This window comes from Haemaphysalis longicornis, unplaced genomic scaffold, assembly GCF_048455015.1.
Source record: "Haemaphysalis longicornis isolate Haplotype H1 unplaced genomic scaffold, Haemaphysalis longicornis Haplotype H1 scaffold_6, whole genome shotgun sequence".
Classification (NCBI taxonomy): Eukaryota; Metazoa; Arthropoda; class Arachnida; order Ixodida; family Ixodidae; genus Haemaphysalis; species Haemaphysalis longicornis.
Window position 1 is genome coordinate 161,524,908 of NW_027526407.1, and position 72,089 is coordinate 161,596,996.

Here is a 72,089-nt window from a genome sequence, read left to right on the forward strand (position 1 = left end):
AAATGCACCACTTTTAAAGCAAGCAGAGTCGGAGGTAAATGTTTCTGATGAAAGCTTGCAGTGATTTGTTTAGTGCATGTTTAACAACGGTTGCGTAAACACTTCTAAGACCGCCAAAATATGGTTTCTCTTAAAACTGGTTTTTTGGCATTAAAAAAAAAACATCGCCTTTTTGTAATCATAAATAGAGATATTTGATCTAGCTGCCAACTCTTTCACAATTCCAACTCACTACTCTGAAACGGTAGTTCACAATGGTTTCTACCGTAGTTAAAAGCTGACGTAAGTACCGTGTTTACATTCCATTACAGAAGGTCAGATAGCATTGTAAAATACAATTGACCACTTGATGACTATGTAAGATATCGCCGTTGGCCTCAAAGTACCAGCGGTCCGGGCGTATGACCTTGCTGAAGACTCGAGCACAGTCATACCGCATCGGTTTTCAACCTGTTAATCAGAGTTTGCCACAGATGGTGTGGTATAAGTGGCCGCATGCCCAGCTGCACCCTTCCTACGCATTCTCGAAGACTGCTTACAACTCCCGCACACCCGCTGGATGAAACAGGTTGCCAAATCTGACTGCCTTTTTGAAGCAATTTTGCTTGAGTTCTTTTATGTAGGTCTCTTGGTCAGAAATCGCGATAGCACCGCCATACTTCGATATATATATATATTTGTTACGCTGACCGAGCAGCGCAATTTGTAAGCGGTGTATATTTGTTTTTATGACGCAGTGCGTAATTTGTTTTGCCATTTATAGTTATTTATTATATTTATATATCATTTATGCGTGATATCTGGTGACATGTATCCTTGATAAGTAAAAACCCGTAACAAACTGCTCCCAAATCGTGCACGGTTGAATATATTTTCATTGTATTTCCATGCTTTCAATCAATAACCCCTTCGCTCTACACCAAATAAAGGACGTAATTCACAGCCACACCCGGAACACTACAACAAACATTTAAATGATCTCCTTCAGAATCACACACGTAAGCTCTAAAATCCCGATTGGATTTTGTCACAAACAAATCCTGGCTCCGTGAACACATGCCAATTCAGAAACAATTCTGACCAGTGGGAATTCCTTAGAACCATTGAACCTAGACTCATCTAAATATCGTCCTGCTTTGGAAATTTACCTGAACATTGTTTCAAATTTTGGTGGTACATCTCTCTACAGACGAGTATTTTCAAACCAACAGAAACACCTGTCCACACATTTATCCACTGAAGTCATAGTCTTCCAAATAAACCGGAAAATATGAACTCGCTTCCCAAGACACAAGAGCGGTGTTTAAGCTCTTGGCGTAAAAGGTGCGAACGTCACTGTTATCGCCATTCGAAAGAAAATTGCATCTGTAGGTCCCCGGTAAGCAGTGTACCTTTAGGCAGTTTCACAGCGTGCCAACCGTCCGACGTCCATTGCAATTATTTTCGTGCATTCTCAAACATTAAACGTGATCTCTAGAGACAACCCTCAAGAAAAACTGATATCGCTCCTTTTGTTCAATCTTACAATTAAAAGATGTCCTTTTAGGTAGACATTCGCACGTTTCACACGCAACTCACGTGAAGAATGGCACTTATGATCACCAAACCGGTAACAAAAGGCAAAAAAGAAAGTTGAAGTAACTAAAACATACCAAAGAGCTTCGCACTGAAAAGGAACCTTGAATTTGCACCGCAAAGTCACCCATTTACCACTGAGAGCAAGTACGACAAAACAAAAGAAGACCACGATTTCGGAGACCGATCTACTCATAAAATAACAGACCCTTGCTACCACAGTACGTTTTCAAGTTCTGGGCTTCCTTTTCCTAAATTGTCTCTGAAGAAAACGCAATCTCCACGGTCAGCAATACAAATTCGCATTATTAGGCAAAACGAGCCCATCAGTACGTCTTAAAACAAACGGACACACGTACACATAAAGCCACCCCAATAATGAGTTCTACCGCATGTTGAATGCCTTACCAGGAAACCAAAGCAATGAAAAGCAGGTTGAATAAGATTGCTCGCCGACCGTGCTAAAACGCTTTCAGTTGTACAAGGCGCCGCCATCAAAATGGTGCAGGCGGACGTCCAGGACTTAGCATAAGAGGAAGTGCCCGAATCATTACAAAAGAGTGCATGAATCAATGACGTACGCGGCATGTCGCCTCACACACAATGAGCTTTATCGTATCACGGATGAAATACCAACGAAGAAGTAAAGCTTTGTGCCACGGATCTGCTGCTCCAGACGTACCCAGTGCATATGTGTGACTCCAATACAAAAATATGTAACCTGATTATAGAAATGTCGACACATTCTCGGAGTACAATTCATGCGCTTCTGTCTATATCGTCAGCGTAGTTAGAACGGCGGCAGAAATTTCGGTTAGTGCAGGCAAGGGCGCAGCAAACGGCACTGCTAAAAGCTACACAGGTTCCCGAAATCATACTGGCCAAAACATAATGACCATTTTCAAGGACTTTCACACGGCTTAGAAAAATTGTCAGGGATGGCCCATTGCAAAAATTGCCCTTCCTGTCCTTCAAACGAACTTGAAAACTTCCGAAGGTTATGTATTTTGGGTTCACCGTACCGAATTCACCGACAGTAATATTGGGGCTAAGCGGCTTTTGATGCTCATAAACATTAGTAAGGTTTCCTCAAAAAAGTAGCAACACCCATGGCATGGAATCGTAGACATGTCTTGCGTTAAATGGGTATATCTGTACACTGTCACACATCCAGAAACCAACATTCATTTACCCTTCCTTGTCTTCCATGCTGAGTAACCAAGAAATTATCACTCTATTTGCAACTGCTGTTTCCAAGTCAGCACGGTATACTCTAACGCAACCGAGTAACCACACGCAGCAAAGCTGCAAATCAGCCAAATCTTCTCTATTCAACTCCTGAGGATGTGGTTGGCTAGGCCCGGCATAACTATAGAACTTCCCAAGGATACGGATGCCATACAGAGCCAGCAGCAACAAAAAAATTTCAACTCACGTTTCCTTCGAAAGGGTGGTTACCCTAGCAACAAGCCTTGTTGTTCATTAGATATGTTATTCGTTCATTTCATAGTCCTTATCGTCAGCATAGGTAGCAGTGAAAGTGCTGCGGACTTGCGGACCCTGGTTTTTGGGGAGAATGCATGTCGCGGAGGCGGTGCAGTGGCGTTCGCATAATCAGTGCAGCATTTGTTGTGCCAGTCAACCGCGCAATCGATGCCACCGATATATATTAAACTAATATATTCGTATTGCTTGTTCTACAAAGGGTTAAATTCATGCGAATAAATTTATTCATTGAATAAACGCTCCCACCTAAACTCGCCTTTATCTGTGTTTCCTTTATATATACACCCGAACTGACCTTGTGTACTTAGCAACTTCATACCATAGAGAATGTCAGATAGTAATGTACAGCGCTTATTGCAAAATAACAGCCCTTTGAACCGTAATTGTGCACATATCAAGCCAGAAATATTTCGTTTCCTAAAGTATCCTTTATTTCGCGCTTTGTTTTGCGTCATCAGGGGATTAGTGCTCTCTTACTCGACATTGAAGCAACTCCAGAAAACTGGCGGGAAGAAGAATTGGATTCTCTTTTATGCCCACCGCTACCTAAGGTAAGACCAATCCTTTTCACTCACGGTATCTTCACAGAATACGGAATTATTGTTTTGTTTAATATAAAAGCGCAGTAAGGCTTCTGCAAAAGGTGGTCACGCCAAGAAGCGAAAGTGTGCATTTGGCAACTGCAAGAAGAAAATGTGTGCACGCGTTATATTACCACCAACCTCGGTATCTAAAATGTGTGCTCAAGCCCACGAGCCATCTTCACCTCAAAAAATATCAACAGGTGTATACACCGGCCTGATATTTGTATTAGCTGCCACGTGCCCCTGTGTGTTGTTTTGAATACGTATGCAATTACCCCCCCAATTAAGACTTGCAACTGCGGACAAACTGACTTCTACGGGTTCATAATCAGACAATACAAGCACGGGCTCGATATTCGTTTTTAATAAACACATACAAAGAAGATATACCAAAACAAAGAATACACCCATCCAACATGCGTCGAAGTTTACAGCGCGCTCGAACACATGTACTCAAAAACGCGAACACTTTTTGAGGTGCAGAGAAAAAAAGAAAGGTATCGTAACCACAACAAAGATGGCACTTTGGCTATGCCTTCAGCAACGAATGCCCTAAATGGGCACCGCAATCACACACAGGGCAGCAAGGAATGCCACTTCCTGGCTAAGCAAAGCAGCCGACGGATGTCGGTTGAAATCCCGCCAAGCTTTTAAAATACCGGTAGACTTCAAGACCTTTTCTCGTTGGCTAATCCTTCCTCTACATAACATGAATTGCGCTCCAACACAGCGCCACAATCACAAATGCACGCCCCGCAAGGAAGAGGATAAGTGGCTAAGGTAAGGTTTTCCCCTTGTTTAAGTTTCTTTTTTCAGCCTGGCACGTCCACAACATCCCGTCTGGCCAATATACACTTTCCCACTGGAGCGTGGACTGGAACACAACTCCTGTAGCCCACCGTACAAATTTCTTTATGTGAATGACACCCCAATGCTCTTGACGGTTTTTTGCCTTTCGGTCAGTATTAGACAGACTATTTCTAACTCATTATCAGCAGAAAACACGCCGCTCATAAAATCCCTTCCGGCGACTTGTGTTAGTCAGCGCAACATCTTTGAACGTTAGGAACCACGGCGAAGATCTTCCATTTTCCTTTTCGTGTTTCTGCCTGCTTGTCCAGCTTTACTCAATTTACCAGATTTTCACTGGCCCTAAAATTTATGAGAACGATGTACTCTGATTTTCATGGTTTCTCCACATGCTCGAAATTGCTGGTAACTATTGACGCTTGTAGGACTGAGATATAAACGACTCCAGAAAGAAAAGTGAAATACCCTACTTTACCACTTTTGAGTGTGTCCGATTAAAGTTTAAGCGCAGTTTGAGGGACCTCAGATACTACGTGAATCCCATGTGCCCTTCCCCGAAAGTAACTTTTAAATCCATTAGATGGAACGCACTATCTTTAGGCAATTAATAAGTAAATTATGAAACCCAGTTACAATAACAAAAACCTAAAATAAATAAGGGCACATTCTGCTGGGTGACCTATCTACTACAACAAGACGCCTTTAGCATTGACTTAACAATATATATTACTCTATGCCATATGACAGCGTTAATTAGCAGTGTAAGAAATTACATAAAGCAGTGGAAGAGTACGTGTGCATTTATTGCTAGGTGTGAAAATTCTGTTAGGCACTTTTAATAACGGCTGGCTTTCTACTCGACTTGTACAGTGGTAGAGAACAACGGAGGATATTTCACCTAGAAAAGAAACCCGTGCGTATGTGACGAGTGGCCCCTGTCCTGACTATTATCTTTCTGAGAAGAGTGGTTCGGTTTCTGACAGATGATCCTGAAGAACATGTCGTCAAAGTGTTCGGTTATGGGGACAATTTTCTTGTCAATGCCGACAGGTCACATTTTATTATGTGCCCTCAAGTACTGAAGATTTCCATAGAAAGTGACCGTGGTTTACGGTTTACATTTTTATTGACTAATGTTAGAGTGCTCGAGTTCTTGGATTGGATTTAAGACCTACATTTGGAAAAGGGCAAATGTGCAACGTGTACTTTTCGAGGTCTATCAACGCATTTTCGCTGTTTCAGTCGCACACTCGAAAGAGGCAATGCGAAGTATTGCACATTTCTGCCTGAAGTCTGCTGGATATTCTCAAGAGAGAATTCAATGGCTATCAGCGTTTTATAATGGGTGGCGAAGCTAGGAAATAGGGCTACCTTGGTCATAAAATCTGTAGGGCCAGCGATTACCTGCTACAATAAGCAAAGTTGGAGAATGTGGCAGAAAAAAATAGAGAAGCTCAAGAGCTTCGCCGTGGTGGCTTGCGTTCAGAAGATGTCTCAAGGTTTAAAAATTATTACTGGAAGACATGAAAGGAGCGCATGGTTTTCGGCCTGTAATGAGTTGTGTAAAAATTATTAGTCAACAAAAAAACATAAACCATCATGGGTCATGTAGTATTACTAACAAAACCAAGATCGTCCTGTATGCTACAGGGTTGTGTATTGGGTCTTCGATTCCTGGGTTAGATCGTAGATTGGACAAACAGGACGTTGTGTAAATATCAGGCTAAAGAAACACACTTTTTTAAAGAGGGAACGACACCTTAGCCACGAATCGTGAAATTCCCTCCCATGCATCTCTGAGTGTGCCTCCTTAATTCGAGCGCACATCCATCTTGGTATAGATGTAAGAACCGGTACAGTTAAAGAACTGTGAAAGCCAGGCCAATTTAAAAGCTCGCCGTGATTCTATCAGTCATTCGATTGTTTTTTTTGTGTAGCAGGGAAGTAACATAACGATGATGATGATGATTATGATTGCAATTGGTATCCCCTTTGTAGCGGGATGATGACGTGTCATCTTACCCAAAAAGACCAATACACCTATGTTTCATACTCTTAATTTAATACTAGCACTGATTAGGTCAGGCACTAAAACGTATTAGGCACAAAATACTTTTTTTCTGTTACAGGTGGTAACGGTCGTGTACAATATTCCCCGGTCTACTTTTCGTCCCCCACCATTATATTCTTCTTTTCGTCGCATTGACAGCCTTGAAGATAACTTCCTCCACGCTACACTAATTTCCCATAGTTTCTCCTTCTTTTCCACAGACCATGCTTACTCCATCATTTGTGAATAGTCAAATACAAAGCTCTTAGTTCGCAAGCAACTTGCTCTAGCCTCACAAAGCACTATGTGCAATGGTGCGCCTTCAATGCGCTTGCGGTGGCCATTTAGGACTTTTGTTTTTGGAGGCTTTCCCATTTGCCAAACCGTATACGGTTATAATTGCTTTCGCTCATTATGTGGATTTAGTGTGTCGCGAAGACTGTTATTCTTGTTTTTCTGTAAGTGTACAGCGTGGGCCTAAAACTGTGACGCATGTAGGAGGCGTTTTTGAGACACTTTGTAGTTATGCTTTCGATGTGTTTAATAAACGCTATTTGCGTGTCTGTGCTTGTAATGTACTCGTGTACTCCCGTTCCCGTCAACATGTTCGGAGTTATTTGTAACAGGTACCAATAAATTTCTTACTCAACTTTCAACTCTTACATTGCCATGGTGTTCCGCTTTACTGTCGTGGAAAATTATATATTTGCTCGTTGGTAGTCCCAACTATAGGGTAATGGGGTTGCAAAATTCAAGTGGAGCAGGCAGTATAAAACCAGAATTACCTTACCTACCTTTTGGCAGCAAACAAAACTAGTAGCTTTTATACAGATAAAAAATACGCTCTACAAACTTAGGCTCTAATTTCAGAGGAAATAAAAGTACTTTGTAGGAATCTAGCCATCAATGTTTGCTTAATATATGGTTGTAACAACGAAATCGCAAGCATTTTTGCCAAGGTTTGAACTGCTGGCAAAAAAAGAGCCATGAGCAAAAGTTTAAGCAATATAAACAAGTTATGACAAAAAGTTAAGGTTCCCTTATTTCCGCACTTGGTCTTAAAAATTTCTAGCGGAATTTTTCTGGTCTTTTAATGAGTGTGCTCCTCAGGTAAATTTGACGTTGGTTTGTAGAATACCTTATTATCAATTTTAGTTTAGGTTCTTGAGGCACAATGTAAGTGGTTGAAGTTTTGCGTCGTGTCCCCAGAAAGCGATCCTTCTTAAGATACATACATTCTTATCGTCAATGGTAGATTTAACCCTCCGAGGCAATAAATATTTTAAAGGAGGTGTTTGTGCAATTCCGTGGTTTGACGGGCCGTACAGGTGCAAATGCAAGCGCATGCATTATTAAAACAATACTAGTTCCAATTACAACCCTAGATAGGGGTGTATAGCTATAGAGCAGTGGGTGGGCATTTCTCCTGTAATCAGCACCACTGACTTTGATTGAGTCTTCCTGCCCTCAGGGAACGCCCCTGTGCATACCACCTGTGTATACCTAACTGCTCCAACTATACTGCTCCACCCTATACGCCTACGGGTTCGATATGATGCAACAAATAGCGTTTAAACGGGTGTAGGACACTATAAACATCGGTTTGTTCACTACAAAAAGCCTAGTAGCGTAGATCAGAGGCGGGGAGTGTCGCGAAATTGCCATGGAGTTCGATTCTGACATAAGCTTTCTTCGTGTACCAATCAGGACCGTGCCTATGGTAATGGTCGTCGTCGCCATTTGCGCATTCCTGATGCGCCACTTTGGCAGTGGCCCTCGTTGGCCAGAGATCCTGACGTTTGAGGCCCGATGCCGAGTAAGCTGGTGGACGTATCTCCTATACGTGCAAAACTTCGTCCTAATGGACCAGCAGGTAAGATATGAAAGACGCCTAAGCGCAGGTTATTAGCGATACCTCAGTGTTACTAATATTTACAAAGTTTTCCGTTTTTATTCTTTATTCCACTGGGTCCCGGAAAGCTTCGCGGAACGTTTATGGTATTTATTTACAAGAGAGCTACCCATCAATATTTGGTTCGTAAAGTAACACTAGAAAAGACTGAAGATTTCATTCCCACGGATGAATAACTTTGGAATGTAGTGTGCTATACATATAATATTTTGGGCGTACCTTCTGAATATTCCCTACATTTATCTGTCGATGCGAGTGAGGGCGATGGTTGCATGGTAAAACACTCGTATCGTAAGCTTGAGGTAACAGGTTCAAATCCTGAGCCGCCACATGCCCACTGGTTTCTTTAAACGGTGTAAGTGTCCACGTACGGTGGCTCGTCTCGACAGTTGAAGAAACGCTTCCTGCTTGACCACAAGCAGCCATGGGAGTTCACGTGGTAGGTCCCTCAAACACCTTCGGGTGGGGTCAGGACCGCGGTGCATCGAACTATAAAAGGGTACAATGGCACCTAATCTCATCAGGGGATGAAGGTCTTCGACACGCACTACCCCTGCGCCATACCTGATAGGTTCCTTCAAGCCATTGGACATCCACCAAAGTACAAATGAGCACGCATAATCACCTACGTGGTATCAAGTGTACTAGAAGCACTTACACCACGTCGGTTTGTACCAAGGGATACAAATATTTCGTGGGTACTTCAGTACCACTGGGCACCTACCTGTAAGATCTTGTACGAGCAGCTCCAGCACAAGAAATCTTGTTCTTGGAAGAAAGCTGACTTTGTCGGGAAAGGCCCCCGTGGAAGGGGCCGTAACTTTTTCTTGCCAAAGGCGGTTACCGAATTGAGCATGCACTGTGGCTCTGGAAGTCGCAATGCGTATTGGTGTAAAATGGTGGCGCCGGGCACCTTTCGGTAAAAATTGTAGAAGCGTAAATGTACACGTAGAGGATGTAAGCACGGGAGTTAACGTAGAGGTTGTGGAGGTTATATAAGTAAATTTCTAAAGATGAATTTTCTTCATATCTTGAACCCTGTGCCTCCAAAGAGATACGTCGAAATTGGTGGAAAGCAATCTCTGTAGCACATGTGCTTACCCGAAATGTATGTGGGAAGCCTTAATCAGCAATTTCACCTTGTTTCCTTCTACGACATACACATCAGCGTACAGTAAAATAATGAGTATGCCAATAGTACCCCCCCCCCCCCGTGACGTACCTCTAATCTCTGATGGAAGATATTGTAGTGTTTAGCCAAGTACGTTAGCCGCCACTAGCCGGCAGAAAAAAAGTCGCGAGAGCAACATAAAGACTCCCGTTCGGACGGAAACACCTTTAGTGGAAAAAAGTTAATTTTTTCTGTATAGCTCTCAATCGTCAATGCAGGAATATGTGAGCCAAGCTTGCGAATAAAATTTGAAAAAAAGCCTGCTGCGGTATAGAACTACGTCTTGATCTGGCGCCAGTATTTCTTTAAATTAAAGTTAAATTTCACGGTAAATAAAAAGCACAGCTGTGGCTGAGCTATTCAAGCACAGTACACATACATTCTTCATCTCATTTCTTTTTTTTTTAAATACTGCTTGTCCTTGCGGACTGTAGCAGGGGTCGGGGGTTAACAGGTGAACAGTATACAATGTTAGGCAAAAAACAAGCCCAGCCGTCGTTGAGAGTTCTCTTAGGATTTGCATCCTGTAACCACCTCGGGAGGAAGCGCATTCCAAACAACAATAGATCGAGCCAGAAATGAAAACCTAAATACATCCACTTGCGGTAGATTTGACTGAACAACAAAAGAGTTATCGCTACCAGCCGAAACTCGTTCAGGAGGGCGCAGGTATATTACGTGATCCAGTTTGTCGTCTTCATAATACAGGTCATAAAGAAATTTTTAACGAGCTATTTATCTACGTGTAGCGAATGGTTGAAGGTCAGCTATAGCAAGCAAATGATAGAGACTGTGTTCTCCTGTAATTTGTATAAATTAACCTCGGTGCAAATCTTCGGAGTCGTTCAAGTTTGTTATTTTTAGTTTTAGCATGCTGATTTCACATATGGTAGCTGCGTACTTCAGCGTTGGTCTAACAATCGTCTTTTAGGCCAACAACTTAACTGAGGGTGTTGCATTTCTTTGTTTCCTTCTCAGAAAACCCAGCTTTCGCTTCGGCAGTCCTGTAATGTTGTCAATATGCTTGTCCCAATTTAAATTGTTGACTAGAGTAACACCTAAGTATTGAGGCTCCGTACAACTAATTTCTCTGTTGCTCATTGTGTATTTATAGTTTATATAACACCAGTTATCAATACATCGGAGAGCATCATTGAGGAGTATTTGATCAGAAACACTTTTCACATGACAAAACAAGAGACAATCATCTACATATAACCTTACATCAACAGAAGGAGGAAGAACCGTTGCAATATCATTTACCTAAATTATAAAGAGTAAAGGTTCTAACACAGAGCGTTGTGGAACACCTGAGGATACGCTAAAAAGAGACATACCTGTGCAGTTTATGTCAACAAACTGCAACCTATTGCGAAAGTAAGCTTCAACTCATCTTACAATTTCAAAATAAACGCAGTTCAAATATTTCTTGAATACAATTCTCGTGACATACACAAATAAAGGCCTCAGAGAAATCAATTGCTATGACATCGACTTATTCCTTTGAGTTTATCGCCGTAGCGAAAGCATGGAGGTTTCAACGAGCTGCGTTACGGTTGAAAGGCCTGTTCTGAAACTGTGTTGCTTATGATAAAACAGAATATTGTTTTGTATATATTGAAATACATATTTTGAAGTTATATGTTCTGACTATCCAAGCCGTGCATGTGATAGAAATTGGGCGAAAATTAGAAATATTAGGCGGTCACAGGCTTTGAAAATGGGCGCAACTCTTACGAATAACCCATCATTCGGGACAGCCGCAGCAAACAACGATAAATGAAAAATTGTAACTAAAAAACTAGAAACCTAAAACTGGAAACAAACTTGAAATTTAACTTGAACTTCACTATTGCATTCTCATTACAGTGCCTCCCCCAAACGTGGTACTCGGCTGCTGATTTCCAGATTTACATTGTATCTCCACTCATATTGTACGCTCTGTACAAGTAAGTAGCTTGTAAGGTCATCCTGTCCATTTTTCTGCACCGTAAATGCTTCACCTGTCCTAACCTCACAAATTCCTATGACATCCTACTTTATGCCTTCTAGTTCCTCGAACAACACCTGTACACTCAATTCAATACACCAGGTTCTCGTGTTAAACGTTGCCAGGTTCAGATTTAAATGGCAGGCTCTCAGGGTACACGGATTCTTGGCACCCTCTGCTGCGTCACAGGTCTGACCACCACCATGGTCAGTTGCTTGGCAGCAACTGGTGACTGGGGGCTGTGGGTTTAATTGGCATATTCATGAAAGGTTGTGGCCGTTACTGCATCAGGGTGGCAAATTCTGCTCTAGTGAGGGAGTGCGTTACCGGCCATGTTTGCCGGAGTCAGGCCGCACCCCAAGCCCCATTCTACAATTCCATCAATACGCGGATTTTTTTAATCCGTTGGGAATTGTCTGTCACCTGGACACGTCCAACGTTACCCTGGTCTAGAGGACAGAAGAGAACTGGAAGTCGCCTTTCTAGTCAATAAAAGCATAGCGGAAATATAGAAGAATGCTATATAATAACAGAAGCGCCGCAGGTCTTGTAAGTAGGCTTAACGAGAGGTACAAACTTAAGGTAGTACAGGGCTACGTGCCCACATCCAGCCACAATAACCAGGTAGTGGAACGCTCCTATGAAGATGTGAAATCGGCAAAGAATAAACTAACAATACAGTACACCGTAGTTATGAAGGACTTCAATGCTAATGTAGGCAAAAATCATTCTGGAGGCAACGCATTTAGGAACTATGGTCGAGGGCAGTAGGAAAAGCAGGGGGGATCAATTAGTCAAGTTAGCAGAACGGAATAACCTACGCATAATTAATACCTTGTTCTGCAAACCGGAGCAGGAAGTAATGGTTAATGGAGAGTACTTAAGTAACCTCAGGTTTGCTGATGACGTTTCCTTGATAAGTAACTCGGTGGACGAATTTCAATGCATGCTTTCCACACTTGAAACACCGAGTAGAACAATGGGCATGAAAATTATTATGCATAAAACGAAAGTAAGGCAGTGGAAGTGCTAAGCGAATATGTCTACTTAGGCGAAGTGGAGACCCCGGGTCCCAACCATGAGGCAGAGATAAATAAAAGGGTAAGAAGGGGGGTAGTGCATACGGCAGACATTTTCAGATAATGAATGGCAGGCTACTCTTCTCCCTGAAGAAATGTATGACAGCTGCATCTTACCGATGCTCACTTATGGGGCAGAAAATTGGAGGTTCACTAAGAGGGTTCAACTTAAAGTGAAAACGACTCAGCGGGCAGTGGAGCGGACAATGATAGGTGTAACATTAAAGGAAAAGAAGAGAGTTAAGTGGGTCAGGGAACAAACGCGTATTAGGGCAGATTAGTAGTAATTGGGAAAAAGAAGTGGACGTGGGCAGGGTATGTAATGCGAAGGCAAGATATCCTTTGGTCATTAGGGGAACCGAGTATATCCCTAGAGAAGACAAGCATTGCAAGGTAGTGGCCGAAAGTTAGATGGGCAGATGAGTGCATTTTACTAGCGAAAATAGACACGGACGAAGAAGTACACAGGACACTCGCTGTGTCCTGTGTGCTAGCGACTGTTAGCGAGTGCTAGGGAGTGTCCTGTGTACTTCTTCTTCGTCCGTGTCTATTTTTCGCTAGTGATATGCAGTCAGGTAAACAGCTAGCCATACTTTATGCCTTAACCGGGGCAGATTAAATCAAGAAATTTTCGGGAAAAATTAGCACAGGACCGGGGTAATTGGAGAATAATGGGAGAGCTTTTGCCCTGAAGTGGGCGTAGATAGGCTGGGGATGTTGATGATGATGATGCTATGATAATGAAGGTAATACCGAGTGTTGTAAAACACATTGCGTGCACCAATATAAACGGAGGGCACACTATGGTGCGGTATACATTGGTTTTGCACTCATAGATAACAGTAGAGGGCGGAAAAACATTTATAACCACTGTTAATCAAAAAATTCCGAGTAACCTTTTTCCGGATTACTGAGTAATGTGTTCAAGAAGTAAACAAATCTCTAATTGAAGTTGAGTACCACCCCGCGGCTAGTTTAAGGGTTATCGCACCAGACGGGTGCTGTGTCGAAACTGGTTTCGGATCCCACTGGGCGGGCATTTTTTAAATGCGAATGCATTTCTTAGTCGAGCCATGTCAGGCGCCGTGCGGCGTCCACGCGCCCGCAGGTGTTATCTCTTCGCTCTCACCCCCTCTCCCATAGTAACAGCTGCTAGCGCGCGCTCTTTTCCTCTCCCCTAGCAACCGGAGCAGGTGGTGCCGGCGGATCAGAGGTGAGTGAGTGGAGAGCAGGAGCGCGCTCGGGCGTGTGTGGGCGCTCGCATCGCGGGAGCTCGCCGGAGCTCCCGCGTGTGTGGGAGAGTGTAGGCGAGGGTAGGCACGGTGCTTCGGTGCTTCTCCTCTCGACGCTCGCCCCACTCTTCCACGCCCGCATGCTTCTCAAAGACCCTTTGACTGTGCACTTTACCGACCACAAGGCCGTGATCGTGGCCGTCAAGTACAACGACAACACAAAGAGGTGTTAAATAATGGTTACGCTAGAAATCACCGTCTCCTCATTAATTATAAATTCCGCGCACTCTCGCGCAAAAGAAATGCATTCGCATTTCCTCACGATTCCCTTCGGGGAGGTGGGGTGAATTTTTCTCCACCTTCTCTCTACCTTTGAAACTTTACAAAAACTTTTACTGTGTCACGAAGACCTCCCACATTGCCTTTGGTGGTGTCCCCGGCTGCCTACCCATATTTGTATTTATTAAAAAAAATATACATATATATATATAAATATTTATATATATCGAAAGGTGTGGGTTCGGTCCCCACTGTAGGCGCGTGTTTTTCTTTCTTTCTTTCTTTATTTCTTTCTACGTAAATTACTAGAAAATATAATTTCACTAACGGTCAAAAAATAGTCCAAGCATTCCCCTATTCCTCCTTTGGTGTTGTAGACTGCCGGCGGTTCTTTTTGTATATATAAATAAATTTATACGTATATACATGTATATGTATATATATATTAATATATATACACATAGGCACCGTCACTGAACACCTTTCGCGGTATGTGGACTGAAAACTTAGCATCATACCCCCTAGTTTTCCTTCCTACGTTAAAGATACTAACAACTTCCTTTCGTACGTTTTAGATTTAGATATTCCCAGCCATTCCCTCGTGGTTACAATGGATGTTGCATCACTCTACACAAATATTCCGCACGAAGATAGAATTTCTTCAGTACTTCACGCTTACTGGGCACCAACCTTTAACAAAATTGTTGATGGCTCTACACTAAGCAATCTTCGTCAGCTAATTATAGAGATTAACAATTTGGAGTTCGATTGAAAACACTGCGTCTAAATAAGTGGCCTATCTACGGGAATACGCGTAGGCGAAACTATGCCAATTTATTTATTGGCGTCCTAGAAAGAGACTTTTTGGATAGCCCAAACCCAAAGCCACTCTATATTAAGCGTTTCATTGATGATGTATTCCTGATTTGGACCCACGGGCAGACAAACCAGCTAACCTTCTTACACGAGTTCAACTCTGCGTATCCCTCCATTTCTTTTTCTTACCAATACTCCCCGTCAACTTTTAATTTTATTGACGTAAACCTCACCGTCTATGAGGGCAAACTGATCACTAAACTGTACCAAAAACCGACCGACAAGCAACAGTACCTACATTTTGAAAGCAGTCACGTCAAACATTGCAAAACGGAATTCCCAATAGCCAAGCTCATCGTTTTCGTCAAATTTGCTCAAAGGAAGAGGACTTCAATGGTAATTGTCAGGAGCTACGCAGTGCACCTTTGAAACAAAACTATCCCGTTGAAATAATTCACAACGCTATAGGCGCAGCACGAAACCTGAATCGCTCGGACCTTCCAAGAGGCACCAAAACCTCCCAAAACGCCCTACAAACGAACTTGGTCTTAACACATTCCACATCTGTTCCCAAAGTCTCGTCTATACTAAAAAAACACTACAACATTCTTACCCCGATTGAGCGCCTAAAACATATTTTTCCGGAGACCTCGCGGGTTGTGTAAATGAGAAACAAAAACATTAGGGATGCTCTGATCTGATACAAAATAAGGGCTCAGAGGACCGGCGGATGCAGTCCTTGCGGTAAGCCTCGATGTCAAATATGCAAGCACATGTCCACAACAAATACAGCGGTCAGTTCAGCCTCTGACGTTCGTGTAAAAATAGGAGGAAACCTGAACTGTGATAGTTCTAATGTGGTATATTTGCTCGAGTGAACGGTGGGCTACCTACAATACATCGGGCAAACACAAAAGTCTTTCAGTAATAGGTTTATTAATCACAAGTCACATTCCAAAACTCTGCCATCTCCCGTTGTCAAAACACATTAACCTCCTTGAGCGCACTTTTGACCACCTCAGAGCCACGATATTAGAATCTGGGTTTTGCAGTGACCATGATCGACTAATCCGCTAATCGTACCTTATTTACAAGTTCAAATACGCATCCTCAGGCATCATTAGGGCTTTGGAAAAATTATCATCTTTAATGTGGACCTCAGCCATTTTAACCTTTTTCCTGTCTTTCGTTTTTTTCTTTCTTTCTTTTTTTGTTTCGTTTGCCATACCAAACACTATCAGCCACCATATGTTCCCCCCACCCTTGTTTCACTCTTTTTTTTCGTGGAATAGTAGCCGCATTCCCAGCACGCCCGCGGTTGGCAGCCCCCTTTAGGGGGTAAGCCAGGGGGGTACACAAGGTACGCCAACATCACCTCTCTCAAGCTACGCGGGCAGCAGTAAGAGATAGCCGCGCATGTCCCGGCGCCTGCGAATAACATAGCGGGAGAGATCCTCAATATTCCCGAAAATGACACTCCCGAACAGATCATCAACAGTATCTGCAACTACAACCCAGAAATAAGAATTTTAGATGTCTGACTGCTCAATTCGTCAAACATGGCTCAAATCTTTTTTGACGGCACAAAAGTTCCCTACTGCATGAGGTACCCAGCCACACTTATCGCTGCAAACTCTTCCGAAGAAAGACCGAAGCATGTGCGGTATGCTGGCAACAGGGCCACCGGCAAGACATGTGTCCGATTGCCTAAGCCCCCCGCGTTGCTCTAGATGCGGCTCCGTGAACGCTGCCGAGAATCACAACTGTTCACCAAGATGCATCGTTTGCGAAGGCCCGCATCTCACGGACTCGGCGCACTGCCCCAGACGTTACCAGCCCCGCTGTCGGCACCCGACCTACGCACAGGTTGTGTCTACCGAAAAACCAACTAAGGACTTCTTCTGTGCCCAGCGTGATGAACCTTCTCTGTCTTCAGAGGGACCTCGCCCCCCTCCCCGTCGCCCAGCTCGCGATGCAGGCACCGGGATAAAGACTACCACGAAGACACCCCTACAGCCCCTTCGGGATGGCGAGCACCGGCAGAAGGACGTACGGGGACATCAGGTGAGCTGCTTGAGCTCTCCTACAAGTAGCCCGTCACACCCTCCCGCTTCGTGTTCGCTTTCCCCTGACATTATGAAACCTACATCACTGGCGTCCGTGTGCATTTCCGCTTCGGCGTTTTTGTCGAAATGAGCGACCACGGGCGGGTTTTCAGGCGTTGTTGCAGCTAGCAGAATGCTTTTTTGGGCGTTTTCTCAGCGAAAGGGGTGCTATCTTTTGTCAGGCGCGTGAGTGGCTCCGCAATACGTACGAAGCTTGCGCCGAACCGCCGGTAGTATGCGCATAGTCCGAGAAATCTTCGCACGCACTTTTGTCTTTCGGTCTTAGAACGTTCGCTATGGTTATGTTTTTGCCTGGTCAGGCAGGACTCCCGCGGCTTTGACAACGTGTCCCAAAAACTTGAGTTCCTGGTTAGCGAAGCGGCACTTTTCGGGCTTCAGCGTTACCCCAACGAGCAAATAGCCTCGAGTACAGTCTCCAATCTTGTCAGGTGTTCATCGAAAGTACGGGTGAATACCACAACGTCTTCAAGGCATAAGAGGCAGGTGTGCCACTTCACGCCAGCTAGCACAGTGTCCATGACTCTTTGAAAAGTTGCAGGTGCCGTGCACAGCCCCCACATCTCCTTTAACTCGCACAGACAGTCCGGTGTTAAAAATGCTATCTTTTCTCGGTCTCTCTCGTCCACTTCAATTTGCCAGTAGCTGGTCTTCAGATCCATTGATGAGAAGTACCTCGCGTGGCAGAGGTGGTCGAGGGCGTCGTCGATTTGTGGCAGGGGGTACACGTCCTTTTTGGGGATTTTGTTCAGTCTCCGGTAGTCATCAGTATCACCGAGTATCACCGAGTATCACCGGTGCTTCCCACGGACTTTTCGATGACTTTATTATGTCGTTACTGAGCATGTCGTTTACTTCAGTGTAGATGGCTTCGCGCTCGTATGACGAGACGCGGTACAGTGAATGTCGGGTAGATCGTGCCCCATCTTCGGTTACAATTCGGTGCTTCGCTAGGGGTGTCTGACGTAAATTTCAGTTTGAACGAAAAACACTAGCTGTAGTGGCGCATCAAATCCTATAAATTATCCCGCTTTTCTTAAGGCAGCACTGGGTTCACATAGAAAGAGTGCGGCAGCTTGAAAGCCTCTGCGCGTGTGCGTTCAAAGTCGGCGACTGCGATCACTTGACTTGTTTCTTACGTTTCTTCGAGTAACGCAATTTCGGCGCCCTTGTTAAGATGCTGGTACTCCTCCGTTAAATTAGTGACCAAAAGGTGGGTTGTGTATTCTTTAAAGCGCGCAATGCCTCTTGCAAAGGAGACAACACGGTCGAGAAGCAAACTTTGGTCACTCTCTACGATAGCGTCGATGTCAGAAGCAGCATCCTCACAGTAGACGGCGATCACCAAGCTTGCGCGGGGTAGCAGGGTGACGTGATCGTCGGCGATCCTTACAGCAACACGGTGTTCGGTGTTCGGTACCGGCGTCGTGGAGTGATCGGAGGCAAAAGTTATCGACCTTGTTTGCAGATCAATGATTGCACCGGTGTCTATCAAAAAGTCCATTCCAAGAATTACGTAGCGGGAGCAGTTAGGCAAAATGACGAACGCGGCAGGGTATGCTGTGCCATCTATTGTGACGCGCGATGTGCACGTTCCACTTGGCGTCATGAGATAACCTCCTGCCATGCGTATGTGCTGACCATCCCATCTTCTCATACCTTCCATATCTTCTGCTTGGACGCGAATGACCAGCTCATTATTGAGTAGTCGGCTCCGGTGTCGATGAGGGCGACTTCGTCAAGGCCATCCATAGACAACTGGACGTCGGACGCCGCTTTGCTGGAGTTTCGGGTGCGTCAGGGCGTCGTATCGCGGCTTGTGCGTGGTGATGATCGGGCACTATGCATCGCCATTGTCGTCGTCTTCTCAGCTGCAGGTTCGGTCATTTCGGGTATGCGTCGGTTCGTGTCGTCGACATGTTCAGGAGTTACGTCCGGGTTTGATCGGGTCGTGGGGCTGAGGGCTTGTGGTGAATGATGGTCTTGGGCGAGTGGTAGCGTCGTTGGAGGGTTTTCATTTTTCCGCCGTCGTGAAACTTTACCTCCTGAAGTTGCTTCTTTTAGTTTTCCTTACGTGGGCTTGGGCAACTCCCACTCGTGAATTCTGCATAGCTCAGATGGCTTAGCGATCAGTATGGGTAGGGTGACGGTGAACGGTTGTTGGAAACGACGAACGGCTGTTGGAAAGGTGTCATGTGGCAAAAAGAACCCATACCCGACCAGAGATTGGCCCGCGAAGAAGATGATGGAAGAAAAGACAAAGAGAAACAAGAATCAGGGTAGGAGATGCGAGAAGGACTTGGAATGGGCCAATGAAGAACATACACGGAGTGATTAGGAGGAGGAGCAGGTTAGGTGACTAGCAAATTGGAACCTGACACGATAGAATGCTAGGCGAAGAAGAGGACATCGAAGTTGGAGTGGACAGGTTGGAACGAGGTCTTGGGAGGAACGGTGGCAAGTTCGGGCCGTGCCCCAAAACGCACCAGCGGCAACGCACCGATTGGCAGCGGGCAGCTCGGATTCACCTCGGTTTACAGGAAAGGGTTTACAGGAAAAAAGCCTTTCCATGGAGACGGCTCTTGTAAAGCACCAATCCTAGCTGGAAGAAATAAAGTATGCCTTACAAGATTTAGAAGAGTATTCGCGAAGAAGGAACATTGAAATACATGGTGTGCCACAAATTCCATAGGAGAACTTGAGAAACACACTTCGGTTGTTGGCGCAATGACTTGAGCTGACTGAACCTTTGGATGAGCATGTGGAAGCTATTCACCGCATTATGGCTAAAGAAGGGTTGGTCCCTCCAATACTTGTAAGATTCGCAAGTACAACGATAAGGGACACGTGGCTTCAAAAACGACGTGCGTTGATGGAGGATAGCATCTATATCAACGAAAACTTGACCGCTCACTGCAAAACACTGTTTTTGCTGGTAAAAAACAAGCGAAAGAGAAATCGTACGAATTTGCTTGGGTAAGGAACGGTAAGGTTTTTAGTGACGAAACAGGAGGGTGCACCTTCTATAAGAATTGCGAGTTTGGACCATCTAAAAAATAGAAAGTAACATGACCCAAGTTGTGGAATCTTTCGACGAATGGCAGTCATACTACGAAAACCACTTCGAAGATCAGAAAAAAGTTCAAGTTTTAGGACTTATTCATGCAAATGCTAGAAGCTTACAAAAGTATTGGGAGCTTCTCGAACTGTACCTAAGAAAATGTATTACAAACTTGGATGTGATTGTTCTTACTGAAGTTATTGTAGATACTGAAGCTGCAAAGCTGCATCAAATTCCCGGATTCCAACAGTTTTCCAACAGATTCCAACAGTTTTCATTGTGCCGTGGCGGCAGGAAGGGAGGAGGTGTATTGGTTTATGTTAAAAGTTCTTGGTTGTGCGTAGTGAAGGAACTTTCGTTCTTAGAAGCGGAGACAATGATGATTACTGCTGAAGACAAGGAGCTATTGTTTGTCATCTTAGCGGTGTATAGGCCTCCTGCTAAAGATATTAAAGTTTTTCTTGATGAACTCGATGATACGTTACAGAAACTTGGTAAACATGATAATGTAATACTTGTGGGGGACTTTAACAGTGATATACTTTCACCAAACAAATTTTGCGTTCCTGACTACTTAACAATCACATCTGGATATGGCTTCGAACACCAAATTATTGGATTTACTCGAGAAAAACCGTATGGGACCGGTCTGACGCGTTCCTGCATTGATCATATAAATGTTCGTCTTCCAGACATGAATATGATTTCCGGAATTATAACCCAGAAAGTTGCGGATCATTACTTCGTAACTATTTCAATTCTTCGTCATGGGCATTGCAGTTTAGACAGAATGCAAGCGGGACCTAAATACGTACTTGATAATAGAAAAATAGATGAGCTAGTTAATGACTTTGGGATTCTGTCATTGAGAATGACCATTCTTTGACTTACGATCAATTTATACGTAAGCTTAAGGAAATATACTTTGAGTGCACTGAAAAAATTACCTTGAAAAGACCGAAGGTTGAAAAGCCTTGGATAAACAATGAAATAATCAAACTAAGTTTCCTAAAGGAGCGACTGTGGCATCGGTGTAAGAAAGACCAATCTAACCTGTATTTAAAAGAAGAATAAAGGCAATTTAGAAATAAGCTCACCGCTAAGTTACGAATGGCAAAAAATTGGTACTACAAAAATGAAATAAATAAATGTAGGAAAGACCCGAGGAAAACCTAGAACATAGTAAACTCATTAAGTGGGAGAACAAAAAAGAGTAGTATCGACGAGACTATTACAACCAACTTTCAAGGCATTGAAAGTTATACGTTAGCAAATAATTTCAAATAAGTGTTTCGCTATTGCCGCTGTTAAATTGGGAAGTAGAAATTCACCAGTACCAGTTTCGAATTCAACTGTGCAATCTAACCTGCACTCAGCATACAGGTATGATTTAACTGAGCTGGAAATATTTTCTGCACTGAGAGCTTTGTCCTTGACAAGATCTGGAGGACACGATCGGATCCCCGTTAGGGATATTTTTATCAGTTTTCAAAAATTAAAGAAGTTACTTTAATACATTTTGTCAAGCATTTTAGGTACGGGGGTCATTCCATCACAAATGAAAGTTTCCCTAATAAGACCTATCTACAAAGGTGGGCTGAAGCAATGGTTACCTTCCGTGTCGTGTTTGCTGGAAAAAATTATTTGTAAAAGGATGACTTCATTTAGTGAAAAGTACAAGCTTCTATCAAATACCCAATACGGATTTCGCGAGGGTAAAAGTACAACCACACTACTTGAAGTCCTTTCAGACTATGTAAATGAGGGAATAGATATTATAAAGTTGTAGTCGGTCTTTTTTTTAATTTGCAAAAGGCATTCGATACAATAGACCATACTGTGCTAATAAATAAGTTATCTTGTTCAGGATTTCGCGGGGTATATGCAAAACTATTTCTAAGCTATTTCCAGGAACAATATGAGATGGTAAGGATTTATGACACAAATAGTGACTTGTTACCATTCAGGTATGGTGTCCAACAAGGGTCAATTTTAGGACCTTTATTGTTTAATTTTTCCATAAACGATTTGGCTCAGTTATCTTTACACTCCAAAATATTCCAGTACGCAGATGATACGGCCCTTTTATTGGTTAGTGAGAGTTACATGGCTGAAATAAAAGTAATGCAAGAAGGTATCTCAAAATAATTACATCGTTTCACAGTAAATTTATTTTTAATAATCATGATATAACGCAATTAACGTGTTTTCACAGCCCATACAGAAAAATTGATTCTTCATATGAACTGTTTCTTCATGAATACCCTTGCAACAATTGTACATGCCAATCCCTCAATTACCTCACGAAAGTAAAATATTTAGGTCTTTTCCTCGATGACAAATTTTCATTTATCCATCATATCAAGCACGTTGCGCGAAAACTAAGAGCAGTTTGCGGTGTTATTTATAAATTAAGAACGGTTTGTGATGTCCGTCTACGAAAGATGCTGTACAAATCTTTGGGTGAATCGATATTGAGGTACGGAATAACAATTTATGGGTGGGCTTCCAAAGAGAAATTAAATATTTTAAATACCATTATTAGTAAAATAGCAAGAAACATTGTTATGGATAAACATGCAGTACGGCAGCCAATGGAGATATACTGTGTAGTCACTCTATGATGACAGTGCAAAAACTTCTGGTGGCTACATTGCTCACAAAACACCTTTTTTTAGATAAAAACAAAATAAAGAACAAGAAAACCCAGGCCCTCCTTCGTATAGAATCTTTTATCAGAGCTAGAGTTTACACAGGGTATGGTAAGAGAATATGAGCGTTCTATGTCCCTTTATATTTTAATAAATTTCTTACAGACTCTTCAGGGGCTTCAGCTAGCAAACTGAAAAAGCGTATAAATGATTGGGTGGAATCAAACATGGAGTAGTGTGTACTGCCACTCTGTAATGTTATTTCAACTGTGGTGTATAGAATTGCCTGTTCTTTTATGTGTGCTCTCATCTTGGTTGACACTCATGAAAATCATGCTATTAGTCATTCACTTCCCCTATATGCTTAGTTATGTAAGTGCTTTTTCTTTGTTATGTAAGTGCTTTACTGCTCTTATTTTTATTTTTATTTTTATGTGTACAGTTAATGCACAGTTTTGTTATTCAATCGCACTGTCATTTGCTTTCTGTCTATTGTTATAAGACGATTGGGTGATTGATGTTTGTGTGACCACTGGGCTGCCCCGTCCGCATACAAGCTCCTTCGAGTGCTTCTCCGGGAAGGCAAGAAAATATATTGTATAATTAGCGAAATAAACTCAACTTCAACTTCAGCCTATTACCAGCGGCTCCGCTCTGCAGGCCTCCTGCTGACCGGCGGCATCGCAACGCCGGTGACCCGTCGAGCCGTGCCCCACAACGCACCAGCGGCATCGCACCGTCTGGCAGCGGGCAGCTCGGGACCGCCCATTACCAGCAGCTTCGCACTGCGGGCCTCCTGCTGAGCTGCGCTGCTCAGCGAAGCCGTAGCATCGCACCACAGTCAACCGGACCATTGACGACCAGCACGGGCCGTCGCGACGGGCTGCGACTTTCGGCAACGGGGAAGCCTACCCACTGGTACACTTCACGGGAATAGCAGCGGCTTCGACGTGCTACAGGGTGGGACTTGTTTGAATTTGGAATAGACGGTTAATGTGCTATAGTTACTATATGAGTAGATTTTTGATAGTTTGAACTTGTGCTTCTTTTTTTGGGTATAGGGTGATATGCTTTTGAGTTTGTTATGATCGCGTTCGTTTGAGGTTTTGGTGTTGTAAATATATTGGGCGGAAATCGAATGCTTCAAACCGAGCCTCATTTATCTGCCGCGTGAGACGCGTGACAACAGGTAATCTTCGATTTCAGTAGGGCGCTGGCCGGGTCGGGGGCGTGGAACGTTGATGGAGAACCCTCGGAAACCGAGCCTCTTGTAGGGGCAGCGATGGTAGGCGTAGTCGGCCTCTCCGCCGTGGTAACAAAGTGGATGATTATCTCGCGTTCGCCACACGACGGTCTTCCTTGGGGCGGGGGGTCGCCCCGCAGGTGGTCGGGCGGGCGACAGGGGACAATGGTACGGAGCCTAGTGACAATAGGGTGCATGTGGGTAAGGGCGATGGACACAGACGCGTAGGCCATAGCTTGCAGCTCGCGGGGTGCATCTGGCGTCGTTGGAATCCCCAGCGCTGGCTGCACTTCTCTAACGACGTCAGTATGAGAAGTGAATTGTGGATGTGGCCGTGTTGGAGAAGTTTCCGCGGCTCCTCCCCCACTATTGCGCGGATAGTATCGCGTAGGCTATCTGCCGGAATTCGCATGCTGTCGACGTAGTTCGCCCTGGCCGTGCCAACAAAGTTGCGGTCGTACTGCTGAGCACGCATTTCGAGGGCCTTTTCAATTGTTCTGGCTTCGGTCATGAACTCGGCGACGGTTTTGGCAGGATCGCGGACAAGTCCAGCAAGCATTTCTTCCTTCACACCGCACATTAAGAAGCGTAACTCCTTTTTTTCCGCCATTCAAGGGTCAGAACGTAAGAAAAGCCGCTTCATCTCTTCGGCAAACATAACAACGCTTTCGTTAGGATGTTGTGTCCACGTTTGGAGAAAGAACTCGGCCTGGTCTTTTCGCACAACCATGGTCAACGTCATAAAAATTGTGTTCTGAAATCGTTCCAAGATTCCAGGGAGTTTTCATGGTTTTCAAACTATATCCGTGCTGAATCCTCAAGGTAGAAGAACGTTTGCCTCAGTGTCTCCGCGTCGTCCCATCGGGTAAACTGTCTGACCCGTTTGACTTGCTCCAATCAGTCTTTGGTTTCTTCCGAAGGTGACCCATGGAAGGACGGTGGCTCCCTAGGTCTCTGAAGAACGAGAGCAGGATTGGAAGCGCTGGTCATGGTGCCTGCGTTGATCATGGTGGTGGTCATGACGTCTTCTTGCCTCACTTTATCCTGAAGAATTCCAAACTCTGGCTGAAGGCCTTGCTGTCGTCGGCTGACACGAGTTGGGCTTGCTTGTCGGCTTGATGATGGCATAGGGTTCTGCATAAATTTACGTAATACAATGATGCCAATGCTCGCAAGAAACCCATGAAGCATCCTCGTGCCCGGAAACAACAACAGTCTTCCCCAGGAGGTAGTAGAACCGATAAAGTCTACCGTAAAATGAATTAAGGCAGCCATCAAACCTCACCTCCGAATGTTGATTGCATCCGCCTGACATTTCGCCATCGACCATCATTCCCTTCCACAAACCTCCATCAGAACTCACAATTACATCGAAACACGAGAAACTGTGTCCGAATTTGCCAGGAATTTGCAAAACACGAACGACAACTTACAGCGGCCGTTTTGCCTATGCGGGGTGACATCTTTTAGGTTTGTGATACCAGACTTCGAGTCTGGTACCGCAGTCTGGTATGATACCTGCGCAGACTTCGGACACTACTAATTTTTGCAAAACCTTGATATTTTGTTTGCTGCGGCGCAGACTCCCTTGCTTCTGCCTTCTCTGTCACGAGGGTTCGCGACACTGAAGTGAACATGTGGTTCTTGTGCCTACAACAAGTAACGCAACGCCTGGCAATAAGAACTGCACATCAAAGCTAGTTGGTCAATTCGCAACAGTGGTGCTGCGTCGGTGAATCGTTTGGATCACTACCGTCTCTTCCGCGGGTTCAGTGGGTGTACAGCGGCCTTAGAAGGAGCAGCCACTGAACATCCGACTGAATTCCAGACTGGTGATTCAGCGGACCGGCTGTCAACAATACCTGGCGCATCGTCCTACAGCCCACCAATCTGCGTTAGAGGCTTCCTTCGGCAGCCTTTATTAGGGTCGGCATAACGGGAGGCTGCAAAGCTTGGCACTGGTGTGCAAGCTGTTTGCATTCCTGCTACCCTACACGGCTTGCGCTTCGTTAAAACAGCAGGCCCTTGTTCGATTTCTGCGAAATTTGGTCAGACTAACACTAACCGAATTGACCTTGGAAAACGCAGGTGGCCTTTGTAAATGGCTGGTAATGCTAAGGACATTGTTAAGTCACTGAAAGAATAAAAACAGGAAATGAAAAGAGAAGTGTAGAGCGTGAAAGACAGTTTTAAATTTACCAGACATTGTAAACAAATGTAAAAAGCTGTTACTCCTAAGTAGTTTCAGAAGCCTTGGATGAACCAGTAACTTCAGCGATTGATAAGAAAAATAAAAAGCATCACGATATTCTGAACAGCAGAAATCTCGCTTTATTTGCTAAGTAAACAAACAAATTATATAATGAACTCAACCACGATCAAAACAATGTCAAATCTGACTGCTGTATACGTAATTTTTTTTTCATTAAAAATGATTGTCCTAAAGTTTGGCGAGGGATCAGGAAGTTTATGAATAAAACCAAATGAAATATTCGTTTCATGAATGTTGTTGAAATATTCACATCAAATGGTAAATTATCTGGCAGTGAGATACCAAGCACTTCTAATGACTATTTATTAATGTCCCTTCTACAACTTTTGCCATGCAAACTCCGGTGAATATTTCTCCGTGCCTATCCACTCCCTAATTGCACAGCAGTCGCACCCTATATTCTGGAAAAAGCAGGTACATTGATGCTTGCTCTAAAAATGACGAACCTGCGGGATGGGATGATATAAAAAATATTCCTTTAAAGTACTTCTGCGCCGTTAAATTTGATATCTTGTCACCTACTGCCAATCTGAGGCATCCAACTGGTGCTTTTCTAGAGAATCTGAAAGTGGCTCGAGTACTTCCAGTACACAAAGGTGGCGATATGAATAAACTGTCGACTTACCAACTGTTCTGTGTGGGTTGTCAAATATTGCTAAGGTCATAACAATCCTAGGAAAACCAATTTGGTGCATGAACACGATACCATTGTTTATTCGCAATAGGTGTTCAGAAAAAACAAGCTCAAAGAGCACGCACTGTTAGTTGCTAAACTCGAAATACTAGATAATATTCAAGCAAAAATTATACCCCTCCCGCAGTTTTAAAATATTGCGAGGCACCTCATTGTGTACAAAACAAGGCAATTTTCATAAGCTTTCCAACTGTGTGGCTTGATGTATTGCATTCATCTATTGTGGGGTTATATAATATGTTCCAAGGAATAGCATTATTCTATGCACAGACAGTAATGCATGGTGTCCTTCAGAGATCAATACTGGGGCCGTTATTATTCTTTATATAACAGTGCCCTAGTCGGCATACGTAACACTCCCGATCTGGTAATGTACGCTGATGACGCTAATCTTCTTTTCCCTTACCGTTTATTTTCGTTGTTTACATAATGACAACGCTTATTTATTCAACCTTTTTGGTTCGCTTTTTGATAAGCCTATTTTACGAAAAATGATACAAAACATTATATTTTGATGCCCATGAATACCGTAAAAAATATTTGTGAACATATTCATTAGGACAATATAACAATAAACCAGGTTTCTTCCCAAAAATCTCTCGGTGTGGTGTTTAATTAAAATCTTTATTGGTCTATTTAGGATTCGAAGCTTACTTCTCAACTAACCAAAATTGTTGGCCTATTTTTTATAACTTCGCATCTACTGCCTGTTTGGTTAAAAGCTGTATATGTTAAATGCCCTATTTTTGCAAAACTTTCTTAGTGTATTCTTAAAAAGGTACGACCACGTCTTCAAATTACCAAAAAATTACTTGCACTGCAAAAAAACTTTTCCCTGCTGTTGAGGGATATTATTGTGAACCAAAAAACTAATGCACTGAACTCTTGTTTATTAAAAACTACATAATAAAATACGACCAAGTGTATATTCTGCGACTGCTTCTACACATTCACCGGAATCACATGTACTCGGTTTATGATATCAAAGTCAGTTGCGATCTTCAAGTGGTAAATCTTAGAGTTCCAGGAACGCGGACGAATTATAGTAAGCAAAACTGACTTTTCAAGCTGTCAATGCCTTAACATATTCTCCGTTTCTGGTGAGGTCATTTCCTTTGAAAACACGTTCAAGAAAAATAGCAAAGATGTACTAACTGAAGGTGAAATTCTACTGTAAAATGCACATTGCGGTCTTCGAGATATGTGCCTATATGAATGCGTGTGTTTAAAGGGATGTGTGTGTAAACAAATATTTTTAACTGTTTCACACAAGCATTAAGTGTAATCTCTATTTTATCACACCTGTATGCACGAGTGTGTATGTGTATCTGTAATATTATGTGTTTTGCGTACTATTGTGCAGATTTTCTTTATTAATATAGGTATTACTCCTTGTCTGTTGGCGTTGTAGTAAAGATTGCTGTACTTTTTATGCACGACGTGGTTTTTGCGTTTATGTCTCTACTGCCTACTTACTTATGGTAGCAAGGCCTCGCCAGGCCTAATCGCCTTGTGCATCGATTCCCTCTTTGCTATCAAAAGAAAATGAACTTCACTTTATATAGTCCATCCACCATTAACAACCACTATTCAACTTACCCGCGCTTGTCATTCAACCAAGCGGTGAGGGAACGGCAGCCATAGCATCGTGTTTTTCTCATCGGCTACTGTTCCGGACACGGACACACTGTATAACAACTTCAAACCACAGCCGGTTTTTAAAACGTGTCTAGGATACGGGCACCTCTTCCTCCATCTCCGTACCCAACGCAATTGGTGGCTTTGTATTGTACACAATTTTCTGGCAAATTAAGCAGTAGCACCAGCGTGCGTTTGCGGGTATTACTGAATACAGGTTCTAGAACCAGTTTTTTTTCCGTGGCTTTTATAAATAGCACAGTTATAAATAAACACTAAGAGGAAAAAAAAACACTTTAGGTTAATTTTGACGTTCTTTTGTAGTGTAAACACATTCTGAAAAAGGGCGCACGATCTTATTTTCTGGAAACAACACAATGTTTACGACACGCACCACTATCGAGAACAAAGTAATTTGCAAAAACGCACGTGTGTGAGAAATAACTTTAAGCGAATATTTTATGACCCGCAAATAAACATAAACATTACTGTTCTCAACTTCACAATTAGGTATAAGCAGTACTCTTTAGAATTATTACGAAGACGTCATATTAAAACTCGGTTCAAGAAGTGCGCGATGAAAGTTATGAAGTGCGTAGTTGGTGGACGTCGTTTCCACAACCTTCCTCATTTCTCATTCCGGCCAGGCGTTGCTTTCCATACTAAGTGTCACAAGGCAGTATAACGAGCGGATATCGGTGGTGTTCATCAAGATCGGGCGTTAGCGAGGACGTTTCTGTTCTTCGGGGAGTTTTTTTTGTGAAGGATGTCCAGGGCGCTCTGGGAATGTTTTGAAGCAAATTGGTTGGCGCGCGATCCCACGCTCATCAGATGCCCTATTTGGGGTGGCGTTTTCGCCGCAGCTAAGCGTGCCATATCTGGGTTTTCAAAATCTCTACATTGATAAGTTTAATTGGGTTGTATTTGAATTCAGATGCGAGATATTTAGTATAGAAATGTTAGGCGGGACGAAATTTATTATATCAAGCTTTTTCAAGTTATACAGGAAGAAACCGCCATGGCACATATAATGAAATTAGCAGTATGCAATCGTTCCGGTATTTCAAAATGCAAGCAAAAAATTGCGAGCTTCAGCTGGCAGTCTTTTTTTATTTCAACACAGCTACTAACACATTAACGTTTGAAACCATATTTATTTCAAACACACCAGAAATGAATTTTAAACACAGGTGAACAATAACCTTTAAGGTAAAATTTCTGTTTTGAGGGCAGGAGCTGTTGGCATTGTGTACACTCTGGTTTGGTAGTTATGTGTAGCTGTAAACCACAATCATATTTTTACACTCATTGCAATGTTGTACATTATTACACTTCATTCTGATGTGCTCTATGTACTTCAATTGCACATTACCCTTATTGTACATTGTCATCTGCAGCTATAGCTATAGCTCATACTTTTTATCAGGATAACCTTAAATTTTGCAGCTAATCAATTCTGCATATTTATTGTTATCTACCGAAAAGCGCTTGGGCTTTTGTCAGGCTTTTGTAGGCTTTATTCTCCGCCTACTTTTTCGCAGTTACGAGGAAATATTATTCATTGAAATGCGTGTACTACCGCAGGAATTCCTGTGTCCGCGTTCCACATCCCAAAAACTAAACACGAATATCTTTTGCTTACTTATTTGAACTTGACTGTGTAGGAACTGCAAGGCTGCGTTAAGTGTGTTTATATAGAAATATCTTCCCACCAGAAAAAAACCTCACAAGAATCTTAGAAAAATCTCCTGTGTAGACAAACCGCACAGTTATCAATACTTTTTCTGCCTCAAGCTTTAGTTTTTTTGGTCTTGTTAGCCAGCATTTTTCGGTGTCTGGGAAAGCCTTCTCGAACAACTTTTTTTGCTTCTGATATTGCATGCGATAGCATGGCGCGACTCTTTAGATGGCTTCTTTTCGACACAATTTGACAGGTGGACAGTGCACCTATGCCACTTTTACCAATCATTTGTCCCAATCAAAATTCGTGTACATAATTCTGCCTGTTATAGCGATAGTAACACAAAATATTTATTTACCGCAATCTCACCTTGGTGTAATTACTCATCAATTTTATTCAATTGCTGCATCTTATCCTCTGCAATTGTCTAACATAAATTTCTAGTTGCGAATATTCACATTTTATTCATTGTTACTATCAATCACTTACAATGAAGACGTTGTCTTACATATATTAATGGGTCATTTTATTTCGATAATGTATGAACACATTGTGATCTCTTCTAAACCCTCTTACGGGCAACTAAATCATCTTGATGGTAACGCAATCCTGGTTTGGGCATCTTTATTTAAATACCAGTCGAACCCCGAACTTGTTTTCTAAGTTTCTATCAGTGCTGCGCCTTTTTAATAGTTTTGCGGACTGCAGCGGTCATGCTTCTAGCTTCTGTCATCTAACACTTCCAAATATGAATGATTTTTTTCATTTTCCTGACTTTTATAGGAAGCCTCGTCTTGGTGTGCTCATCATCGCTGTTCTTTCAGTCGTCTCAATAACTGCCTCGGCCACGTATGCTAGCCTGATGACCATGAGGTTTGTTTTCTCTTGCACTCTTCAACCGGAGTTTTCATTCCTTTGTGAAAGCTTGCATGGCGGGTTTATATGCCTATGATAAAAAGAGAGATTGTAGAACTGCCTACAGATGCTTTACCGCACCTCAACTACTTTCAAAAAGCGCTATACAGAGGCAGTTCCTTTTTGTAAAACAAAAATCCCAACTTTTACAACATTCCGAAAACTTATATGTCCACCCCCACCTAAAGATATAACTCGCCGTTTTTCTCGTAAACTCCAAGTTTGCCAACACAATTTAGCAACCAACATTTCTAATTAGGGTAATATATTAAAAAAAGAACACTCTCCCCTTTTTCAGACAAGACGCCTGCGTAGACAAGCTAAAACTATAAATTGCCTATACTTTTTCAGAAGGGTGTAGCGATGAAAAGAACATACATAATTTTTCAATTGTTCAGGAAAATTCAGCAAAGATATTTTCCTCACGCCACGGGTTTTGCGAATGTCTGGAATACATATCTGCCAGGTTTTTCGAATAGTCTGTGAATCTACCAAGGTTTGGTGTTCTTACACGATTGTACAACCGAAACAGAAATATTGCGAATACGCACCCGTATTTGGGCAGCAAAGCTAGCCAGCCACTCGGGCCACCTTGCAGAGCAGCTACCTAATACTCCAATCCAATCCCGCACCAATTGATATCGTTAGCTGTGCTTTGCTTAAAAAGCATAGTCGGCTAAATCGCAAGTCTTACTGGCCGTTCAGGTTACAAGCAGACGTTCAGCATACGAAAAGAAATTGATGCCAGTTTCAAGAATCCACCGCCCGCGCTGACCGCTTTTCTGATAATGGGGAAAATTGAAAAGCTCTGTGTTCTCGAGATTTCGGCGCACGTAAAGATACACAGGTGGTAATCGTTACCCTGGAGCCCTCCACTGCAGCGGTCCCCATCGCCTATGTAGCGCCGACGAGTTGAATCCAACAATCCATCAATGAAGTTCACAGAATGCTGTCTGACACACCCCCAGTCCCGTTCTTTTGGCCAAGTGTCTCAGAAGCGATGTAGCTAGGCTCGTGAGCATTCCCTGGAGTTACTAAAATGGTAGTTTCAGCTACGTGGAATACTTAGCAACTCGCCTTCAGTGCACCTTCTTAGCAGCTTAGACGAACAGTTCCGTTTCTGGTCCGTTGTAACTGAATTAACAATGCAATAAATGTTCCTTTTTTGTTTTTTTCAATCGAAAACATTTTTCTCTCCCGCACCATCCCCAGCCAACCTTCCCCACCCAACCCAACCCAAGAGCGTTATGTACCCTCTCACATATCCTTAAACCCATTACGATGAACCTGGCAAGTACAATCGAGGAAACGTGCACCATTGTTAGAAGTGATAGCACCACACACTATAAAAAACCGTTGTATTACAGAGATCGCTTTAATGTAAGTGTTAAGGTGATGTGACTGCTTCGAGTTTTTTTACCAAAATCATGTAGGACTTTTTTCAGCACACCATCCTACAATTACCGTAAATCACAAGGTTTAGACCACCTTTCTTATTGTTACAAAATTTTCTAGCAATCCTGTACTTCGGCGGAGCCATATAAAATAGAAATCAAAGAGGGTTCAGTCACGTCCGTTTGTGCAAAGCTAATAATTTTGTCTTTCGGCTTTCGCTTGCTTCGCAGGTGCCATAAAAACAAAGCCGCTAAAAAAATATTTCACTACACAATACGAAGTGCATGTGAAGCCGCTTTGAAATCATGCAGGGCGTCAGGAACAAAGAAAAGGTTCATAAAAGGTTTTCTACGAACGGTCGACTGGAGTGTGATACACTGTACGGAGTGGTCGCACTTAGCCGTAGCATTTTTCAAAGTAATGCACCCTGTATCAACCGCTCGTTTAGTTATGAATGAGAATATTTGTCTGACTGTGAGCATTGACAAAACGCTTTTCGTTAACATGGGCAGAGTAAGAAAATCTCATTGTGAGGCCGCAACTCAAAAGCCGAAAACAGCTTGTCCAAACTAGAGGAAAATTGAACGAGCCCCCTCTCCTCTTGTTAAAACGAAATATACGCAATATATATGCAATCACATATAATGCACATAATCGCAAAACCTCCTTCAAGGCCACGGCCCATTACTCGCAAAATATAAAAAACTCGCTTACAGTTTCAATGCTGTGTATATAGTGTGCTTTGTAACTACTTGTGGTTTTCGCCACCACAATAATTTATAAACTCAAACACGCTTTATGCCCAAATATGTAATTCTGTCTAATATAAACTACATTTTGGTAAGAGGAAATTTCACTCACTTGTTTCACACCGTAAATAAAAAATCCTGCAATAATTGACAAAAACTCTCACTGCGAACCATGAAGCGTTTGGTGCAAAAACTACCTCAAACGGTACCTATAATACTTCATCATATCAAAAGGATAGTTTGACTAGTGAGTGTGAGCCGCATTAGCAACGTAAAGTGCATTCGATGCTTGCATAGTTAAATGGCTTCATCCTGTCATTGATGAATCCCAGCATTAGACACGACGAAGCATTGTTGTAAAACACAGAGTACAAAAAAAACTTGTTAAATTTATGAAGAGTTTTTCTTCTCTCCTTCACCATTTCAGGATAACAAAAAATAGGTTATTTCTTTAGTGATGTGGAAATTTTCCCGAAAACTTTTCATGTTTGAAGACATTTTATTGCTTGTTTAAAAACAGCCAACACCTATATATTTCACCTACTCATACACCACAGCACAATAAAGCCACCAATACATTTCTCAGCTAGATTCAGAGGTCTTAGTGTTATCATGCATAAACAAATATTCCAACAGCATCACTGAAAACCACCCACATTTTGCCCTCAAGGCTGTTTGAAAAGGAACAGCAAGAAGGTGAATGAGACAGTAAATAGGCTGCGCAGCAATGTAAACCGAAAGTCGAGATCATGCTCGAGGGTGTTGGAATGCTTCCGTTCGTAAATGTTTGTCGGATGCGTGTTCCCGGGTCTCTGAATATTTACCAATAACCTTTCTTTGTGTACAAAACACTCGTGCGGTGATGCTAGGTACACTGATCGAAAGGAAATACGGCGCACTCTGGGGCATCTTCACAGTTCTATAAATCCCACCGCATAGCTTGTCAGTTCCAAACACACTTCTCTGAACAATTTGGTATCTGGTATTGGCAGTACAGGTAAAATAACCGCATAACATTATAATTTCATTGCTCGAAAAGGCTAGGTACCATTCCACAAAAAAGTGAGGTTTAAACACCCCAATATACGTGCACATCCTTACGTACGTAAAAATAGGGCGCCAAAAACTTAGACACGGTAGCTTCAAAGTTCACGTTATCTTTAAAAACAATAAAAATTGGCAAGCTCCTTAACAGTTAGCAGCCTCTTGAAGTTTAAAAGACAACAAGCACATGTAGAGGAATAGAGGTCGAGGGCTGTTATATTTCTCGCTCTTTTTTTGCGTTTCACGATTACTTTCCTACTAGTAACGTCTATTTATTGCTCACAATATTTCTTCTATTTTAAATATTCAGCCAACACATCTTGACAAAAACTGCCAGTGCCAAGCCTTCCTTCCTTATTTTGCCTTCTACCAATGTCATTTTTGTTCGCCCGATTTCACGCTTCATTCTTTTTTTTGAATGCGACATTCATGTACAGATACAGAAATTTTCAAATCGCTGCATCGCAGGTTTACCGACAAGAACTTCGACTACTTCCGAGATGTGTACAGTAAGCCATACTTTCGCATCAGCCCATACCTTCTAGGTATGCTCATGGGCCTTTTTCTGAACCAACGACAGAAGACGTTGTGCCCCCCAAGAAAGGTATGTTGGCAGGAGCTGCTCTTCGATTCCCTAACATACCCTGATACCACATCTGGAAAGATTACTCACTGTAGGCATACAAAATTTCATTCGGCAAACAAATACGCTTTACAATAACAACAGGCAGAGGCACCAATAACTTATTGGAAAAGGAAGCACTAAAACACGACGAAAATACGCCCGGCGAAAATGTGCACTGTACCAATACGTGATTTGTATGGATTATGAAATATCTTTGGAAAAGACAACGTTGTCGCCGTCATAGCAAGAAGAGGTCTCCGTCAAGCAATCGCCTAATTAAAAGAAACGCGCTTCTGTTATTGACGTATGAGTTGTGTGGGAATATTTCTTGTCTTATTCTGCTAGAAATGTACAGGAGATTCTAGTAAGAATACATTTCCTCCCGTGTTTCTACATATGTCGAAAGGGCCCACTTGAAAATGGCAGATAACCTTAGCAGGGTCGTATTATAAAGCCCTGATATCTCTGCATGGTATTCATGTGTTTTAAACGACGTATTTTGTGTAAACGGCGTAGTTCGTTGCGGTCCATGATAAGATCTGTTGATCAGGGTTATTGCTCAAAAAAGGCAGCGCGGAAGAAGTTTACAATGTTGATGTTCGGCGCAAGAACATTTACGTAATGTGCTGTTTTTATTGGTCTCCGATGTTCTCCTGCGCACCAAAACGGCTGACTTATCGCTAAGAAAATCTAGACATAATGGTAAGGATGTTTTCCCGGTCACGGAGGACGCTCTTCTGACGGATACAAACAACATGAAAATGAGACTTCGGCGGTCGTTAAGAGATCACCAAGTGGTCAACGCTAGTCGGGAACCCTCCACTAGGGCGCGGCTCATCACTTCTGAATCTTCGGCGCGTTAAACCTGACAATCAATCAATCCATTAAGGATAAGAATGTTAGGAGATGTTTGAGAGTGGAATTTCTGCTGGAGTGTCTATTGTTACTGAGGTCGAGGGCATCCTATTAAGGTACAAAAAAAGCGAGTACTGGCCCTGAATAAAAATATATTGACATTCGTCTATATGTTGACGTCATGGATTCGTTCGAAGTTCGAAAAGAGATTCGTTCGAATCTCGGTTACAATATATATCAAAACATTCCTCTTCCATGACAAAAAGTTACAGCGACACATTAATAGACAGAAACTGGGCTCTATAGTTGTTTGGCCGCAGTGACTAGCTTCCTGAATAAGGACTACTTGGCCTATGTAATTCAGTACCCTAAAGAGATGAAAGATTTCACAACCACAGCTGCTCTTAAAAAGAAAAAAAATCTATTTCTGGCTGCAACTGCAAGCTCCGTAGATTTCCTGCTGGTAAATGAAACGGTCACATTCAATATAAAGCTGAACGTATCTTCTCGAATAATTTATGACATAAGTAAACTCTACAAACCCAATATCTTGACAGTCAATTCTACTGCCACTTATATTATCAACTTTTACCCTCACGTTTGCCTATTGCTACGTCAACAATAAAAACAATATTTTGTAGCACCATGGCCACCGACGAGTAACGAGGACGACGGAGCAGCCCGGCTAATACGGTCTCATTGTAAAAACATGGCTTCACCAAACACCCTGCATTGTATTTCCTTTAGCTTGCCCTCGTGTATTGTTTTCTGGGGTGCGGTTTAAGTCCCACGCTGCCCCCGTGTCACAGCGTTTTGACCCCACGGTAAAAATCAAAGCTACGTTCATTGCTCCGGGTAGACCGCAGGCACCGCGATACCCCCTCCGACCAAATCCCCCCGGTGGTAAAAATTCGTTACCAGCTCTCAAGGTCAAGCGGGATAACAACCAACGAGGTGATACCAGTTGCAGATTCCGCGCATATAGAAAGGTGTATCTGCGCGAAGGCGTGATGTCAAGAACGCACATATTTCCGCTAACAGAGCTGCAGGAGGTGGTGCGGGCAATATTTCACAGGGGGAAATTCCTTCAAGTATGTGGATTCTTGTACCAACAATACCCAGGTTTGAAAATCGCCAGCCACACGGTCAAGGTATCGCTTTTTATGTCCGTGTCAGCACACAATTACAACAGGTTATTTTTCTAGGACTTTCCCGGAATACGCCTTATGCTCTTGGATGAAACGGCCTTTTGTACTTACATTGTCGCAATGCGCACTACCAGTTTTTGGTGCGGTGGTGTGTGTGAAATGCGTTTTTTTTTTGCTTTACTCAAGCTGCCCCCGGGAGAATGCCGCCCAATTGCACATGAACTAACTTGTGAGGCCACGGAAAAGAGGTAGAGCGTCTCGTACTAGTTAAAACCGTGTTTAAAACCTGTATCTTAGAACGCTTGTAGATAATGCTTTAGAAGTTGCAGTTTGTGTAGGCGTCTAATTCTAATGCACGGAAGTGGATCTGTGATTTCTTCTGCGTGGTTTGATATTGGCGGTACCACTGTTTTTCGACAGAGGGCCGAAAGCATAGAAGTCAACGAGATGTTTGCATGTTAGAGAAGAAAACAGGCCCAACATATTTGCGTCCGTGTCCGTCTTAAAATCTCAGGTTTTTTTATTCGTGTGCCGCTGACAACACCGGGAAAGAATTCAGGAAAGTGTTGTACCATAAACCGGTCATTTTATTCTTTTGCTCGTACAGCACCCTGTCTTTCTACTCAGAAAATACACAGTGTGTGCACCCATAAGCGATTTTTTTCTTTATTCAACGTTGTGCTGAAAATTTCCGGGACAGCACCGTCCTTGACCAGCTCGACCACGTTAGTTGGATCCGCCAGAAGACACAAAACGCACGTTGTTTTTCATAGGGGCCTGCTCTTGAGTCCGCCTACGGAGCGCAGCATGTCTTCCGCATATTTTTTTGAAGTATTTTTAGATGTGAATCATCACAAGGCTGGCGCTGTGTCCCTCCCTTGTCGTTATCGTTGCGCCGTCCACACCTCCACTCCCCATGCTCGGCTTGCGGAACGCCCGGTGGTGTTTTACCTTTTAATGGCTCCTTGAGCGACAGTGTTGCCCGTATGTTCCTGGGCCGGCACGAGACGAGCACGCTTCAAGCGCCTTCTACGTTTAATGGTCATCGCCAGCGGCGTGCGTTGGCGAGTCTCGGCGGGCCGTGATTTTCAGAAGCAGCCCAAAACCATCCGGGCAAGGTGCATTGAACTTATCTTAAGCAACTTTATGGTTCATCAACCACAACAGCCTTTGACTTTACATTTCACCGTACATAAGGCCGTCATATTCAAACGGAACGCCAACCACAGCTCGAAGTCCCCTACGCGTAACATTCATGATGACATTGCCTTAATAAAGACAAACTTATACCACCTACAACGTCTCTATCTCTGTGTTAATGCCTCTCCACTCTAACAACCCCACCCCCCTCCAATGAAATTACACCATCTTCCCGTAGGGGAACCCTGAGTAGTATGCGAAATAGCCATAGGGTGAACGCAATTTCCCATTTCGTAGTTCCGGTAAGTGAAAAGGGTGGTAGTTACGCTGGAAACCAAACGGTAACTGTAACAGTAGCTACGTACCTCAGCCTAACGGAAACGACGAACTGGAAACTAATGGGCACTTGAATTCACCCAATGGATGCTTCGCATACTACTCAGTGTTCCCCTATGGGAAGACGGTGATTTTGTTTCTTTTTGGCCTTCCAATTCTTCTCATTAAATGCTCTTGAGCCCTTTTCCAGACTGCTTTTGCCCAAACCTCTTATTGTCAGAGCAGCTTGTGGTTTTTGTTACAGATGCGTGGATTAGTGTAAACGAAAAAGTGCAATAATTGGCTGAGTTTTTCCGTGTTTAGCGAACCCTACGATCAAGTAGATCGCACCGAGTGCGGAGAAGGAACACAGGGTATGATAAGGAACCTAATGGCCCGTTTCCGTTAGTCAATAGCTGTTTTTTCGCAGTTGTTACTGTTGATAATATATGGTGGCACGGTATGAACAGGAGGCCAAACTTCTGTTCGTGCCGTTGTAATCATGCCATCGGCTCATATGATCGCCTATTAATTCCCTAAATACAGACAACAAGCTGTTACGGTGTGGTTTGGGTGTATCTAAAACTAAACATAACCGGTTACCTGAACTTCAATGTATCCCAGATAACACGAGCTTGATCCAGGTGAGCCTGCGTCATAATGCATATTTCCCCCTTGCAAGTAAGTGTGTCAGCTGCACTGGCAGTAGCACTAAATACTATTGTTGCATTAAACTAGTAGGTAATGCAAGTGCGCAGGTTACCAAGTACTAATGAGCAAATTACCAAAATGCTCACGGGGTCGCGGGTCACAATAGTTAACTTTCTTTTTCAAAAAATGTCGATCACCGTTCTATGATAATCCGTCACAGGCCGCCATCACCCATTCTCTCACCGGAAAGGCGATGTTAGAAATGTAATTGCATTGCCAATAATAACGTTTATGAGGCAGCGTATGAATTATTCTGGAACTCGGTGTACCTTAAGCCAAAGAGACAGGCTGTGAACACGTAGGCATAAAGGACATAGGCATAATGGCAGAAAACCTGTGTGTGTTGCCTTAATGGGCCCAATTTTGCACTTTCCTCTAAATGTGTTGCAACAGTAGAGTTCTTGAGCGGCCCACAATATCCGTTGACGATTCCCCTCGCGCATAGAGAAGGTCCAGGGGAGGGCTCAAGGATGGCGCCATCGAACGAACAGCCATCTAGTGCACCTGCCGGAGGCATGCGGGGGCATGCGGCTCCCAATCTCCCAATCTAATTCTCCGTTTACTTTACAGGCATCCGCGCGTCAGTTTCGAGCCCGTAAATACCGCGGCGAGTGGCATCGTGAACCAGCACCCTCTCTGCGGCATCTCGCCGCCACATTTACGAGCCAGTTGCAGTAGTTTCAGAGCGTATCGCAATCGTTTAACTTTCTTTATTTTTTTCCTCTATGTGTTTTTTCTACAGCTGTACGTATACCTCGGGTGGATGTTGTGCACCTTCTGCCTGTTGTTTCCCATTTTCGGCTTTTGGATCTGTGACCCGAAGTTACCCACTCCGTGGAACGGCACAATCTGGCCCCTTTCGTCCATCGTGTGGTCTGTAGGAATCGCGTGGATCGTCTACGCCTGCTTAGCCGGTTGCGGAGGTAAGTGCAAATACAGAAAATAGTAAAAAATCATAATAAAAGTAAAACGTACATAAAACTGCGTACCCTTTTGGCGGTAAATCTATGCAGTGAAACATTTTCCAGGCTGTAATTACTAATGTTCTAGAAAAACGAAATGAGTTTTTTTGAAGTATCAGGTTTCCATCCTAGAGACGCCAACTGTCGGTAGGTTTCTGCTGGTTGTATTGCTTTGTAGTATTTTACATGCAAGTCATGATTGTGGGAAAACCTTCGCCAACATAAGCGTTGGGCGCTTATTTAGTTTATTTTGCTCTTTGCTCTAAGAGCAGCTGTCCACGCTTTACCTCAGCAAATGTCATTAGGCGTTCTTTGTAGAAGGCATTTGCATTAGTCTTGTTCAGTGTGCTTTTTACGAAAGTTTCTTTTGGGTCCTCTATATATATATGCTATCCTAATACTCCCTTCCGAATTAGGACGAATCCCTTCTTATATCATTGTTGTGTGAAAAGGGTTACTGCAAATTGTAGTCATATCCTTTTCTCCGCAGAAGATTCTGTATCGGTACATTGGTACATCGTAGTTTTTAGAGCGAATTTTATATATGCCATAAATAAAGAAGATAGTTTCTTAGCAACACCACTAAGCCTGCCGGACATAACAAAGGAACCACGCGTGCGCCATTTTATTCTTCTAAACCGAAGGATACGGTGATTGATGCCAAGAAAAACCATCCAAACAGAAGTACTGCCTAGCGAACTGCGATAGCAGATATTCGAAGTTGGTGTTCATGGTATTGTGTGAGGAACTCGTGAATTGATAGAAGCCCTATTGGTATCGTTGGAGAGAGTCAAGAACATTTATCCCCAGTGCCTGTGCCCCGGCTACTTCGGCACAGCGCTCGTTTTCTGTCCTGCCAGCAGTTTCAAATAAAGAGCTTCTGATACCTTTGTGGGAGTAAATTGCTTGGCAAAGGGATTCCACCTGTCACCAAAAAAATGTAGTTCGATAAGGTTCGACAAAGAATTAGGAACACATAAGCCTACCCGATCTGCCAGAACAATGAACCGCTGTACTATTTTCCTGGGCGACTACTTTACTACCGTACACCTCCATTTCTGGTGATTCCAAGGAGGCCCAAGGCTTAAACCGATTCCCGTAAAACAACGTTTATCGGTCAGTTTAATATGTTTTGTCGTATATCCTTCATACTGTAAAACGCCCGCAACAATCAAGCTTATGATGCACCACAACTCGCGTAGACTCAAATCTCGACCACGCCTGTGTCACGTAATGAAATTCCAAGTCGCGCTTCGCACTGCTTCAACAAACGAGTATTGATTTGTGTCGCCGAGGTCATCATAGTTAAAAATGAAGTCGGTTTTGCTATGGATAGCTTAGAAATTTAGGACGCGGTGCAAAGACGGAGTATTTTGTGACCAACATAATGTCCGCGTTGGGGCATGAATTTTAAAATTCACCGCAGTGTCAGATTAGCGCACCTGTACCTCTAGCTCTGGTGCTTCATTTAATTAGCGCAAGCTTATTCATATAGGTATTGCGTCATTACCACATGCATGGAATATGTGATTCACATTTTCGACGATACAAACCGTGTGATGTGTAACAAGGTCGTCGAAATATTCCATGTATAGCATATTTTGAGGAACTGCTTCTGCAAATGTCCTTTTGATCCTGCATAGCTTTTTTACGTCTCCGACGATAATTCGCTATCTTCATCACGTGCACCCAATATAGTTAGGCAAAAGCCAGTGGTACTGAATTGATTGCAGTTCTTGGCCAAGGAAAGGCTGGCGTTAAGGAAGTAACTGGTGTCATAGGGTAGCTGAACCAATCCGGCATCCAGAATTAACAAATTGGTCTGTGTGAGAATGCCGCGAGAATTGCCAAGCGCTCAACAAATGTTAACCGCACGCTATGGCTGTAAATTAGACGTCGTGAGGGACCCGGATGCCTAGTGATGGTTGTCGCCACTAAGAGACTATCGCGATCGCCCCTTCGAATGGGATCAATGCTTTCAGGAGAGTATTACTTGTGTCTCATACCGGGATGCCAGCACGCTTGCCAACTGCGTTGTTTTTTGTCGTTGTTGTTCGATCAGAACAAACAGCTACCAAGCATCCACAGGGAACTGTTGCATGGTGTCCCTACAAATTGACGCCATGGCTACTAAGAAGGTGTCTTCTCAGACAAGAAGATGTGTGAAGCAGCATAATTTCGAAAGCCAGCTTCTGTAGGAAACTTTGCAGCATTATTTACTTTTACTCGTTCTTTAGATGCTTCGTTCGGTACTTCGCACCAGTCGTTCTGCCAAAGACCCAGCTCCTCGACGTTGAAAGCGGTCTCTCAAACTGGTGTTTGGCATGCGTCTTATATTTTCCAAAACTTGGCCATCGTATGTCACCCATTACCACGCCTTATCGATCCCCATCATCAAACTGAATTTTGTAGTTATGCCAGAGGTGTTCTGTTAAAAGCAGTTCCCTCTGCTAGCAAGGCAGGATATGATCAATGTCTGACCACCTACGCGTTCCTCAATTTACCCAGGGCTTCCTGCTTTAAAAGCCCGGAACTCGAACTTTATGGCAAAATATTTTCCAAAAGAAACCCCACACCATAACAAGCATGGCGAGACGCTACCACGCAGGCCCTAAATTAGACCAAATCCAAATGAAGTACTCTGAATCATTGAACTAGGGCCCCTAAGGAAATAAGCCACGCGCACCACAGCAAACGTGGCACTCAGTTGTACTTGATATAACCCGTGCGTCACAGCATCTTTCGTTGTGTCTCTATGTCGTATGTTCTTGAAACCTTGTATGTTTGTGTCCTTGCCCTTATATGCTGTGTCCTTATCTTCCGTTGCATCTGCCGGAGGATCATTTTTTATGTCATCTGTGTCCACACAAGATCTTTTCTTTTGACTTTTTGTATCATGACGACTCCGCGGATTAACGGCGAATACTTTTACAGGCATGCACCATTCACCCTTCCCGCTAAGAAAAGCAAAAAAGAGAACAAATGACCCCGCGCATCGCAGCTGCCAGGAATATCAAACACGTTAAAAATACACATATTACACCCGCAGGCTTCAAAGTGGCACCACGAACCCCACACAGCTAGCCGCCAATCACAGGGACATGCCCACCGGCTAGTTCAAGCACGTGAATCACAAAAAAGGAATGCGGGGCGGAAGTTACAGAATAAAATTTTGACATTTTTTGAGAAGACTGTTCGCGACAGCAGTCACGTACTAGGTCAGAAAACTTCTAAGGGTATTGGTAACTTGATTATCTGGGTAAATTTTCGCCAATTTTGCGTGCTGCGTAATGTTTCCATCGCCTTGTTGAATGGTGTTATTTCTAAAATATTCTCTCGTCGTCCACTTCTGTAGAACAGGAAGACTGAGTGTACTTATTCCGTAGGTATTGCACTTCAGTATATTCGCAACGGTTTCAACGGTGTTGCGAAGACCTAAGAACTTCCTGCTATTATAACAACAAACACGAATATGCGTTCGTTGAGGCGCGTCTGTGTCTTAAGAAGCCATACCAGATTTTCCTCTGCAACCAGCATCCGAATTGTTACTCTCATTAAATTTTCCTGAGTGCAGAAAACTACTAGAACCAGTACTGCGCTAGTATTCACAGGTTTCAGCCGAGAAAATTGCTGAAGCCCACACTATTCCGCACGTATGTACACTTGAAGGATTCTTCACACATTTTAATTAATCTTTCACATGGTTATACATCACACATAGCAACAGAAAACGTATAGGCTACTCTGAATCAACAGAAAATGCTGAGGTAATTTTAAATCCACGAAGACGCTCCGTTCCAATTGTTTTCAAGACCAGCTGCAAGTGCTCCTGTATCGTACGTAAATATCTATTTGAGTATATTTCCCGATGATTTGTGATACAATAACTGGCCAATGTTCTGAACTTCAAAGATGCTTGTACTCCAGATGCCATTTGTAGCGGAAGCCCGTCTTGCCAACAATATTAGCCAGTGAGCTCTGTTTCTCGCACAGTAAACGAAGCACAAATTCGACCGAAGTACCTAACGACCATTTTGACTCAACAAAGCACAGACTAGAAAAAAAGTTGGTGGGGATAGTTCTATGGTCCTAATGGTATTTCTTTATGTGGCAAATTTTCCAAAATTTCACCTAAGTGAAATTTACACGCAGTAATAACCTCCTTTGTTTTTGTAAAATATATCGAACGTCTTTTCACTAGCACGAAAGTTCCCGCGGGTATTATTGCGATTCAGATATTTAGACTTAACTGCGCTGCGAATGTATGTACAACGTGATCCATGAGTTGCCACAATGTTACGCCTACATAATCCTAAGCCACACTCAAAACTGTGATTTGATTGCGCGTAAAGTTTCGGTTTTTACATATTACCACCGTAGTCAAACAGCAGAAATCACTGCTGAAGGCATTGTGAACACTGGAAACAAAACTGGAGGCTGTTTTCGGCGAACACTCAATAATTAGTTCACAAATACGTTTCAACGGAAAACACAAAAGCAAACCATCTGCACCGTGGTTTTCTAGCTCAATAAAAAAAGGAATATTTAGAAAGAAGCGGGAGTATAGAAAAGCAAAATTCAGCAATAATTCGTCCACCCGACCGGCATAAGAAAGCAAATCGTACTTCTATGCAAAATTCTATTGAGGCAGCTTTATCTAATATCGTACAAAATCTTACAAAATATATTTGGAAGCCAACAAACTCATTTCCTGCCACACAAATATTATCGTTAAACAATAGCAATGTATGACGTAGTGTTAGTTAGTGGCCTGAAGTACTGAACATGACCTGCTCCTTATTTTACAAGAAAGAAACCAATATGAACACCCAAATTGCTTTGGACCATGACATTACTGAACAAATGTTCCCGATAATGTTCCCACCTGAAAAACACTAAATGTAACTACAGAAACAAAACTATTGTCCACTATGGCGCCAGTCAAAATCAACTCTCAAATGCTAAGAAATGGTGAATAGCCTATTCGTCCCATGCTCGCTCTGCTTTTTGCTCTATCGTTAATGTCAAGCTGAATACATTACAAATCAAAAGTAAGGAAGATTGTTGCCACCTTTAAAAGCGGTTGTCGGTCATCACCGTTGAACAACCGCCCCAAATAAATTTATTTCACCATCAAAATTGTTCAAACATAATTCATTTGGACATCCATACCGCTTCGAGCACCATAACATTTTCTCCTCCTCACAACATAGTTTTCTCAAGGGCCTCTCTTGCGAAACGCTGCTTGCCTCATTCAGGCACGATGTTACGTAAACCCGACAGTAACATCCCAACAGACGTAATCTTCTCGGATTTTCAAAAGGCATTCGTTAAGGTGCCTCATCGTCACGTAATATGTAATGTAGGACTGCTCAATCTTGACCCATATGCCGTAAACAGCATCAAAATGTTCCTTCTTGGACGGAAGCAATTTGTCGTAGTCAATAGCTCACAATCGAACACAGCATCCATTTTATCAGACGTATCACACGGCATAGTAGTCGGCCCGTTGCTGTATTTATTTTATGTTAAAGATCCTCCGTCGGACATTTCAGATAACATACACTTATTGCGGATGATTGTGCGTTATATTCCGAAATTACGTGTAAACAAGAGCGAATTATTCTACGATGTTACATTTTCTGCACTGCAAACTGGTTCAACAATTGGAAAATGTCGTTAGACACATTACAATTCCACATATTTTCACGTCACCAACATGCAAGCGGTATGATTTATGATTTCACCCTTACAGGTTTTTTGTAGTCTCCTCATTAGACTTTTAAATTAGAAGTACTTAGGCGTCCATATTACCACACATCTATCTTGAGCCGCACAAGTAAACAAAGTAATCGCCAGGGCCAGCAGTTCCTTCGGGTATCTGCAGAGGCCGATCAAATTTGCTCCTTCACATTTAAAACTGCTAGGCTGTAAAAAAAAAAATTTCCCAAAACAATACCATGGCACTGCGATATGGGACCCGCATGAACGTTGTTTCATCGGCAACATAGGACCCATCCGAAACCTCGCCATTATATTTGCTATCTCGAATTTTTTTTTCCTTTACTAGCGTTACAAAACTGAAAGCGCGCTAATTTATTCTTAATCCCCCCCCCCAGCTACGGAATCTAGGAAGGTTTGCTTCATTGACAATGTGTAGCTAATACTTATCACCATATTCTTCACTCACACAAAAATTGCATGCGTCAACTCGGTTTAAAATGAGCATCAATTTTAATCCTCTGGCCCACGCGCCAACAGACGCGCACAGTAATTTTTTGTTTGCTCAGTCAAAGGTTTGCACAATCTTTCCGATCACTTGGTCGAGGTCAAAGTCCCTGACCGGTCTAAAATATTGCTCTCTGCGCCCGGAATGCTATATTGTATGTACTTGAGTCTTTTCATTACCCTTTGTTCGTCCCTTTTGTATTTTCACTTCTCCTTTTTTGCCGCTTCTGTTATATCTTCCGTGCCTTCTTGCTTCGGCGTTCTCAGTGCAGGGGAAGACAGGAGAGTTGCATGCTGACATTACATGGTCTTTTTTTTCTTCTTAAGCCCAATTTATTGCTGTATAGTTCTTTCCCGTTAGTTGCATCAGACGTGTAAGCAATATTTGCACCACTGAATGGCTGCGGTGCGTGGTTCAAACACTCATTACGTAACAATATAATGCATGTACCATATATTTCGAAGCTTCTTCACTCATTTATTGATGTGTCGCTAGTGTATATAGTTATGTAGCGGCAACCCCTGTCCCCCTTACCTGGGTTTTTCTACTAGTCTGGCACTTGCGCCACACCTCACGTAATGAATTCTCCTTAGAGGCGCACGACGTATGAAAACAAATGCAACAAATAAATATGTAAATATTTAAATAAACAGACTCAAGGACTCGCTCTTTTTCTCGAAGGGCTTCCGATCCCTGCCGGCGGACGTGACCATGTGGAGTGTGCGGTTTCCTATTAGGTGTTCTAACCCTGATATACACCCTGGTGCCACCCCCCCTCACACACTATATATATATATATATATATATATATAGTAAAAAGGGGCGCAATATATACATAACGAGTTTACTTCGAAAACATAACTGTAAATCGACGTTTCGGACGGGGATCGTCCTTTATCACTCTTGATAAAGGACGGTCCCCGTCCGAACCGTCGATGTAAAGTTATGTTTTCGAAGTAAACTTGTTATGTTTTCTATTGCGCCCATTTTTACTATTTAACCTTCACTAGCCTAACCGTTTCTCCTATATATATATATATATATATTCATATATATATATATATATATATATATATATATATATATATATATATATATATATATACAAGAGAAGAAAAACTGCGAACAAGGTAAAGGCACGATTGTGGCCTACGTGAACGTAGTTCACAATCGTGCTTTTACCTTGTTCGAACTTTTTCTTCTCTTGTGTTCTCTACCATCTTCAAAGTTCTACTACTCCCTGGATTATATATATATATATATATATATATATATATACAGATTTTGGTGAGTTTTGCAACGGGCCAAAAGAAACGTTCCGGTAAAAGATAAGAACAACTTTGCGGTTAACTTGTTTATTATAAATTAGTCCAACAGTTTCGGAAGTGAAACTTCCTTCCTCAGGGACAATCCCACAATTAACACAGAACCCTTTTGCACACTGCATGCGAGGGAGTCTCTTTCCCTTCCTCTTCAAGGAGGGGAATACGCCAGAGAACGTAAAAAAATCTGGTAACAACACGGCACTTGCGGGGTTTCTTGGTGAGTGGAAGAGGATAAATTCGTAGAAAAAAGGAAAAGGCGGTGGTTTTAGTGAGAAAGCGGGGTGAGTGCGGGAAGGGAGCGGGACCAGTTTTCTATCGGCCCGCTTCGGCTGCGATGAAAGAGAACTGAAAAACAAAATACACACAACGCATGTGCACAGATGGGAAGAGCGGGGCGGTGGTGTAGTAACTAAGGACGCGGTCTTGGCCTGGCATTTGTTTCTTGCGTTAACCCAGGACACACCGTTAAACGGAGATGCATTGCTTTTATCAAGAAACCGGTGATAAGTCTACTTTCAATGCCCCTTGAAGGTCCGCGACATGGCAACAGAGAAAGGCACTAGCAGCAGTCAGCAGCGAGCCACACAGCGGTCGTACCGCGCGGAAGATAGGGATCAAGTTACACCGGGGCGCGGCGAGTTCGGAGAAAACGACGAGTGCCCCGTCCGTCCTTGGCCGCAGCGCAGAGCAATGTAAAGGCACACATACGACGCGACAAGCGTAAAGTTCAATGGAGGGCCGAGACAGAAAACCACTGAATTACGCCACCGCTATGACTTAACAGAACCCGACAATTTCAAGGTACGGCCAGACTGGCACTGGTGTTCAACGTCACCCCCCTCTCTCTTCTTACTCCTCTTAGTTGTCCCAACGTGGACTGCATTTATGCCGCAGCACGTATAGTGCGGGGCTTAGGCGGCTTTTTTGGTCGGCGCTCTTCCTTGGTGTGCGCCCGTTGTCTGGGCTAATGGTGGGTGATCCTGAATAATTAAAAAAAAACGTTTATGATGGGGGAAGAGGGTGGAACAATGTGCATCCACTTCCTGTTTTCAATCAACGTCCATGGTCTTCCGGAGGCACGACATGCTGCCAGAGCTCTTGTTGATACCATGAGTCAGCGTCTTGAACTTATAAATAAGATACGATTCTTTCTGCTCGCACTCCCCTTTAGTGTGAAAACCGGTCTCTAGGAGAGTGACTTTAATTTGGTCGAATGTATGTCCTGGGAGGCTAACATGTCTTGAAATGGTCACGTTCGGTTGTGTTTTAGCATGATAACGGTGGTTGTTAAAGCCTTTCGACAGGCGGTTTCTGTTAGTCCGATGTACTGCATGCCACAGATGTCACAGCAAACCATGTAGACGTCCTTTTGGCTGTCACAGTTTAGATGAGCATTTATTTTGAATACGTAATCTGAGGAGCTGGCTTTAGTATTAGTGGTGGTTGTCATATGTGAACAGTACTTACAAAGTACTTACAAAGTACTTACAAAGTACATAAAAGTACAGAACAAACACTTACAAAGTGTTTTCTTGCATGGCTGGCATCCCCATGGCGTGCCCTCAATGGTAGTCGTCTTGGCTCTGACTAGGATATCTTTAAGGTTTTTTCCGCGACGATAACCAACTCGGGGGGGCGTTTGGAAAATTGAAGATAGCCGGTACTTTGTTGCAGTATATTAAAATGTCTCGAAAGAATGTTATTGAGTTTAGGCCACGCAGATGAGTGGGTGAGGACAAGATTTGTCTGGCTTCCTTCATTCCTGCGGTTCCCTTCATGTAGAATTCCCTTGCAGCTAATTTCCTTGAAGCTAATTTTCATGCACCTAATGCAGGTAATAATAGGACACGGAGACAGAAAGACAATAGAATTAGAGAAGTTGGAAACTTCCCTTTGGAGCAGCCCGGAGATATACCAAACGAAAGAATACAACTCAAAAGATACGAATCCCAAAAAGAAGGAGGTGTAATGAACCAAAAATTAAAAAGATGCGGAGAGACATTATCCCCATTACATATCACTCCTTTAGGGAGCAGGGAGTTGGACGCTCACGAAACCAAACTAGAACGGAGAATTCTTCCATTCAGGATAATCCGACTGCTGTACCCTTGGGTGAGGAGAATAGCGTATGTCCTGTGAGTCAAACCCCATCTGAAACTTCGGCGCATCCAGGATCCAACGTTGTCAACCTATCGGACGTACCTCTCATATAATCGGAACTTAAACTGCTATCAAAAGGTCTCATATTCTGCCCCTATACGGGTAAATTTAATGAATTTTAGCTGTACCAGGACTTAGACAATTTTGTGAGGAACTTGCGCCTTTGTGAATACTTCTACGACCGGGAATTGAACCCAGACGAAAAAATTCCGGGAGCATAATACAAATGTTGGACACCGAGCGATTGTCGGAACAAACATCACGATATGTACATTTCGGAATTTCAAAAAGACGGGTTAAATGCATTAAAGAAAACAAACCCTGTCCACAACAACCTATCAACTCATAAGCGCAAGGCCCTTTTCTCCTTCCGCCATCGGGATGACATTGTTATAAAGCCGGCGGACAAGGGTGGAGCAATAGTCGTAATAACCTAAACCGACTAAATTAAAGGACTCCGACAACTGAGCGATGATAATTTTTATGAGGACCTTCCTGCGGACCCAACACAACACTTCGGATCACAAATCACCCGTGAACTCACAGGGCTTCTTGAAAATGGCGATATACTAAGGACATGGTTAAACCAATCACGCCCACCCAATCAGCACCGGGACGCTTTTACCTAATACCAAAAATTCACAAGACTGGCAATCCAGGCCGCCCAATTGTATCTTGCTATGGTACTCCAACAGAATCAATTTCCAGCTGTCTGGATTTTATTTTGAAAAACGCATTTCCCACAATTCCGGTCTATATCAAGGACACAAACCATTTTTTCAGAGAGATGTCTGGACTGGTAATCCGCCCTGGCAGCTTCCTGGTTACAATGGATGTCTCATCGCTGTACACCAATATCCCCCCTTCAGACGGCATCCGGTATACCGTGGAGGCATGTCAAAACGGTGATATAGCCCTAGAGAAATGAGCACGCCCTTACTACCCTACTTGAGCTGGTGCTTCGTTACAATTATTTCCAACTCGAAAACAAACGTTACCTTCAAATTAGCGGCACAACTATGGGCATACAAATGTTACCAAAATACGCGAACTTGTTCATGGCGGCACTCGAGGGACCCTTCATGGAAGCTCAACCCGTTCGCCCGCTTTTATAGAAGCGATTCCTGGATGACATCTTTTTTGTCTGGCCGCATGGCGAGGCAAGCTTGAATGAGTTAATTTCAGATTTTAACGCGGTCCTCCTTTCTATATCTTTTACGCATATTATCTCAAGGACATCGGTAAACTTTCTTCACGTCACCATTGAGATAGAGGGCACGACCACAATTATAGCGCTATATAGAAAACCCACAGATCGCCAGCAGTATCTGCACTTTGAAAGTGACCATCCACGGCATGGCAAGATGAGCATTCCCTATCCCAGGCCCACAGATACCGCAGAATTTAATCTGACAACGCCGACTATGACCATCATTCCCAACAACTAAACGATGCCCTCATTAGTCAAAAGTACTCAGCTGCAGTGGTCGATGGCTCCATCAACAGTGCTCGTAACCTAAATCGCCAGGAAATTCTACATGGAGGGAATCCCAGGAATGAAGGAAGCCAGACAAATCTTGTCCTCACCCACTCTTCTGCATTGCCTAAACTTATTAACATTCTTTCGAGACATTTTATTATACTGCAAAGAAGTAGTCGGCTATCCTCGAATTTCTGGCACCAGAAATTCGAAGCTATCCGACTTCGAAGCTATTCGAAGCTTCGAAGCTATCTGGCAGCAGGTCGTGCTCCTGAGGACCATGGACATTGATTGACAACAGGAAGTGGATGCACATTGTTCCACCCCCTTCCCACATCATAACAGTTTTTTTTATTTATTCAGGACCACCCACCGTTAGCTCAGACAACGGGCGCATACCGAGGGGGAGCACCACCCAAAAAAGCCGCCTAAGCCCCGCACTGTACGTGCTGCGTGATAAATGCTGTCCACGTTTAGACAACTAAGAGGAGTAAGAAGAGATAGGGAGGTGACGTTGAACGACAGTGCCAGTCTTGTCGTACCTTGAAATTGTCGTGCTCTGTGGGGACCGAACCCACGCCATTCGATAAGATCTCGGATGCCTCACCAATTCGGCTATCTGGGCGACTGTATTCTCCTTCACTTTCTGGGGTATTTATATTTACTACAACTACATCTGACGCTTGAGGGTGGTAGCCAGCGCGACTCAGACTATATGGGGAGAAGGGGACCTTCTTTTGAATCCCGGGGCGTTGAAAAGACAGGCTGTAGACATTCTCGTCACGCCCCGGGGGGTTGAAAAGAAGGTCCCCTTCTCCTTGTGAAGTCTGACTGGCGCTGGCTACCACCCTCAAGCGTCAGATACAGTTGTTGTAAATATAAATCCGCGACTAAACTGTGACAGCCAAAATGTGACAGCGTCTTAGCCTCACATGCAGTTTTCTTTTCCCCATTAGTGTATTTTACTTTAAAGCGCAAAATGCAAAATTAGTGTTTATCTCCCGGTCGAGATTTTTGCAAGGCTAATCATGGGGCCGTAAACACAAATGGCTGAAAATACCAACGCCCGACTGATAAGCTTTGAGAGCCGTATGAAGTGATAGTAATTAGGATCATTAGAAGACCTTAGACCGAAAACTACTACAAAATAACGTTAGAGAGGAGCTTTGACGTCATGGTGCGGTAGCTTTACTTTACATCAAAACATTAGAAAATCTTCTTTATTAGAATAGCCCACATGTACTAATCAAACATCTAACTTGCTAAAACAAGTAAAATACGAGAAAATGAGGCACTTGGTATATTTCGCACACAAAAATGTATTTTTCGACATCCCAATGAGAGAAAAAATAGGTTTTCATTACACACCCTTCACCGAAGCGCCGGGAGCATCTTAAAATCCATTCTTAAAATCATGTTTTATGTTTTCCTATTTTTGAGTTCGGCCATACAATTTTGTTTTCGTACTGCTGCTGACAGGAAGGGCCGGGTTACACATCTCTTAAAACAGAGGAAAGTAGCCTTTGTTCCTTGCTTCGTAAACCTCTAAATATAATACCGAAACTGCATATGAATAATCTGCCATCTCTTTAGCCCCACTATTTTGTGGGCACATTCGGCTGTAGTTGAAGGCGTTGTGCAGCGGAGAATTAGGCCCCAGGTTCTATCGCTCCTTTTAGTAGCGGGTTTCAGACTGGGGTGTACAACACAGCAAGGCCTGAGTGTAGAAGACTTGTTCGAATCATCGAACCGTGCGCGTGGGTCCTTATGAATACGTGTGTATTTACACAATACACCTCACAATCTACGTTTGTCTAGAATAGGGAAAGCCCCAATTTTGCTTATAAAAGTGTTTCTTTTTGAGGCGTTTTTTTCTCGGATGCTTGTTACGGTTTTGGAAGCAGTGTTTTTTTCTGTATGCGTCTAACCCAGAATTACTCTGTTTTCAGACTCGGTTATCAGCCAAGCCTGAGTTTATAAGAGGGAAATATTGCAAAGCTTCTTTTGTGAGCTACAATACCACTATTTGAGCTTGATCACATGGGGCAGCTTCGGTTTGGCTGTCTTTCACCGAGATTTTCAAATCCCTGGAGAAGTGTTTTTACCTACAACACCACTTTGTGCTTTCTGAGTTTTTTTTTCTTTTTGAGCCCTGAGGTGTATGCCTGCCTAAAATATTTTTCAATGTCTCGCTAACACTTGGTTTTTGCCCATTTAATTTTTTACAAGAGCATGCGCCCCTAGCCGAGGGCCACGTAGAGGGCAGCTGTGTCTTGTGAACAGTCAAGTGCCTTGTGCAAGGGGAACACGCTTGCGCTGAGGACAACAGTTATGTGTCCACCCCACCGAAGTGGCTCAGTGGCTAAGGCGTTGCTCTGCTGAGAATTAGGTCGCCGGTTCGTTTCCCGGCAGCGGCAGCCGCTTTTCTGAAGGAGGCGAAAAGCCAACACGCCAATATTTATGAGATTTCGGAGCACGTTAAAGAGCACCGGGTGGTCAAATTGAATACGGAGCCCTCCACTGCGGCGCGCTTCATCGCCTGCGTTGTGTCGGCGCGTGTAACGCTACATATAAATAACTGAATCAATAAATCAAATAAGCAATCGATCGATCGATCTATCAATCAATAAATAGATCAGTCAATCAGTCAATAAATCAATCAATGAATCAATCAATCAATCAAGCAATCAATAAATCAATAAATCAATCAATCAATCAATCGATCAATTCATCTAACAGTCATGTGTCCACCCTGGGGACGCAGAAAAGCCCAATACTGGGGGATTGATTTTGCCCTCAAAACGTGTGCCCAAAAGGTCTTCGATATAAAGAGTGTTCTGCAATCAGGGTGGAGTACGGTGTACTTCTAATAGGCATGTTGCCCACGCAACGGTACAATAAAAGTTTGAAAGTGGCCTTTTCTTTGTGGGCTATATTTTAAATGCCAAGAAATATTGTTTCCGGTCTGACATGTTTACTTTTTTTCTGAATAGTTGATCAAATGAACAGCAGTTACTCTCCATGGAGCATTTACACGGCTGAACTTTCATCAGTTTGTAAGAAGCGGTTTAACCCGTGGTCTGCATTTGCAGTGATCACAGTTTAACCTTTAAAGAGCATCAATGGGCTTCTAGGATTTAAAGCGACAGATGAACGATTGAACCTCAGAGGAACAATGATTGGTCTGGATTGAGCAAAATGGTGAAGAACAGTTGATCTCCATTCTGGACCAATAGTTGAAAGTTGAAACGGTCTAGAAGAGAGAAACGAAGAGATGGTACGGTCACTGTTAATATAAAATAAGACTAACCCTATTGGCAACGTATACCCAAACATGGTAGACCTCAATAGGTTTGTCGCAATGAAAACATGTTGATGGCATCATCTTAGTCCACATTAGGACAAAGTGCGATACACCGTTAGTTCGTTTTGCCTAAGTGGCATGGTTGTTACCTGCTAAATATTAGAATGAACATCAAATTTTGAGGGTCATAGCGTAAAGGCTTAACCGCACATTTTGAGGCGGAACAACTTCAACCTGCACCAACTCAAAAAATTACTCGCTGTCCGCCAAGCAGCGGGGCAAGATGCACGGGTAGAAAGCAAACAAATTGAAACAGGTCCCGAGAGGCTATAATGGGGAGTCCTTGCAGTCGTAGAACCTGAGCTGCCCAACAATAAAGTCGCATACCCTGCCAGTGTGGGATTGGCTATCCGGGGAATTCATTCGCGGTACCGCATGGCCGTCGTAGACAGACAGCGGTATGAGTTTGTTTACATCAGATTTAAGCGCTCCAAAACACCTGCTCTTCAAACAAAATGCTGGTTTTAACATCCCATATCTTCACATTCTGGGTAAATTGGTCTTTTGTGGGGTTTCAAAAGAGTTAGTAACCAGGCCGCTCTCCTTTACCGCCTGCAAGCAAGAGGCTAATGCTACGTTTTATAAATGTTTTACTTGTTATATTTCTTGGTTTTCAGGAATTTTCAACGCGGTCTTGAAGAGTCGCACTTTGGAGCCGCTCAGCAAGCTAACTTTCTCCACTTACATCATTCATCAGAGCGTCATGGAAATATTCTATGGCAATCTTGAGGGAAGCTTTTATTATAGCTCTTTTCTAATGGTGAGCCAGGTTTTTGTTGTATAAAAGGTGATTTCTCTTCGGTGATGCCGGTGGGTAAATAGACGTTTCGCATACACTTGCGAGGCTCATAAGGTAGTAGACCCGGATGATACCTGTGTAACATTGGTTTTACTTACAATGAAGTATGAGCTTCTTGGTACATATCGCTCGCATTAAGAGGTAATACTGCAAAAAAGCACAATTTTTCTCGCTTATTCTCAGACGTTGAGCTCCCCGGACATGTATGTGAGATAAATCCGATACTGTCGATGGACAAATACTCTAGTGCATAATCCCAAATGAACCAAAATGAGCGTTTTAAATTTTGAATTCCACATCCTCTGACATCGAACGCAAACAGGGCGCGTAGGTAAATGCAAAAGCTTGAACAAGAAAATCTGCCTTCACAAATTCTCTCACGCGGAGCATTTCAACAGGGTTTTAATACTACTCAGAAGACTTGGATTTTAACGCAACGACAAATTGCCAGAGGCGGCGATTTATGCGCACGTTGAACGCACACAAGACAAAATCAATGAGAAGGCATTTTAATAGGAGTACTGAACATCAAAACTGCAGACAGAGTAAGTGTCGAAACGGCTGACTAGAATAAAATCCCGCATAAAAACAGAGTGCCGAAAGAAAAACAAAGCTGCGCATAATGGTTTAGTAGCAGGTGTAATGAAACTAAAAAATAAGTGAAGTCCGATTATATTATTTATATATGTTAACTACTTTTCAAATTTTTCTGTATGGGTGCAAAGGTAACTGAAGCTTTCGGCTACCCTCATAGACCGTGTAATAAATAATTTTGTGAAATAAGTACCGCAATCACACCGTTAGTACAGAGAACATTTGCTTCCGCTAGAATCTGCTATTTTTGGTTGTAAATGTATATTACCTTTAGCGACACCAGAAAGAAAGTTCCATTTGGAACATGTTTCGCTTCGTTTGTCGGTTGAATTCCTGCACGTCAGCAAATTTAATAACGTTAAAAAATAAAAAGACCGCAAAAGAAAGCAGTGGAAAACGGAAATGGATAAGGCACTGCATCTTAATCTGTTGCGTTTGGCCTTTTGCCAAACGACCATGAGACGTGAGAATATTGTTGAACTACTATGTCAACATTGATACCGAGAAACGCGGTTGGTTTACCTAGAAAAGGGCGAGAAAACGTTGTTTGCCCTGAGGTCGGGGAAGCCTGCGCCGGAGGGATAAATTAGGTCAGTTTTTATACTGCACTGATTATCGTGAAAGAGAAAAGCGATGTGAATTGCTGGCGAAAATGGTTCCGTAAACTAGTTAACGCTTTACACTGTACATTTTTACTTGGATAAAGGTTGTTGCAAACCCCTATATCTGGCTGAGAACCCGCTTGCACACTGCGATATAATTACAGGTTATAATTACAGTATCAGAGCTCTTAAAAAAGATCACAGGAAACTTGAGATCGTGATTTAAACCATAGAATCAATGTTCAGAGAAGCCAAAATATAACGAGGTTCTGGAAGCTTACCGATGTGCTTATTCAATTTGCGTTGCACATTTTCTTCAACAGGTAGTAATCATCGGGGTTCTACGGAACAGAAAAATCTGATTAGAAACGTCAGCGGACTATAAAATAACGTGTTTTACTCAAGCTATTCAGTTGTTATTTTCAAACTTTATATTGAAGCGAAAAATGAACCGAATCGTTAAGAGAACGACAGGCGTATTGTGTAGCATTACGTGTATAAGACGTAGAAGTGTGTGGAGCTAATGCTAATTATTGAGGTAACATAGCTAGAAGGCCGTTGCTGGGATGTTTTGCTTACTGCACTCAGGATTGACAGAACTCTGCTTGGAAAAGTGGTATAGCGCGTTACTCAGACGATATATGACCATGTATGCATAATAGTCGAAAGAAAATTATCAAGAAAACATGCAAAACGTAACAGTACTAATCGTAGATGTTCAGTAATTGCGTGCTTTCGGTATATTTGGAAAAGACCTTTCACATATTGGTTACTGGACTTCATCCACGCTTCAATTTGACTTGCATGGAAAGAAACTAGGCTATGTTTGAATTTTCTCTGATATTTTCGTAATCACGTTTTATTTGCCAATCCCTGTACCCAGTCACTGCATCCAGCTCTGCGCTCCTATTTTCCTTTTTACCCGGCAGCGCGCGCTCTAACTGTAGAATAAGTTACTACCCTCGCCGAGTGCACACTTCCGGGTTGAATGACCGAAACGGCTGTGTAAAAACGGTTTGACAGCTTTGCGTACTTCACAACGTCATTGGTTTTTTTTTACTATTGTTCTGACTCTTCCGCCTTGATTACTCTGCTGTATTCCGCGTTTGTCGCTCACTGCCATCCACCAACTGCGCCGGTTTTTAAGGTTTTAAACTTGCTAAAACCGTGGTTGAGCTGCTGTGTATTACCGTGGCTGAGATTAGCGAAAGACAAAAATATTGAGGCTCCTGCAGACCCTCGAAGGACAGGGTTGACATGCATTGCGCCCCGTTGAAATACATCATCAAGTTTTTTTACCTGTCGCTTCAGAAATGCTACCTTTAAATAATTACGGTGCAATATTTTTGATGCCGTTAAGGTAACGGTTTTTTTCCAAACTTGTAATTTAATTTATTTCCACTTAGCGCCTATCCAGAGAATTCACCGAAGTCGTTGCGTAAGGATGTAGTGATATTGTAACATAAATAAAAGAGGCGTGATGTTATTGCGTAGCTTTGACTACTTTTCACCTAATTTGTTGCTCATAGTAAGCTGAAAGAGTCTTTCACAAGTGGATACGTTTGTGGTATACGCAGGCCGTTTTTGAATGTTTCGCATTTCCCGAGAGAAAGAAACAGAACTTTTTTCTTCTCCCTGCCCGACCCATATTAGTATTCTTCTAAAGGCAAAGTGCTTGCTTTCTTGCGCGATAATTAGGCGGAGACACGATACTGCAACGCCCATCATGTAGCTATTGAATCGACCGGTGTGGTGGCTCATTACTAAGATGAAGTGTTCCTGAGGCATAGGACGTGAGTTCTCTCGCTGCCACTGTGGCTGCTTGTTTTTGCAGGTGAAACGTGCCCATGTGTCGACGTTTCGGCCACGTTGAGTCCCCCCGGTGGTAAAATATTTCGTGGCGCTTCCGTCCGGCGAGCTTTATAGTTCAGGTCACGGAATGGTCCAAGTGCAACCTAGGCCCCTCATTCCGCTCAATGAATCCATCCGTCCGTCGAATGCCATTAACGTTCATATTTAGCAGTCACCATCCTCAGTTCGTAAAGGCCTCCATGAAGCTCAAGTGACATCAACTGTTCTGAAAACCCGTTACGCCATATACCCCCATGCAGAGAGGGGAATATTGCCTAGGACAGTTACCACCTGTAACAGAAAAAAAATAATTTCGTGCCCAGTAAGCATTATTGCCTGCCCTAAGCAGCGCTAGTAATAAATCAAGAGTGTAAAACATGGTTATATCAGTACTTTTTGGTAAGATGACGTGTCATCACCCCGCCTAAAAGGGGAAACCAATAGCAATCATCATCATCAGCACCACCATCTCCTCCTCTATCCACCACTCCGCTCATTTTATGTCGTTACCTCTAACAACTTCTAGTGCATTTATTTTGCCGCTTCTAGCTCTATTCCCCCCTAATTCTAGTTATCCTTCACAATTTCTGCTACTGCGCTTCAGTTCTCCTTTGGTACCGTGCCCTTCATCTAAGCGAATAGACATTACATTAGGAATCAGGTCTACATGTAAGCCACGCGAACAACACGTGCTCACGCAAGGCACGTTGCTTAAGCACTAGTTGGTCACCGTCTGCCGCTAGTAGTTTTGGACAGGGGTTGCTCAGGGGACACCCTGCTAAACCACCTATAGCCCATAGTGTGTGTGTGAGACGATCCTGCCAGGGCAGAAAAAAAAATTGTTTACACTTTCGCACTTTCTATCCCTAAATGTTATATTTGAAATTGCTTGAAAATTTTTTCACTACTCAAATTACCATTTCTGAGATTGCGCACTATTTTAAAGTACCAGCAGTAGCAAATTGCTTACTCTTTTTGAGAACACATTTTTGACATGTTGTTCTATTTTGCATTTATTTTTTTGGAATAGCCTATAAATACTTTCTCTAGCACAATTCTGTACAAAAGATATTGCACTTCCTTTGCTGGGTATACTTACTTGGTAATGATGAATTTTCTTGCTCTTGTGATTTCAGAGTTACATCTTTGCTGGACACCTGATTTTGTGCTACTCTGTGGCCGTCGTATTCTGCCTTTGCATTGAGCTTCCTTTATTTAACATCGAGAGGCTACTGCTTGGCGGCAAGTAGATTTGACAACTGGTGGAAATAAAGTGCACGGAGCTATATCCGCCAATTCGAGAGTTTTTCAGTTCGCCACAGGCGCTGTTCAAAGCGAGAATAAAGTTGGTTAGAACAGCCTTTTTCCTTTTTGTGTCAATTGTATAAACAGCCGTGTAATTAGCCTTCTTAGTTGTGTTCTTCCAATATCATTTTTAGCCGCCTGCAAATTACCATCATTCCACTAAGAGTTAAAAAATTTGAACGTCTGCGTAGTCATGCTATACGGCTGACACTCCATTCGTAAACAATGGCGCTACTAAAAGACCGGATAAAAATGCATTGTGTTTTGATTTTACAGGAGCTTCACGTACCTCCTTAGGGGCCACAGCAGCCAAAATGTATAAATAAATTGGGTGTTTGGAGTGGTAAGCACAATTTAGAATCAGAATGCTTAGTCTGGCGTACCGGTCAATAATTTGCACTTATGAATAAAATTTGTGACTACTCGTTTGGTGCGAAGAATTACAATTTGTGAAACTGTTGGCGAGTGACGTGTCCCTCGCCTTTGAATAAAATGAAAAATAAAATTGTGGGAGTTGCAATTTAACCAAAAGGTGCGCATTAATAAGCGAGTGCTTTATTATTACCTCTACAATTTCTCGTTTTTGTTGCCACTACTCAATCCCAACTCTACACTAAACGTTACAATACAGGATCACTTAGGTTTGATTGGGTACATTTTTGTCGGTAATTATAAATTCACCAAGCGATTATTTAGCGCTCTAAGGCATCGGATGAAACAAATCTGCGCCCCGGCTGTTGAAATTTTAAATTAAAATTTGAAACCAAAAGCTTCCATGCTTTTGTTTTAAAATATTTCACACGAATATTGGTTGTCAATAAAGAACAGTAATATTGTAAACAATTCCTTTACATTTACGTACTTTATTTTGTTGAAATGATAGTCCAAGTGCCAGGCTTGCGAAGTGCAATCTGTAACACATTAAAAACCTAAAGGTTGCAAAGTTTTATAATAAAAATTACTCTTGCAATACCTAAAAATAAAATCAAAAGTGCAAGTTATTCTCTCTTCGAAGTAGTTAAAAGTTAGTCAAGCTAAAAAGCAGAAACCAACTATACATATGTTTATTTCTTGCAGCCAACACACTTTTAACCACGTGAAACGCCAGTCTAGTTTCTTGCAGTTTTGTTTAGTAGAACCGCAGATCACTTCGCACAGTCCCGCAATTCAAGTCGATTTTTATTGCACATTTTAAGAGACTCTCATAAAAACGAGTGTTTACTGTTTAAAAATTCTGATGACCTATAGGGAAGTAACTTCAGATATAACGAAGACGTTATCACGTGAAAAGAATGGTATTTCGAGAAGCCGAAATTGTAAACTTTCGATGCAGACGTTTTTACGAAGAATTCTTGCAACGCCCCACAAAAGAAGCAGGACATGCAGCTATAACGTTTATTGTATACATGCCATGATAATACAGAAAACACGGCTTAGAGAGCAATGTCGTAGGCTGGAGGCATTGGAGAGTACTAGAAAGGAGAGGCACGAGGAGACGCAATGTGCAAAGTGACGTAAAGTGGTAGGCTGGAGGCGTTGGAGAGTACTAGGAAGGAGCGGCGTAAGGATACGCAAGGTCCAAAGAGACGTAACGTCGTTGGCTGGAGTGGTAGGAGAGTTCTAGGAAGGAGCGGCATAAAGAGACGCAATGTCCAAAGTGAAGAAAGTCAGGAATGACATTCCCGGGCCCTGACGCCACGATACAACCACCCACGTACGCTTGGTGGTCCATGACGTGGCGAGGGACTGCCCATGCACCATGACCTCCCACCCAACCCTACACTCCCATGTCCCACACACCGATGCTACCTTAGCATAGCTGTGACTCTCGCGTTTTCGCGCTGCCACGGAAGTAGACATACAGTTAAGATGTCACAGCGGACGACGCTTACCACGACTCGCACTGCATCGCTATTTGGCGGGTCCTTGCGTTTCGTTTTCTATAGAACAGCAGACCCGATACAAGGAAACGTCCACGTTGCAGCTTCTACACAGTAAGTAGGATGCAGTAAAAACAAGCTTCAACAAACTGACGATAGAAAAGTTAGGTGGCGTACGTGTTAAATATTAGTAAAATTATGATGTAGCGGTGCTTTAGTGCTTGTGCAGCGTTCCGGTAAAAATTAACTCTTGGTTTTTAAGGCCAAGAAAGAAATATTTGGAGAGTGTGAAAGCCATTGAAGCTGATATTCAAGTGACATTGCAAACGTGCAATAGATGCTTGTGGCCGAGACATCTGTTACGTGCTGTCAGTTTGGCTCTATTGCGTTATCCTGCGAGAGGGTGGCGGTACGGTGTTCTTCATGCTCCTAGCTTGTTAAGGCGCAACGCTACCATGTCGCGCATACTCTTCTCATGGAAAGCACGGGTGGTCCTGTTGGATAATTTAACGCCCAATCTAGGCGCTTGTTGACCAAGTCACAACTATTCTGGCGTCTCGATTTTGTTAACACCCTGAAGGCGCTCGTGTTTCCCGTAAGCGTATTTGCACGTGTAGGAAAACAAGTATGGAGGCATAGTTTATTACTCTCGGAAGTATCGACAAGGTACAAGGCTTGTTAGGATGTCGCATTAAAGTCATCACGTATATTGTGCACCAAGATTTGACACAGTGGTGCACAAAATGCATATATAACGCGTACAACCTCCATCGTGAGCATTGAACTGATTTTGTATTCCTTTGAGCGGGATTGACTTCAGGAGCCGGTGTACTAGTTTATTACTGAATGCAAACTGCTTAGAAGTAGAGCATGCTCCAATACGTACAGGGGTTTACTAGAAATACTAACAGAACAGCATACAGCCTCAATTATATTAGCATTGGTTATAAGAAAAGGCCTTACAATAACAGCGCTCACTGAAGCCTTGGTAAAAATCCTGAGTAAGCACTTGCCTATTCAGCCCTTCCAGCGGGGTTTATATTTGAAAAAAAAAAGGAAATTGTTCTCTGGCTGGGGTCAAAGATTGTTGTCAAAGCTAAAGAATACCATCCGCATGTTTGGCCTCTAAGTTACAAAGGAAAAATGTGTAAGCAGGTTCAGCGCTACTTCGCACATAGCGTGCCCGTACCAGGACAGGAGTAGGGCGACATCCCAGTGTGAGTCAGGCACCATCGCCGAAATTTGAATAACTCAGCAACCCTTCGGGGCATAGAAGACAACAATCTTTTGACTGACTGCACGAGCAAAGTGTACATATATACGTAAATTGTTTTTGTGTAGAAAACCAAAAATAGTCTTTAAACCATTCGTTTGTCCCAAAGTATACAAACTTTAGAAAGCACGGTGTTTTCTAACCTTTACGCCCGCCCCCCCTGGCAAAAGGTCACCGTTGCTGGCGTAGCACACGAAAACAGTTCCTCGCCTTATAAAAGTATTTGAAAATCAAGGAAGGGCTTTAGTACAACTTCATCGCTATTTTTCTCCAAATGAGGCTAAAGCTACCATCTTTTTGTTGGTCTAGACTCGAACGTGGTAGTGGATAACCTTTCCAACTGCCAGACGTCAGTAGATTTCATGAGTAAGCCAGCGTCTGTGCTCATTCTTTCAGAACCGCGCGTTATCACTGCAGGCGTGGGCGGCCACTGTGCCCGTTTCAAACTTCTCTCGCTCTGTCGCGCCTTTTAGCCGGCTCTCTGTTCCCAACCAAAGCAGGTATATAGTGCTGCCGGCTCCGGAAGCAACAATCATAGCGGATACGTAAGAGGCTACACCAGAAAGATTCAACCATATTTGAAGGCTCTTTAGGACGTAAACAGCACTCCTCAAACAGGAAAGGATCTGGCCACCCTGGTGCAGTGTTGGCCACAACCTCCCATGACTGACCACCTCAACTTTCGGTCCCATTTCCGCGCAGCTGTAGAGCACTAGTACAGGGCGGCGGTCATAACATATATGCAATAGAGGGTCATGCTGAGTAAAAGCGCAGAAAAACACGGCACAAAGAAAAGAACTACACATTACAAGCGCTTACTAACAACGGAGTTTTAATGAAACCAAAAGCGGAAAATATTGACACAGCGCACCCTTCTGGCGCATGGCACACACAAAAGCTCACGTAATAAACAACAACAAATGTCATCCCAAATGGGGATAAAATATTCACAGTAGCCGAGGTGTTCTATAGGGATCTGTACAGTAGCCGGGACATCCAGGATAATGCCGAAGGAGAAAGTAGTTCAGAGGAGATAGACATCCCACCAGTAACAACAGGAGAAGTAAGGAAGGCTTTGAGCGAAATGAAAGGAGACAAAGCATCTGGTGAGCATCAGATAACACCACACCTCTTCAAGGATGGCGGAGAAATTGTACTTAAAAACTGGGAACCTGTATACGCAACGCATAATGACCGCAAGTGTACCGTAATCTTGGAAGAAGGCGAACCTCATCCTAATTCATACGAAAGGTGACATGACGTACTCAAAAAATTACAGTCCGATAAGCTTACTGTCAGCCGTCTACAAGGTACGTACCAAGGAAATCGCTAACAGAATTTCTGCAACATTAGATTTTGTTCAACCTAAAGAACAAGCAGGGTTCCCTAAAGGGTGCTAAAACAAGGATCATATTCACACGATCAATCAGGTAATAGAGAAGTGCGTTGAGTATACTGATCCCCTGTATATAGCCTTCATAGAATACGAGAAAGCATTTGACTCGGTTCAAACCTCAGCAGTCACTCAGGCACTACATGGAACTAGGGTGTAGATAAGCATTGTGTAAGAATACGAGAGGATGTCTACAATGGGCCCACAGCTACCATCATCCTAGATAAGGAGAGCAGTTAAAATACCTATAAGGAACGGCGTCAGACAAGGAGACACAATCTCTCAAATGTTATTCACAGCATGTTTACAATAAGTATACAGAATATTGGATTTGGAACAGGTGGAAGAAAGGGTAATTGAAAATACCTCAGTAACCTCAGATTTGCTGATGACATTGCCTTGCTAAGTAACGCGGGTGACGAATTGCAAGGCATGCTTTCCGCACTGGACAAACAGAGTAGAACCGTGGGCCTGAAAATTAATATGCAGAAAACCAAACTAATCATCAATGAACTCAGAATAGCACAGTGGGTTCAGATAGGTGGCGAGGCAGTGGATGTGGTAAGCAAATATATCTACTTAGGCCACGTTTTGACCCCGGATCCCAACCATGAGGCAGAGATATTTTGAAGGACAAGAATAGGGTGGAGGGCATTCGGCATGCATTCTCAGATAATGAATGAAAGCCTACCATTGTCCCTGAAGAAGAAAGTGTATGATAGCTGCATCTTACCGGTACTCACCTACGGTGCAGGAGCGTGGGGGATCACTAAGAGGGTTCAACCTAAATTGAGAACGACTCAGCTGGCAATGGAGAGGAACATGATAGGTGTAACCTTATCGGACAAGAAAAGCGCGGAGTGGGTGAGGGAACAAACGCGTGTTAGGACATATTAGTAGAAATTAAGAAGGAGAAATAAACATGGGCATAGCATGTATTGCGAAGGCAAGATAACCGTTGGTCATTAAGAGTAACAGAGTGAATTCCAAGACAAATCAAGCATTGCAAGGGGGCGGCAGAACGTTAGATGGGCAGAGGAGATCAAGAATTTTGCGGGGATAAATGGGTCGCAGTCAGCACAGGACCGGGGTAATTGGAGATTATTGGGAGAGGCCTTTGCCCTGCAGTGGGCGCAGATGGGCTAATGATGATGTTGATAAATCTGGAAGGAATCAGCGATCACACATGCGCCGCAACAGTTCGCCGACGTTCGACGCGAATGCTGGCCGATTGATTGCAGCGAGAAGGAACATTGTGATGCCTAGAGAATTACCACCTATTCACTGAAAGCTATCTGCCAGATTGGCGAATTCCTTATTAAGGACGAACAGGGATGGGGCGCTGACACAAGTTCCCTTCTTATTGTACAAACTGATGAAGTAAGCCTCCGCCACCTCGCGAGTACGTTGAGAAAGAGGGTGCAATAATTTCTGGTTCGCTAGACCACCTTACGAGCCTGACACTTGCAACGTTCAACGCACTCATGTTGTGTACTAAGGGAAGCTTCGGTATTCTACTAGAGGAGCTATCATATATTAGGTGAAATATGTTGGGTTTAAGCTAAGATAGATGGAAAGGAGAAGACGTCATGCAGCTCACTAGTGGGCATATATAGATCTACAGTGGACCCCAAGAGGAGAAAGGGCACGGGATGGAATTTTTATTATACAGACAAATGTAAGAAAACGTGCAGGATTGTTTCATAATTCGCGAAAGAGTCGCGGCTTTTGTGATCAAACTAAACAAGGCATACAGGTTGAAGGTAGTACTGTCCTTAGAACCAACAACAAGGTATGAGGACGAAGCTGTAGACAGCCACTACAAGGGCGAGAAATAGCAATAAATAATGCAACAAAGCAGTTCACGATTTTGACGGAAGACTAACCAAAAGGTCGCTAAGAAGCAAGTGGGTGAAAGCTAAGTGGTAACTTCTGAATACCCAACCCTATAGTCGAGGAGATACACTGGCTGGATTTGCCAAGAAAAGTCACCTGAAGTTGTACACATTCGTCTGCGAACGAAAGAGTAAGAAATAGACATGAAAAAGTACCGATGCTGCCACAATAAACGAAATTGGCTTTATTTTAGGTTACAATCCAGGCTTAGTGAAAGACGTAGAGGTGGTAAGTACGACTCGCAGAAGCAATTGAAGGATGGTTTGTTGCAAGCTAAGGCTTAATCTCAAAAGAGAAAGTAGGACACTCGTGAAAAGAAAAAAAAATACCGCATAGAGTCAGTCAGAGCCAGATTGGTGCAGTTTAAAATAACTCTTCAAAAAAATTGGCGCTTATGAACGAGCAGAACGAGATGAGTAAAGATAGGCTAATTGACAACCTCACATCCCCAGTAATTGAATCAAGAGCTGCTGCGGTAGAAGACACGTAAAAAACAAGCTGGAAAACTGAGTAATAAATTCACGGGAATAATTGTCAACCGTAAGAACACGTATGCATCCAGTTTGCGGATCGGATTCAATGATTCGAGCTTTCGAAACTACTCACGCAAGTAAAACAAGCGAAATTCTTGCACATAACATGGTAGTGGTCGAGGAACTCGGTAAACAGAAGGAACCTAAAAAGGAAATAACAGAACGTTTGCCATGTTCAAAGACACAATATATGCACTTAGAGATGAGCAGGGTAACAATACGAACAACGTGGAAAAGATAATATAGGTAACAGAACTGTTCGACCACAGGGTATACGTTAGCGAAGTTAGACCAGTACAAGGTCAACTTTTGATGTTCCACTAGTTAGTGGGGAGGAAGTTGGAGACTCCCAAAGGTAGGAAAATAAAAACTTCTGCATGCGACCATGGCATAACCGTGGATGTTTTGAAGAAGGAAGGCGATTTTTAACCAGAAAAGATTGCTGCACGATTATTAGAACTCTTGAGTACTAAAAAATCATCCACATCTTAAACCCCTCCCCACAATATTATGAATTATAGAAATAGAGATCCCAAGAAACTCAAGAATTAGTAACCGGTAAACCTACCCCAAGTTTTTTACAGGGTTTTACCATAAATCCTGTAATACTACTGTCATTGAAGAAGAAAGTGTATGACAGCTGCATCTTACCGGTACGCACGTACACGGCAGAAACATGGAGGCTCACCAAGAGGGTTCAACTGAAATTCAGGATGACTCAAGGAGGAATGGAACAGAGATGATAGGTGCAACGTTCAGGGACAAGAAGACAGCGGAGTTGGTCAGGGAACAAGCACGTGTTAAGGACATAATAGCAGAAATTAGGAATAAATGGACGTCGGAAGGGCATGTAATGCAAAGGGAATAAAATTAGGGGTAACCAAATGGATCTTTAGAGAAGGCAAGCGTGACAGGTGTTGGCATAAGTTAGATGGGCAGATGAGATCAAGAAGTTTGCGGGTCGCAGTTAGCAGAGGCCCGGAATTATTGGAGAATATGGGGAGAGGCATTTGCCATGCAGTGGGCGCAGATATGCTGGTAATGATGATGACTCAACCATGGGTCATACCCTTGTCGTCAATCAACTGATAGAAAAATGGGCGAGCTGCACTACACCGCTTTCCATGGCATTTGCAGAATATGAGAAATCATTTTATTCCGTACTCACCGCAGCCGTGCTGGAACCTAAAGACTACAGAATAAAGGAGACCCAGAAAAGACTTCTAGAACACATATATCAAGAATGCAGAGCCAGGGAAGCCGTCCACAAGCAAAGCGATAAATTTCTGATACAATAGGAAGTAAGACAGGCAGATCCTATTCCGCCAAACCTATTCACAACATGTCTAGAGCGGGTATTTAGAATGACTGAGAGAAAAAATTTAACGTAATTATAAACTAGGGACAACTTGAGCCAGTTAAGGTTGCGGACGACATCTGCTTGGCGAGTTAGACTGCAGAACACAAGCAAACAATATTTGGGGAAATACAATCAGAAAGCATTGCCGTAGTGGCAAAAATGAATATGTAAAAATCTAAAGTATTGCGGAATAATGATGCCTAAAGCTCCCTCTTAACTAGACAACGAACGCTCATAGAAGTAAAAGAATATATCTAACTCTGACAGATGGTTGGGGCTGACCCCACCCTAGAGAGAGGAATCCGACGTAGAATAGGTATGGGTTTGGCAGCACTAGGCAAGCTCCCACTAATAAGAATGTTGTCGCTACTTTTATCACTCGAGAGAAAAACCTACCACCAGTGCAGACTCCTGGTTATGACATAAGGAGCTGAAGCTTGGCACGTCACTAAACCACTCAGAAAGCAAACTTACGTCGGCTCCACGGGCCATGGAACGACGTTTCTGAGCAATAACGCCTAGGGACAGAAAACGAGCTACCTGCATCCGAGAACAAACTAGAGTAGATGGTTCCGAAATTTAAAAACGAAACAGATATTGAATCGGGCTGGCCATGCAGTAAAACGAACCAACATAACGGTGTAGTATAAGGGTAACAGAGTGACTACTACGAGTTGTAACTATAAGAGGAGCATGGACATTACCAGACGGGTGGATAAAATATAAAAAATTGGGGTTGAACTGTTGCTTTGGAGGTAAACAGTGGACAGAAGCGGTTGGAGGTCAATTTGAGAGGCCTTTGTTCCTCAGCGGGCGTGAGAAGTTTGATGATGACGACGATGATGATGAGGACCATTTTATGTACCAATTTTACTGAAGTGCGCAGTTACACAGCGTACATTTATGACCCAGTTTGTGTACAACGTTTTTTACACACATGAACGAGACGCTCAAGCTAGTGCGGTGTCATCTTAAACAGTCAAAACAAAAATGGGCGCAAATTTTGATAGAAACAAAAAGCATTCAGCAACTTAAAACCATATAACAATCACACGAAATATCTGCATAATGGCACCACTGCAATGCAGGGAACTACTCAGCAGCCTCCTCAAAAATGTGCGCGCAACTACGTTCTGAATCACTCGGGAAACATCACGGGGATGAAATATAAATACTATTAGAAATAATTTGGTACTAATTTGACTGATGCGGGATGAAACAGTGTGTCTGGTTGAGCAGAGTATTTCTTATAATAGATATCAAGCGGCCCATCTTAAAGAACAACCTGTTTACATAGCTCAAGGGGCGCCGGTTATAAAGGCTGCTAGATGGTAACACTAGCTCAACGATGGTACTTCGACAAAACTAGATTAAGATGCACAATCGGAAGGAGGTTTTTTAGCATTAATTTGTAGTTGAGTCCAAGGCTTCCTATATAAACCAAGATAACCATTTTTTCTGAATATTACAAGTTTTATAGGAGCAGTTTAGCAGAGCGTGAAGTAAATAAAAATATTTAACACACCTGAATATGCGGTTAGCATTGCAGAGGATATGGCTACGTGATTGTCCCAAGAAACATGTGAAGTTACGGTATAAGAAAAAATTATCCCAACAAATATTTGAACGCATACCAAAACAGTAACTAATCTAAAAAGGACAAAGCTGATTGACGTAGGTTAACGATATTGCTCTGCTGCTCCTATGTTTATAGAAGGCCAAAGAAAAATAGGAGATATTTTTATCTCAGGTCACGTATGATGGCGACATTATTGATGTCATGTTTCTCAAAGGTTCCGCAAGAACCTGCGGCGAGTTGACACCCAAGCAAGTAGCATGGCAGGTGCTGTCCTGTTCACATTTGCGCAGTAGCCGTGGGGGATGGCCGCAGCGATAACCGTATAACATTAAAGCCCCGCACATGCCAACAAAAACAGCAAACTAAAAAAACTTACGACTTTAAAATTTGAGATGCGTAGACTTAGCAAACAGCGCAGCAATTAGACTTCAAAAGCTTTAACGCACGTTTCTGAGGTGTTCAGCTTTCTTAGTGGAAAGGTGGTTAAAATCGCAGTTTTCTCCACCAACTCTAAAAAAAATCAATCATTGCAATCTACTATCGTGAACTTCAAAGTTCAACTTGCCAAAGTCCGAAAATATATTCACCTTGAACTCAGCCACGTCCAAAGTCTATGATCACTCAATGAAGCCAAAGGAAATTTTCATAGCCCCGATTGCGGTGAAAGAGGGATTGGATAGATGGCAGTTTCATACCTCCAATATTACATGTTGGATTCAAACCTGAGAAAGCGTTTTGTTCTTGAGACGCACACTTCCCATGCCTCCTCGTGGAATCCATGTCTTATTGCCAGTTTACTGCACACTACATGGCGTGCATTTTTTTCCCTCTCAACTTTGATGGGCCGAGTTCTGAGCGATGCCACGCACAGTGGGAACTGGGCCTGGCTTCAATTTTTATTGAGAAAACCGAGTGGTCTAGGCCAGCCGCATTGTTTTGATGCTCTAATAGCCGGTGAAGCAAACGATTGGCCCTACGCGTCTATATCTTGTGCGGAGGACCATCTAACTGCCGATTATATTGCCAAGTGTCCCGATAGTCCTGCAAAAAAGTGCGTGGTAGCGGCGTCCACGAAGTTAAAGGGCGTGCTCTGGCCGGTGCAAAGTTCTGTAACGGCTGAGCAAAACAGCAGAGCGGTGACCATAATACAAAGCCACACGCTGGATAATGATACCGCAAACCTAAAAGTGCCCTACCGAATAGCGCAGGATGGCGGCATCTTTAAGATGCACAAATTCTTATTTTCACATCGTCACTCTGTTGTTGCAGCGTAGCGGCTGAAGGCGAACTACCTACTTTCGGACTCACCTAGATTAAGAAAAGCCGCTGCTGTCTTCCTAACATCGTCACATCGTCTCCCTGTTGTGGAAGGTGTGCATTCGGTTTTTCCCAAGATGAATTTTATTGCCGAAGGGAAAATGTCTTCTCGGATATACTTTATTAGTTATGAAAATCCGACTTGAATAGCATAATTTTTTTCGTTGTAAGCTTCCCCTGCAATGTGTACACTTCAATTTGTATGGCACTGTATACAACAAATGGCGGCGCCAGTGGGCTCGAATTTCGGCGGATTTAGATCTCCAACAAGGGATCGGGCGCAGACCCTAACAGCAAGCGTAATGCCCATCTTGAGCCCAAACACCACGATGACAGGAGCAGAAGACGGCAGCTTGGCAACAATTGCGCTACAACAGCGTGGTCTCCGCCACAGTTTGCAGCTAACCAATTACCCGCAAACAGACCCGCTGCTCCTCCGCCCCTACAGTGTGGAGTGCACTGAATTTTGTTTCTTCCCATCTCGATAACTGTTTATGCTGGAATGCAAACATTTCATTCTTGGGAAATTATCATACTGGCAGAGGCTTAGAAGTTTTTTGAAACGAATGCTTTTTAGTGGAACCGATGGCTTCAGTCAAAAAACTAATGCATCATCTCCAGAGCGGTTGGTTTAGCTAAAGGTTCATAAGAAGTATGGATTCATGGCGCATACGTGAAACCGAGCTTCCATTTTGTAAAAATGGTTATTTGATGAGCGCAGCAACGAACGCCTTTTCGCCATGCCAACACACGCGTCGGTCATGAAGAAATGGTAAAACAGCATTAGTTTACTACATAACCACGTGCCGGTTTACACTTGGATTGTTTGGATATCCGTTTACTAAGAGGGCACAAATTGCCGCATGTGTTTGTTTTTCGCTTGAGATTTCTTTCTTTTAGGATTTTACTAAATCATCTGACGC

General features: G+C 43.0%; 1 protein-coding gene across 1 annotated transcript; it reads left to right on the forward strand.

Moving 5' to 3' along the window:
• The first annotated feature begins 11,480 nt into the window (after window positions 1-11,480).
• On the forward strand, window positions 11,481-59,897 carry LOC144142031 (nose resistant to fluoxetine protein 6-like). The gene is made up of 6 exons (XM_077673456.1): window positions 11,481-11,557; window positions 31,151-31,240; window positions 34,939-35,074; window positions 40,007-40,187; window positions 55,402-55,544; window positions 59,767-59,897. The coding sequence occupies exons 2-6, from the start codon at window positions 31,230-31,232 to the stop codon at window positions 59,878-59,880; spliced, it is 585 nt and encodes a 194-aa protein (XP_077529582.1). The 5' UTR covers window positions 11,481-11,557; window positions 31,151-31,229; the 3' UTR covers window positions 59,881-59,897.
• Window positions 59,898-72,089: the final 12,192 nt, after the last annotated feature.

Coding starts and splice junctions, on each gene's coding strand:
- LOC144142031 (XM_077673456.1), top strand. Junction 40,188..55,401: donor CTGCTTAGCCGGTTGCGGAG/GTAAGTGCAAAT, acceptor CTTGGTTTTCAG/GAATTTTCAACGCGGTCTTG. Junction 55,545..59,766: donor ATTATAGCTCTTTTCTAATG/GTGAGCCAGGTT, acceptor TTGTGATTTCAG/AGTTACATCTTTGCTGGACA.